Genomic DNA, 72,089 nt, shown 5'->3' with positions numbered 1-72,089 from the left:
CAGCCGCTGATCAACTGGCTGACAGTTGCTAATGAAGCGGCTGAAAGGTTTTGATCAACATGCTGACAGGTGCTGATTAAGCGGCTGACAGGTGCTGATAAAGCTGCTGACAGGTGCTGATCAAGCTGCTGACAGGTGTTTAACAAGCATCTAACAATTGCTGATCAACTGGCTGACAGGGGCTAATCAAGCCACTGATAGGCGCTTATCAAGCGGCTGACAGGTGCTGGTCAACTGGCTGACAGGTGCTAATCAAGCGGCTGATAGGCACTCATCAAGCGGCTGACAGGTGCTGATCAAGCGGCTGATAGGCGCTGATCAAGGGGCTGACAGGTGCTGATCAACTGGCTGACAGGTGCTAATCAAGCGGCTGATAGGCACTCATCAAGCAGCTGGCAGGTGCTGATCAAGTGGCTGATAGGCCCTGATCAAACTTCTGACAGGTGCTTGTCAAGCGGCTGAGAGGCACTTATCGCGCGGCTGTGTAGGCGCTTTTCAATCAGCTGATTGGGCACTGGTCAAGTGGCTGACAGGCACTGATGAAGTGGTTGACCAGGCGCTGAATGACCAGCAGAGCAGGAAATGATCAAGCGGCTGACAGGCGCTGATCAACCGGCTGAGGGTCACGGATCACGTGGCTGAGTAGGAACTGATCACGCAGCAAAGTGGTCGCTGATCAAGCAGTTGACAGGTGCTGATAGAGTGGCTGACAGGTGCTGATAAAGTGGCTGACAGGTACTGATCAAGCCGTTGAGTAGGCGCTGATCGCGCAGCTGATTAGGCGATGATAAAGCGGCTGACAGGCGCTGATGAAGTGGCTGACAGGCGCTGATGAAGTGGCTGACAGGTGCTGATAAAGTCGTTGACAGATGTTGATCTAGCGGCTAATAATCGCTGATCAAGGGGCTGACAGGTGCTGTTGAATCTTTGACAGATGCTGATCTGGCGGCTGATAATCGCTGATCAAGCGGCTGACAGTAATTCTCAATCGGCTGTCAGGCACATATCGCACGGCTGAGTAGGCAGTGATCGCGGGGTTGAGTAGGCACAGATCATGCGGCTGAGGCGAGCATCGCATGGCTCAGTAAATACTGATAGCGAAGCTAATTAGGTGTTGATCAAGTGGTGTATAGGAGCTTGTCAAGCGGCTGACAGGTGCTGATCACGCTGCTGAATAGGCGCTGATCGAGGGGGTGATTAGGCGCTGATCAAGCGTCTGACAGTCTCTGATCAAGCGGCCGACAGACTATGATCACCCGGCAGTGTAGGGGCTGTTTCTCGGCTAAGTAGGCATTGATGGTGCAGCTGAGAAGGCACTGATCAAGCGGCTGGCAGCACTGTTTAAGCGGCTTACAGGTGCTGATCAAGCAGCTGACAGGTGCTAATGAAGCGGCTGACAGGTGTTGATCAACATGCTGACAGGTGCTAATCAAGCAGCTGATAGGTGCTGATAAAGCTGCTGACAGATGCTGATCAAGCTGCTGACAGGTGCTGATTAAGCGGCTGACAGGTGCTAATCAACTGGCTGACAGGTGCTAATCAAGCAGCTGATAGGCGCTGATCAAGCGGCTCTCAGGTGCTGATCAACTGGCTGAGAAGTGTTAATTAAGCAGCTGATAGGCGCTGATCAAGCGTCTGAAAGGTGCTGATAAAGTAGTTGACAGATGCTGATCTAGCGGTTGATGATCGCTGATCTAGCGGCTGATTATCACTGATCAAGCGAGTGACAGTACTTCTCAATCGGATGTCAGGCACATATCGCACGGCTGAGTAGGCACTGATCGCGGGGCTGAGTAGGCACAGATCATGCAGCTGAGGCCATGATCGCATGGCTCAGGAAATACTGAGAGTGAAGCTAATAAGGTGTTGATCAAGAGGTGTATAAGTTCTTGTCAAGCGCCTGACAGGTGCTGATCGCCCTGCTCAATAGGGGCTGATGTAGGGGGTGATTAGGCGCTGATCAAGCGCCTGACAGTCTCTGCTCAAGCGGCTGGCAGACTATGATCACGCGTCTGTGTAGGGGCTGATTCGCGGCTGAGTAGGCGCTGATAGCCCAGCTGAGAAGGCAATTATCAAGCAGCTGACGGGCACTGATGAAGCTGGTTATATGTGCTGATCAAGCAGCTGACAGGTGCTGATCAACTGGCTGAGAGGTGCTAATGAAGCGGCTGACAGGTGTTGATCAACATGCTGACAGGTGCTAATCAAGCAGCTGATAGGTGCTGATAAAGCTGCTGACAGGTGCTGATCAAGCGGCTGACAGGTGCTGATCAACTGGCTGACAGATTCCGATCAAGCGGCTGAGTAGGCGCTGATCGCGCTGCTGATTAGGCAATGATAAAGTGGCTGACAGGCGCTGATCAAGTGGCTGACAGGTGCTGATCAAGTCGTTGACAGATCTTGATCTAGCGGCTGATAATCGCTGATCAAGCAGCTGACAGGCGCTGATCAAGCGGCTGAAAGGTGCTGATAAAGTCGTTAATAGATGCTGATCTAGCGGCTGATAATCGCTGATCAAGCGACTGACAGTACTTCTCAATCGGATGTCAGGCACATATCGCATGGCTGAGTAGACATTGATCGCGGGGCTGAGTAGGCACAGATCATGCGGCTGAGGCGATGATCGCATGGCTCAGTAAATACTGATAGCGAAGCTAATTAGGTGTTGATCAAGTGGTGTATAGGAGCTTGTCAAGCGGCTGACAGGTGCTGATCACGCCGCTGAATATGCGCTGATCGAGGGGGTGATTAGGCGCTGATCAACTGTCTGACAGTCTCTGATCAAGCGGCTTATAGACTATGATCACGCGGCTGTTTAGGGGCTGATTCGCAGATGAGTAGGCATTGATCCCGCAGCTGAGAAGGCAATGATCAAGAGGCTGTCAGGTGCTGTTTAAGCGGCTTTCAGGTGCTGATCAAGCAGCTGACAGGTGCTGATCAACTGGCTGACAGTGGCTAATGAAGCGGCTGACAGCCGCTGATCAACTGGCTGACAGTTGCTAATGAAGCGGCTGAAAGGTTTTGATCAACATGCTGACAGGTGCTGATTAAGCGGCTGACAGGTGCTGATAAAGCTGCTGACAGGTGCTGATCAAGCTGCTGACAGGTGTTTAACAAGCATCTAACAATTGCTGATCAACTGGCTGACAGGGGCTAATCAAGCCACTGATAGGCGCTTATCAAGCGGCTGACAGGTGCTGGTCAACTGGCTGACAGGTGCTAATCGAGCGGCTGATAGGCACTCATCAAGCGGCTGACAGGTGCTGATCAAGCGGCTGATAGGCGCTGATCAAGGGGCTGACAGTTGCTGATCAACTGGCTGACAGGTGCTAATCAAGCGGCTGATAGGCACTCATCAAGCAGCTGGCAGGTGCTGATCAAGTGGCTGATAGGCCCTGATCAAACTTCTGACAGGTGCTTGTCAAGCGGCTGAGAGGCACTTATCGCGCGGCTGTGTAGGCGCTTTTCAATCAGCTGATTGGGCACTGGTCAAGTGGCTGACAGGCACTGATGAAGTGGTTGACCAGGCGCTGAATGACCAGCAGAGCAGGAAATGATCAAGCGGCTGACAGGCGCTGATCAACCGGCTGAGGGTCACGGATCACGTGGCTGAGTAGGAACTGATCACGCAGCAAAGTGGTCGCTGATCAAGCAGTTGACAGGTGCTGATAGAGTGGCTGACAGGTGCTGATAAAGTGGCTGACAGGTACTGATCAAGCCGTTGAGTAGGCGCTGATCGCGCAGCTGATTAGGCGATGATAAAGCGGCTGACAGGCGCTGATGAAGTGGCTGACAGGTGCTGATAAAGTCGTTGACAGATGTTGATCTAGCGGCTAATAATCGCTGATCAAGGGGCTGACAGGTGCTGTTAAATCTTTGACAGATGCTGATCTGGCGGCTGATAATCGCTGATCAAGCGGCTGACAGTAATTCTCAATCGGCTGTCAGGCCCATATCGCATGGCTGAGTAGACATTGATTGCGGGGCTGCGTAGGCACAGATCATGCAGCTGAGGCGAGCATCGCATGGCTCAGTAAATACTGATAGCGAAGCTAATTAGGTGTTGATCAAGTGGTGTATAGGAGCTTGTCAAGCGGCTGACAGGTGCTGATCACGCTGCTGAATAGGCGCTGATCGAGGGGGTGATTAGGCGCTGATCAAGCGTCTGACAGTCTCTGATCAAGCGGCCGACAGACTATGATCACCCGGCAGTGTAGGGGCTGTTTCTCGGCTAAGTAGGCATTGATGGCGCAGCTGAGAAGGCACTGATCAAGCGGCTGGCAGCACTGTTTAAGCGGCTTACAGGTGCTGATCAAGCAGCTGACAGGTGCTGATCAACTGGCTGACAGTTGCTAATGAAGCGGCTGACAGGTGTTGATCAACATGCTGACAGGTGCTAATCAAGCAGCTGATAGGTGCTGATAAAGCTGCTGACAGATGCTGATCAAGCTGCTGACAGGTGCTGATTAAGCGGCTGACAGGTGCTAATCAACTGGCTGACAGGTGCTAATCAAGCAGCTGATAGGCGCTGATCAAGCGGCTCTCAGGTGCTGATCAACTGGCTGAGAAGTGTTAATTAAGCAGCTGATAGGCGCTGATCAAGCGTCTGAAAGGTGCTGATAAAGTAGTTGACAGATGCTGATCTAGCGGTTGATGATCGCTGATCTAGCGGCTGATTATCACTGATCAAGCGAGTGACAGTACTTCTCAATCGGATGTCAGGCACATATCGCACGGCTGAGTAGGCACTGATCGCGGGGCTGAGTAGGCACAGATCATGCAGCTGAGGCCATGATCGCATGGCTCAGGAAATACTGAGAGTGAAGCTAATAAGGTGTTGATCAAGTGGTGTATAAGTTCTTGTCAAGCGCCTGACAGGTGCTGATTGCCCTGCTCAATAGGCGCTGATGGAGGGGGTGATTAGGCGCTGATCAAGCGCCTGACAGTCTCTGCTCAAGCGGCTGGCAGACTATGATCACGCGTCTGTGTAGGGGCTGATTCGCGGCTGAGTAGGCGCTGATAGCCCAGCTGAGAAGGCAATGATCAAGCAGCTGACGGGCACTGATGAAGCCGGTTATATGTGCTGATCAAGCAGCTGACAGGTGCTGATCAACTGGCTGAGAGGTGCTAATGAAGCGGCTGACAGGTGTTGATCAACATGCTGACAGGTGCTAATCAAGCAGCTGATAGGTGCTGATAAAGCTGCTGACAGGTGCTGATCAAGCGGCTGACAGGTGCTGATCAACTGGCTGACAGATTCTGATCAAGCGGCTGAGTAGGTGCTGATCGCGCAGCTGATTAGGCAATGATAAAGTGGCTGACAGGCGCTGATCAAGTGGCTGACAGGTGCTGATCAAGTCGTTGACAGATCTTGATCTAGCGGCTGATAATCGCTGATCAAGCAGCTGACAGGCGCTGATCAAGCGGCTGAAAGGTGCTGATAAAGTCGTTAATAGATGCTGATCTAGCGGCTGATAATCGCTGATCAAGCGACTGACAGTACTTCTCAATCGGCTTTCAGGCACATATCGCATGGCTGAGTAGACATTGATCGCGGGGCTGAGTAGGCACAGATCATGCGGCTGAGGCGATGATTGCATGGCTCAGTAAATACTGATAGCGAAGCTAATTAGGTGTTGATCAAGTGGTGTATAGGAGCTTGTCAAGCGGCTGACAGGTGCTGATCACGCCGCTGAATATGCGCTGATCGAGGGGGTGATTAGGCGCTGATCAAGTGCCTGACAGTCTCTGATCAAGCGGCTTACAGACTATGATCACGCGGCTGTTTAGGGGCTGATTCGCAGATGAGTAGGCATTAATCCCGCAGCTGAGAAGGCAATGATCAAGAGGCTGTCAGGTGCTGTTTAAGCGGCTTTCAGGTGCTGATCAAGCAGCTGACAGGTGCTGATCAACTGGCTGACAGTGGCTAATGAAGCAGCTGACAGCTGCTGATCAACTGGCTGACAGTTGCTAATGAAGCGGCTGAAAGGTTTTGATCAACATGCTGACAGGTGCTGATTAAGCGGCTGACAGGTGCTGATAAAGCTGCTGACAGGTGCTGATCAAGCTGCTGACAGGTGTTTAACAAGCATCTAACAATTGCTGATCAACTGGCTGACAGGGGCTAATCAAGCCACTGATAGGCGCTTATCAAGCGGCTGACAGGTGCTGGTCAACTGGCTGACAGGTGCTAATCAAGCGGCTGATAGGCACTCATCAAGCGGCTGACAGGTGCTGATCAAGCGGCTGATAGGCGCTGATCAAGGGGCTGACAGGTGCTGATCAACTGGCTGACAGGTGCTAATCAAGCGGCTGATAGGCACTCATCAAGCAGCTGGCAGGTGCTGATCAAGTGGCTGATAGGCCCTGATCAAACTTCTGACAGGTGCTTGTCAAGCGGCTGAGAGGCACTTATCGCGCGGCTGTGTAGGCGCTTTTCAATCAGCTGATTGGGCACTGGTCAAGTGGCTGACAGGCACTGATGAAGTGGTTGACCAGGCGCTGAATGACCAGCAGAGCAGGAAATGATCAAGCGGCTGACAGGCGCTGATCAACCGGCTGTGGGTCACGGATCACGTGGCTGAGTAGGAACTGATCACGTAGCAAAGTGGTCGCTGATCAAGCAGTTGAAAGGTGCTGATAGAGTGGCTGACAGGTGCTGATAAAGTGGCTGACAGGTACTGATCAAGCCGTTGAGTAGGCACTGATCGCGCAGCTGATTAGGCGATGATAAAGCGGCTGACAGGCGCTGATGAAGTGGCTGACAGGTGCTGATAAAGTCGTTGACAGATGTTGATCTAGCGGCTAATAATCGCTGATCAAGGGGCTGACAGGTGCTGTTAAATCTTTGACAGATGCTCATCTGGCGGCTGATAATCGCTGATCAAGCGGCTGACAGTAATTCTCAATCGGCTGTCAGGCACATATCGCACGGCTGAGTAGGCAGTGATCGCGGGGTTGAGTAGGCACAGATCATGCGGCTGAGGCGAGCATCGCATGGCTCAGTAAATACTGATAGCGAAGCTAATTAGGTGTTGATCAAGTGGTGTATAGGAGCTTGTCAAGCGGCTGACAGGTGCTGATCACGCTGCTGAATAGGCGCTGATCGAGGGGGTGATTAGGCGCTGATCAAGCGTCTGACAGTCTCTGATCAAGCGGCCGACAGACTATGATCACCCGGCAGTGTAGGGGCTGTTTCTCGGCTAAGTAGGCATTGATGGCGCAGCTGAGAAGGCACTGATCAAGCGGCTGGCAGCACTGTTTTACTGGCTTACAGGTGCTGAACAACTGGCTGACAGTTGCTAATGAAGCGGCTGACAGGTGTTGATCAACATGCTGACAGGTGCTAATCAAGCAGCTGATAGGTGCTGATAAAGCTGCTGACAGATGCTGATCAAGCTGCTGACAGGTGCTGATTAAGCGGCTGACAGGTGCTAATCAACTGGCTGACAGGTGCTAATCAAGCAGCTGATAGGCGCTGATCAAGCGGCTCTCAGGTGCTGATCAACTGGCTGAGAAGTGTTAATTAAGCAGCTGATAGGCGCTGATCAAGCGTCTGAAAGGTGCTGATAAAGTAGTTGACAGATGCTGATCTAGCGGTTGATGATCGCTGATCTAGCGGCTGATTATCACTGATCAAGCGAGTGACAGTACTTCTCAATCGGATGTCAGGCACATATCGCACGGCTGAGTAGGCACTGATCGCGGGGCGGAGTAGGCACAGATCATGCAGCTGAGGCCATGATCGCATGGCTCAGGAAATACTGAGAGTGAAGCTAATAAGGTGTTGATCAAGTGGTGTATAAGTTCTTGTCAAGCGCCTGACAGGTGCTGATCGCCCTGCTCAGTAGGCGCTGATGGAGGGGGTGATTAGGCGCTGATCAAGCGCCTGACAGTCTCTGCTCAAGCGGCTGGCAGACTATGATCACGCGTCTGTGTAGGGGCTGATTCGCGGCTGAGTAGGCGCTGATAGCCCAGCTGAGAAGGCAATGATCAAGCAGCTGACGGGCACTGATGAAGCCGGTTATATGTGCTGATCAAGCAGCTGACAGGTGCTGATCAACTGGCTGAGAGGTGCTAATGAAGCGGCTGACAGGTGTTGATCAACATGCTGACAGGTGCTAATCAAGCAGCTGATAGGTGCTGATAAAGCTGCTGACAGGTGCTGATCAAGCGGCTGACAGGTGCTGATCAACTGGCTGACAGATTCTGATCAAGCGGCTGAGTAAGCGCTGATCGCGCAGCTCTTTAGGCAATGATAAAGTGGCTGACAGGCGCTGATCAAGTGGCTGACAGGTGCTGATCAAGTCGTTGACAGATCTTGATCTAGCGGCTGATAATCGCTGATCAAGCAGCTGACAGGCGCTGATCAAGCGGCTGAAAGGTGCTGATAAAGTCGTTAATAGATGCTGATCTAGCGGCTGATAATCGCTGATCAAGCGACTGACAGTACTTCTCAATCGGCTTTCAGGCACATATCGCATGGCTGAGTAGACATTGATCGTGGGGCTGAGTAGGCACAGATCATGCGGCTGAGGCGATGATCGCATGGCTCAGTAAATACTGATAGCGAAGCTAATTAGGTGTTGATCAAGTGGTGTATAGGAGCTTGTCAAGCGGCTGACAGGTGCTGATCACGCCGCTGAATATGCGCTGATCGAGGGGGTGATTAGGCGCTGATCAAGTGTCTGACAGTCTCTGATCAAGCGGCTTACAGACTATGATCACGCGGCTGTTTAGGGGCTGATTTGCAGATGAGTAGGCATTGATCCCGCAGCTGAGAAGGCAATGATCAAGAGGCTGTCAGGAGCTGTTTAAGCGGCTTTCAGGTGCTGATCAAGCAGCTGACAGGTGCTGATCAACTGGCTGACAGTGGCTAATGAAGCGGCTGACAGCCGCTGATCAACTGGCTGACAGTTGCTAATGAAGCGGCTGAAAGGTTTTGATCAACATGCTGACAGGTGCTGATTAAGCGGCTGACAGGTGCTGATAAAGCTGCTGACAGGTGCTGATCAAGCTGCTGACAGGTGTTTAACAAGCATCTAACAATTGCTGATCAACTGGCTGACAGGGGCTAATCAAGCCACTGGTAGGCGCTTATCAAGCGGCTGACAGGTGCTGGTCAACTGGCTGACAGGTGCTAATCAAGCGGCTGATAGGCACTCATCAAGCGGCTGACAGGTGCTGATCAAGCGGCTGATAGGCGCTGATCAAGGGGCTGACAGGTGCTGATCAACTGGCTGACAGGTGCTAATCAAGCGGCTGATAGGCACTCATCAAGCAGCTGGCAGGTGCTGATCAAGTGGCTGATAGGCCCTGATCAAACTTCTGACAGGTGCTGGTCAAGCGGCTGAGAGGCACTTATCGCGCGGCTGTGTAGGCGCTTTTCCATCAGCTGATTGGGCACTGGTCAAGTGGCTGACAGGCACTGATGAAGTGGTTGACCAGGCGCTGAATGACCAGCAGAGCAGGAAATGATCAAGCGGCTGACAGGCGCTGATCAACCGGCTGAGGGTCACGGATCACGTGGCTGAGTAGGAACTGATCACGCAGCAAAGTGGTCGCTGATCAAGCAGTTGACAGGTGCTGATAGAGTGGCTGACAGGTGCTGATAAAGTGGGTGACAGGTACTGATCAAGCCGTTGAGTAGGCGCTGATCGCGCAGCTGATTAGGCGATGATAAAGCGGCTGACAGGCGCTGATGAAGTGGCTGACAGGTGCTGATAAAGTCGTTAACAGATGTTGATCTAGCGGCTAATAATCGCTGATCAAGGGGCTGACAGGTGCTGTTAAATCTTTGACAGATGCTGATCTGGCGGCTGATAATCGCTGATCAAGCGGCTGACAGTAATTCTCAAGCGGCTGTCAGGCACATATCGCACGGCTGAGTAGGCAGTGATCGCGGGGTTGAGTAGGCACAGATCATGGGGCAGAGGCGAGCATCGCATGGCTCAGTAAATACTGATAGCGAAGTAATTAGGTGTTGATCAAGTGGTGTATAGGAGCTTGTCAAGCGGCTGACAGGTGCTGATCATGCTGCAGAATAGGCGCTGATCGAGGGGGTGATTAGGCGCTGATCAAGCGTCTGACAGTCTCTGATCAAGCGGCCGACAGACTATGATCACCCGGCAGTGTAGGGGCTGTTTCTCAGCTAAGTAGGCATTGATGGCGCAGCTGAGAAGGCACTGATCAAGCGGCTGGCAGCACTGTTTAAGCGGCTTACAGGTGCTGATCAAGCAGCTGACAGGTGCTGATCAACTGGCTGACAGTTGCTAATGAAGCGGCTGACAGGTGTTGATCAACATGCTGACAGGTGCTAATCAAGCAGCTGATAGGTGCTGATAAAGCTGCTGACAGATGCTGATCAAGCTGCTGACAGGTGCTGATTAAGCAGCTGACAGGTGCTAATCAACTGGCTGACAGGTGCTAATCAAGCAGCTGATAGGCGCTGATCAAGCGGCTCTCAGGTGCTGATCAACTGGCTGAGAAGTGTTAATTAAGCAGCTGATAGGCGCTGATCAAGCGTCTGAAAGGTGCTGATAAAGTAGTTGACAGATGCTGATCTAGCGGTTGATGATCGCTGATCTAGCGGCTGATTATCACTGATCAAGCGAGTGACAGTACTTCTCAATCGGATGTCAGGCACATATCGCACGGCTGAGTAGGCACTGATCGCGGGGCTGAGTAGGCACAGATCATGCAGCTGAGGCCATGATCGCATGGCTCAGGAAATACTGAGAGTGAAGCTAATAAGGTGTTGATCAAGTGGTGTATAAGTTCTTGTCAAGCGCCTGACAGGTGCTGATCGCCCTGCTCAATAGGCGCTGATGGAGGGGGTGATTAGGCGCTGATCAAGCGCCTGACAGTCTCTGCTCAAGCGGCTGGCAGACTATGATCACGCGTCTGTGTAGGGGCTGATTCGCGGCTGAGTAGGCGCTGATAGCCCAGCTGAGAAGGCAATGATCAAGCAGCTGACGGGCACTGATGAAGCCGGTTATATGTGCTGATCTAGCAGCTGACAGGTGCTGATCAACTGGCTGAGAGGTGCTAATGAAGCGGCTGACAGGTGTTGATCAACATGCTGACAGGTGCTAATCAAGCAGCTGATAGGTGCTGATAAAGCTGCTGACAGGTGCTGATCAAGCGGTTGACAGGTTCTGATACAGCGGCTAACAGGTGCTGATAATGTGGCTGACAGTTAATGATCAAGCTGCTTATGGGTGCTGCCCTAGCGCCTGACAGTTGCTGATAAAGTGGCTGACAGGTGCAAATGAAGTGGCTGACAGGTGCTGATCAACTGGCTGACAGGTACTGATCAAGTGGCTGATAGGCCCTGATCAAGTTGCTGACAGATGCTTCTCAAGTGGCTGATAGGCGCTTATTGTGTGGATGTGTATGCGTTTATCAATCAGCTGAGTGGGCACTGGTCAAGGGGCTGACAGGCACTGATCTAGTGGTAGTCCAGTCGCTGAATGACCATCAGAGCAGGAAATGATAAAGCCGCTGACAGGTGCTGATCAGCCGCCTCAGGGTCACTGATCCTGTGGCTGAGTAGGCTCTGATTACGCAGCTAAGCGGGCACTGATCAAGGTGTTGAGAGATGCTGATATATTGGCTGACAGGTGCTGATCAAGTGGCTGACAGGTACTTCTCTAGAGGCTAACACGCGTTTATCAAGCGGCTGACAGGTGCTGATCAAGTGGCTGACAGGTGCTAATCCAGGGGCTGACACTGGCTGATCAACTGGCTGAGAGTTGCTAATGAAGCGGCTGACAGGTGTTGATCAACATGCTGACAGGAGCTAATCAAGCAGCTGATAGGTGCTGATAAAGCTGCTGACAGGTGCTGATCAAGCGGCTGACAGGTGCTGATCAACTGGCTGACAGGTGCTAATCAAGTGGCTAATAGGCCCTGATCAAGCCGCTGACAGGTGATATTCAGGCGGCTGACTGGTGCTTATCGCGCAGCTGCATTGGCGCTTTTCAATCGGCTGAGTGGGCAGTGGTCCAGCACCTGACAGGCGCTAATCTAGCGGCTGACAGGTGCTCATAATGTCGTTGACAGGTGCTGATCAAGCGACTGATAGTCGCTGATAAAGTGGCTGACAGTACTTCTCAAGTGTCTGTCAGGCGCACATCCCACGGCTGAGTAGGCGCTGATCGCGGGGCTGAGTAGACACAGATCAAGCGGCTGAGGTGATGATCGTGCGGCTGAGTAAATGGCTGATTAGGTGCTGGTCAAGAGGCTGACAGGCGTTTATCCAGCTGCTGACAGGTGATGATCAACTGGCTGACTGGTACTGATCAAGCGGCTGAGTACAAGCTGATCATGCAGCTGGTTAGACGATGATAAGGTGGCTAACAGGCGCTGATCAAGCAGCTGATAGGTGCTCATCAAGCGGCTGACAGGTGCTGATCAACTGGCTGATAGGTATTTTTCAAGTGGCTGATAGGCCCTGATCAAGCTTCTGACAGGTGCTTGTCAAGCGGCTCAGAGGCACTTTTCGCGCAGTTGCGTACGTGCTTTTCAATCAGCCGAGTGGGCACTGGTCAAGTGGCTGACAGGCACTGATGAAGTGGTTGATCAGGCGCTGAATGACCAGCAGAGCAGGAAATGATCAAGCGGCTGACAGGCGCTGATCAACCGGGTGAGGGTCACTGATCATGTGGCTGAGTAGGATCTGATCACGCAGCAAAGTGGTCGCTGATCAAGCAGTTGACACGTGCTGATATATTGGCTGACAGGTGCTGATAAAGTGGCTGACATGTACTGATCAAGCGGTTGAGTAGGCGCTGATCGCGCAGCTGATTATGCGCTGATAAAGCAGCTGACAGGTGCTGATAAAGTCGTTGACAGATGTTGATCTAGCGGCTGATAATCGCTGATCAAGCGGCTGACAGGTGCTGATCGCGCCGCTCAATAGGCGCTGATGGAGGGGGTGATTAGGCGCTGATCAAGCGTCTGACAGTCTCTGATCAAATGGCTGACAGACTATGATCACGCGGCTGTGTAGGGGCTTATTCGCGGCTGAGTAGGCGTTGATCGCATAGCTGAGAATGCACTTATCAAGCGGATGGCAGGCGCTATTTAAGCGGCTTACAGGTGCTGATCAAGCAGCTGACAGGTGCTGATCAACATGCTGACAGTTGCTAATGAAGCGGCTGACAGGTGTTGATCAACATGGTGACAGGTGCTAATCAAGCAGCTGATAGGTGCTGATCAAGCTGCTGACAGGTGCTCATCAAGCTGCTGACAGGTGCTGATTAAGCGCCTGACAGGGGCTAATCAACTGGCTGACAGGTGCTAATCAAGCGGCTGATGGGGCTGATCAAGCGGCTAACAGGTGCTGATGAACTGGCTGTGAAGTGTTAATTAAGCAGCTGATAGGTGCTGATCAAGCTGCAGAATGGTGCTGATCAAGCGGCTGAGAGGTGCTGATGCAGTGGCTTACAGGTGGTGATCAACTGGATGAGAGGTGATGATCAACTGGATGACAGGTACTTCTCAAGCGGCTGACAGGCACGGACCGGGCGGCTGAGTAGGCGTTCATTGTGGGGCTCAGTAGGCGCAGATCAACTGGGTGAGAGATGCAATTCGCGCGGCTGAGTAGGCACTCTTCAACCTGCAGACAGTTGCTGATCAAGCGGATGACTGACTCTGATAAAGAGGCTGACAGACTATGATAACGTGGCTGTGGAGGGGCTGATTCGCGGCTGAGTAGGGGCTGATCGCGCAGCTGAGAATGCAATGATCCAGCAGCTGACAGGCACTGATGAAGCGGCTGGCAGGTGCTGTTTAATCGGCTTACAGGTGCTGATCAAGCGGCTAACAGGTGCTGATCAACTGGCTGACAGGTGCTAATCAAGCGGCTGACAGTTGGTGATCAACTGGCTGACAGTTGCTAATGAAGCGGCTGACAGGTGTTGATCAACAGGCTAAAAGGTGCTAATCAAGCAGCTGATAGGTGCTGATAAAACTGCTGACAGTTGCTGATCAAGAAGCTGACAGGTGCTGATCAACACGCTGACAGGTTCTGATCAAGCGGCTGAGTAGGAGCTGATCGTGCAGGTGATAAGGCGATGATCAAGGGGCTAACAGTGGCTTACAGGTGCTGATCAACTGGCTGACAGGTGCAGATCAACTGGCTGACAGGTGCTAATCAAGCAGCTGATAGGTGCTGATCAAGCTGCTGACAGGTGCTGACCAACTGACTGACTGGTACTGATCAAGCGGCTGAGTAGGCGCTGATCATGCAGCTAATTAGGTGATGAGAAAGCGGGTAACAGGCACTGATCCAGCAGCTGAAAGGTGATGATAAAGTGGTTGACAGGTGCTGATCAAGAGGCTGATAGTCGTTGATCAAGTGGCTGTCAGGTGCAGATCGCATGGCTGAGTAGGTGCTGGTCGTGGGGCTGAGTAGGCACAGATCAAGAGGCTGAGGCGATGATCGCGCGGCTGAGTAAATGATCATCGCGTGGCTGATTAGGTGCTGATCAAGAGGCTGACACGCCTTTATCAAGCTGCTGACAGGTGCTGATCACCTAGCTGTGAAGTGTTAATTAAGCAGCTGATAGGTGCTGATCAAGCTGCTGAATGGTGCTGATCAAGCGGCTGACAGGTGTTAATCAACTGGCTGACAGGTGCTAATCAAGCGGCTGATAGGCGCTGATCAAGCTGCTAACAGGTGCTGATCAACTGGCTGAGAAGTGTTAATTAAGCAGCGGATAGGTGCTGATCAAGCTGCTGAATGGTGCTGATCAAGCGGCTGACAGGTGCTGATGCAGTGGCTTACAGGTGGTGATCAACTGGCTTAGAGGTGCTGATCAACTGGCTGACAGGTACTTCTCAAGCGGCTGACAGACATTGATCGGGCGGCTGAGTAAGCGCTGATTGCTGGGCTCAGTAGGCACAGATCAACTGGCTGAGAGATGCAATTCACGCGGCTGAGTAGGCACTCTTCAACCTGCTGACAGGTGCTTATCAAGCGGATGACCAACTCTGATAAAGAGGCTGACAGACTATGATCACCTGGCTGTGCAGGGGCTGATTCGCGCCTGAGTAGGCGCTGATCGCACAGCTGAGAAGGCAATGATCAAGCAGCTGACAGGCACTGATGAAGCGACTGGCAGGCGCTGTTTAAGAGGCTTACAGGTGCTGATCAAGCAGCTGACAGGTGCTGATCAACTAGCTGACAGGTGGTAATCAAGCGGCTGACAGTTCCTGATCAACTGGCTGACAGTTGCTAAAGATGCGGCTGACAGGTGTTGATCAACATGCTGACAGGTGCTAATCAAGCAGCTGATAGGTGCTGATAAAGCTGCTCAAAGGTCCTGATCAAGCGGCTGACAGGTGCCGATCAACTGGCTGACAGGTACTATTCAAGTGTTAGATTGGCCCTGGTCAAGCTTCTGACAGGTGCTTGTCAAGCGGCTGAGAGGCACTTATCGCGCGGCTGTGTAGGCGCTTTTCAATCAGCTGAGTGGGCACTGGTCAAGTGGCTGACAGGCACTGATGAAGTGGTTGACCAGGCGCTGAATGACCAACAGAGCAGGAAATGATCAAGCGACCGATAGGCGCTGATCAAGCGGCTGAGAGTCACTGATCACGTGGCTGAGTAGGATCTGATCACGCAGCAAAGTGGTCGCTGATCAAGCAGTTTACAGTTGCTGATATAGTGGCTGACAGGTGCTGATAAAGTGGCTGACACGTACAGATCAAGCGGTTGAGTAGGCGCTGATCGCGCAGCTGATTAGGCGCTGATAAAGCGGCTGACAAGTGCTGATCAAGCAGCTCACAGGTGCTGATAAAGTCGTTGACAGATGTTGATCTAGCGGCTGATAATCGCTGATCAAGCGGCTGACAGGCACTGATAAAGCGGCTGAAAGGTGCTGATAAAGTCGTTTGCGGATGCTGATCTAGCATCTGATGATCGCTGATCAAGGGGCTGACAGTACTTCGCATTCGGCTGTCAGGCACCTATCGCTCGGCTGATTAGGCACTGATCGTGGGTCTGAGTAAGCACAGATCATGCGGCTGAGGCGATGATTGCATGGCTCAATAAATACTGATAGTGAATCTAATTAGGTGTTGATCAAGTGGTTTATAGGTTCTTGTCAAGCAGCTGACAGGTGGTGATTGCGCCGCTCAATAAGCGCTGATGGAGGGGGTGATTAGGCGCTAATCAAGCGTCTGACAGTCTCTGATCAAGCGGCAGACAGATTATGATCACGCGGCTGTGTAGGGGCTGATTCGCGGCTCAGTAGGCATTGATCGCGTAGCTGAGAAGGCACTGATCAAGCGGCTGGCAGGCACTGATGAAGTGGCTGGCAGGCGCTGTTTAAGCGGCTTACAGATGCTGATCAAGCAGCTTACAGTTGCTGATCTATGGCTGAGAGTTGCTAATGAAGCAGCTGACAGGTGTTGATCAACATGCTGACAGGTGCTAATCAAGCAGCTGATAGGTGCTGATAAAGCTGCTGACAGTTGCTGAACAAGCGGCTGACAGGTGCTGATCAACTGGCTGAGAAGTGATAATTAAGCAGCTGATAGGCGCTGATCAAGCTGCTGAAAGGTGCTGATCAAGCGGCTGACAGGTGCTGATCCAGTGGCTTACAGTTGGTGATCAACTGGCTGAGAGGTGCTAATCCAGCCGCTGATAGGTGCTAATCAACTGGCTGACAGGTGCTAATCAAGCAGCCGATAGGTGCTGATCTAGCGGCTAACAGGTGCTGATCAACGGGCTGAGAAGAGATAATTAAGCACCTGAGAGGCGCTGATCTAGCTGCTTAAAGGTGCTGATCCAGTGGCTTTCAGTTGGTGATCAACTGGCTGAGAGGTGCTGATCTACTGGCTGACAGGTACTTTCAAACGGCTGACAGGCACTGATTGGGCGGCTGAGTAGGCGCTGATTGCAGGGCTCAGTAGGCGCAGATCAACTGGCTGAGAGATGCAATTCGCGCGGCTGAGTAGGCACTCTTCAACCTGCTGACAGGTGCTGATCAAGCAAATGACAGACTCTGATAAAGAGGCTGACAGACTATGATCACACGGCTGTGTAGGGGCTAATTCGCGTGTGAGTAGGCGCTGATCATGCAGCTGAGAAGGCAATGATCAAGCAGCTGACAGGCACTGATGAAGCGGCAGGCAGGCGCTGTTTAAGCGGCTTACAGGTGCTGATCAAGCAGTTGACAGGTGCTAATCCAGCAGCTGACAGTTGGTGATCAACTGGCTGACAGTTGCTAATGAAGCGGCTGACAGGTGCTGATCAACTGGCTGACAGGTGCTAATCAAGCAGCTGATAGGTGCTGATAAAGCTGCTGACAGGTGCCGATCAACTGTCTGACAGGTTCTGATTAAGCGGCTAAGTAGGTGCTGATCATGCAGGTGATAATGCGATGATGAAATGTCTAACAGGCGCTCATCCAGTGGCTTACAGGCACTGTTCAACTGTTGAGAGGTGCTGATCAACTGGCTGACAGGTGCTAATCAAGCTACTGATAAGTGCTGATAAAGCTGCTGACAGGTGCTGATCAAGTGGCTGACACGCGCTGATCAACAGGCTGAGGGTCACTGATCACGTGGCTGAATAGGATCTGATCACGTGGCTGTGTAGGATCTGATCATGCAGCAAAGTGGTCGCTGATCAAGCAGCTGACAGGCACTGATGAAGCGGCTGGCAGGCGCTGTTTAAGCGGCTTACAGGTGCTGATCAAGCAGCTGACAGGTGCTGATCAACTGGCTGACAGGTGCTTATCAAGCGTCTGACAGATGCTGATCAACTGGCTGACAGTTGCTAATGAAGCAGCTGACAGGTGTTGATCAAAATGATGACAGGTGCTAATCAAGCCGCTGACAGGTGCTTATCGGCCGCTCAATAGGCGCTGATCGAGGGGGTGACTAGGCGCTGATCAAGCGTCTGACCGTCTCTGATCAAGCGGCTGACAGACTATGATCACGCGGCTGTGTAGGGGCTGATTTGCAGCTGAGTAGGCATTGATGGCGCAGCTGAGAAGGCACTGATCAAGTGGCTGGCAGGCGCTGTTTAAGCGGCTTACAGGTGCTGATCAAGCAGCTGACAGGTGCTGATCAAATGGCTGACAGGTGCTAATCAAGTGGCTGATAGGCCCTGATCACTCTGCTGACAGGTGCTGATCAACTGGCTGACAGGTACTTCTCAAGCGGCTGACAGGCACTGATTGGTTGGCTGAGTAGGTGCTGTTTGAGGGGCTCAGTAGGCGCAGATCAACTGGCTGAGAGATGCAATTCGCGCAGCTAAGTAGGCACTCTTCAACCTGCTGACAGTGCTGATCAAGCGGATAACCTACTCTGATAAAGAGGCTGACAGACTATCATCACTCGGCTGTGTAGGGGCTGATTCGCGGCTGAGTACGCGCTGATCCCGCAGCTGAGAAGGCAATGATCAAGCAGCTGACAGGCACTGATGAAGCGGCTGGCAGGCGGTGTTTAAGCGTCTTAGAGTTGATGATCCAGCAGCTGACAGGTGCTGATCAACTGGCTGACAGATGCTAATCCAGCGGCTCACATTTGCTGATCAACGGGCTGACAGTTGCTAAAAAAGCGGTTGACAGGTGTTGATCAACATGCTGACAGGTGCTAATGAAGCAGCTGATAGGCGCTGATCAAGCTGCTGACAGGTGCTGATCAACTGGCTGACTGGTACTGATCAAGCGGCTGAGTAGGCGCTGATCATGAAGCTGATTAGGCGATGATAAAGTGGCTCACAGGCGATGATAAAGTGGCTGACAGGTGCTGATAAAGTGTTTGACAGGAGCTGATCAAGCAGCTGATAGTCATTGATCAAGTGGCTGTCTGGAGCAGATTGCATGGCTGAGTAGGCACAGATCAAGAGGCTGAGGCGATGATCACGCAGCTGAGTAAATGATCATCGCATGGCTGATTAGGTGCTGATCAAGAGGCTGACACACGTTTATCAAGCTGCTGAAAGGTCCTGATCAAGCGGCTGACAGGTGCCGATCAACTGGCTGACAGGTACTATTCAAGTGGCTGATAGGCCCTGATCAAGCTTCTGACAGGTGCTTGTCAAGAGGCTGAGAGGCCCTTATCACACGGCTGCGTAGGCCCTTTTCAATCAGCTGAGTGGGCACTGGTCAAGTGGCTGACAGGCACTGCTGAAGTGGTTGATCAGGCGCTGAATGACCACCAGAGCAGGAAATGATCAAGCGGCTGACAGGCGCTGATCAACTGGCTGAGGGTCACTGATCACGTGGCTGAGTAGGATCTGATCACGCAGCAAAGTGGTCGCTGATCAAGCAGTTGACAGGTGCTGATATAGAGGCTGACAGTTGCTGATAAAGTGGCTGACAGGCGCTGATCAAGCGGCTGACAGGTGCTGATAGTCGTTGACAGATGTTGATCTAGCAGCTGATAATCACTGATCAAGAGGCTGACAGGGGCTGATCAAGCGGCTGACAGGTGCTGGTCAACTGGTGACAGGTGCTAATCAAGCGGATGATAGGCGCTCAGTAAGCGGCTGACAGGTGCTGATCAACTGGCTGACAGTTGCTAATGAAGCGGCTGACAGGTGTTGATCAACATGCTGACAGGTGCTAATCAAGCAGCTGATTGGTGCTGATCAAGCTGCTGACAGGTGCTGATCAAGCGGCTGACAGGTGCTGATCCAGTGGCTTACAGGTGCTGATCAACTGGCTGACAGGTACTTCTCAAGCGGCTGACAGGCACGGACCGGGGGGCTGAGTAGGCGTTCATTGCGGGGCTCAGTAGGCGCAGATCAACTGGCTGAAAGATGCTATTCGCGCGGCTGAGTAGTCACTCTTCAAACTGCAGACAGTTGCTGATCAAGCGGATGACTGACTCTGATAAAGAGGCTGACAGACTATGATCACGTGGCTGTGGAGGGGCTGATTCGCAGCTGAGTAGGCCCTGATCACGCAGCTGAGAAGGCAATTATCCAGCAGCTGGCAGGCACTGATGAAGCGGCTGGCAGGTGCTGTTTAATCGGCTTACAGGTGCTGATCAAGCAGCTGACAGGTGCTGGTCAACTGGCTGACAGGTGCTAATCCAGCAGCTGACAGTTGTTGATTAACAGGCTGACAGGTGCTAATGAAGCAGCTGATAGGTTCTGATAAAGCTGCTGACAGGTGCTGATCAAGCGGCTGACAGGTGCCGATCAAGTGGCTGACAGGTTCTGATCAAGAGTCTGAGTAGGCGCTGATCGTGCAGGTGATAAGGCGATGATCAAGCGGCTAACAGGCGCTGACCCAGTGGATTACAGGTGCTGGTCAACTGGCTGAGAGGTGCTGATCAACTGGCTGACAGTTGCTAATGAAGCGACTGACAGCTGCTGATCAACTGGCTGACAGTTGCTAATGAAGCGGCTGACAGGTGTTGATCAACATGCTGACAGGTGCTAATCAAGCAGCTGATTGGTGCTGATCAAGCTGCTGACAGGTGCTGATCAAGCTGCTGAAAGGTGCTGATTAAGCGGCTGACAGGTGCTAATCAACTGGCTCACAGGTGCTAATCAAGCGGCTGATAGGCGCTGATCAAGCGGCTAACAGGTGCTGATAAAGTCGTTGACAGATGCTGATCTAGCGGTTGATGATCGCTGATCTAGCGGCTGATTATCGCTGATCAAGCGAGTGACAGTACTTCTCAATCGGATGTCAGGCACATATGGCACGGCTGAGTAGGCACTGATCGCGGGGCTGAGTAGGCACAGATCATGCAGCTGAGGCGATGATCGCATGGCTCAGGAAATACTGAGAGTGAAGCTAATTAGGTGTTGATCAAGTGGTGTATAAGTTCTTGTCAAGTGGCTGACAGGTGCTGATCGCCCTGCTCAATAGGCGCTGATGCAGGGGGTGATTAGGCGCTGATCAAGCACCTGACAGTCTCTGATCAAGCGGCTGACAGACTATGATCACGCGGCTGTGTAGGGGCTGATTCGCGGCTGAGTAGGCGCTGATAGCCCAGCTGAGAAGGCAATGATCAAGCAGCTGACGGGCACTGATGAAGCCGGTTACATGTGCTGATCAAGCAGCTGACAGGTGCTGATCAACTGGCTGAGAGGTGCTAATGAAGCGGCTGACAGGTGTTGATCAACATGCTGACAGGTGCTAATCAAGCAGCTGATAGGTGCTGATAAAGCTGCTGACAGGTGCTGATCAAGCGGCTGACAGGTGCTGATCAACTGGCTGACAGCTTCTAATCAAGCAGCTGAGTAGGCGCTGATCGTGCAGCTGATAATGTGATCATCAAGCAGCTAACAGGCGCTGATCCACTGGATTACAGGTGCTGATCATCTGGCTGAGAGTTGCTGATCAACTAGCTGACAGGTGCTAATCAAGCAGCTTATAGGCGCTGTTCAAGGTGCTGACAGGTGCTGATCAACTGGCTGACTGGTACTGATCAAGCGGCTGAGTAGGCGCTGACCATGCAGCTGATTATGTGATGATCAAGCGGCTAACAGGCGCTGATCAAGCGGCTGACAGGTGATGATAAAGTGGTTGACAGGTGCTGATCAAGCGGCTGATAGTCGTTGATCAAGTGGCTGTCAGGCGCAGATCGCATGGCTGTGTAGGCGCTGGTCATGGGGCTGAGTAGGCACAGATCAAGAGGCTGAGGTTATGATCGCGCGGCTGAGTAAATGATCATCGCGTGGCTGATTAGGTGCTGATCAAGAGGCTGACACGCGTTTATCAAGCTGCTGACAGGTGCTGATCAAGTGGCTGACAGGTAGTTGTCAAGCGGCTGACAAGCACTGTTCGGGCGACTGTGTAGGCACTGACTGCGGGGCTCAGTACGCACAGATCAACTGGCTGAAAGATGCTATTCGCGCGGCTGAGACGGTGCATTTCAAATGGCTGAGTGGAAAGTGGTCATGCGCTGATCAAGCTGCTGACAGGTGCTTAACAAGTGGCTGACAATTGATGATCAACTGGCTGACAGGGGCTAATCAAGGCACTGATAGGCACTGATCAAGCGGCTGACAGGTGCTGATCAACCGGCTGAGGGTCACTGATCACGTGGCTGAGTAGGATTTGATCATGCAGCAAAGTGGTCGCTGATCAAGCAGTTGACAGGTGCTGATATAGTGGCTGACAAGTGCTGATAAAGTGGCTGACAGGTACTGATCAAGCGGTTGAGTAGGCGCTGATCGCACAGCTGATTAGGCGATGATAAAGCGGCTGACAGGTGCTGATTAAGCGGCTGACAGGTGCTGATAAAGTCGTTGACAGATGTTGATCTAGCAGCTGATAATCGCTGATCAAGAGGCTGACAGCGCTGATTAAGTGGCTGAAAGGTGCTGATAAAGTAGTTGGCAGATGCTGATCTAGCGGCTGATGATCGCTGATCGAGCGGCTGACAGTACTTCGCATTCGGCTGTCAGGCACAATATGCACGACTGATTAGGCCCTGATCGCGGGGCTCAGTAGGCAAAGATCATGCGGCTGAGGCGATGATCACATGGCTCAGTAAATACTGATAGTGAATCTAATTAGGTGTTGATCAAGTGGTTTATACGTGCTTGTCAAGCAGCTGACAGGTGCTGATTGTGCCGCTAAATAGGCCGTGATTGAGGGGGTGATTAGGCGCTGATCAAGAGTCTGACAGTCTCTGATCAAGCGGCAGGCAGACTATGATCACTAGGCTGTGTAGGGGCTGATTCACGGCTCCGTAGGCATTGATCGCGCAGCTGAGAAGGCACTGATCAAGCGGGTGAAAGGCACTGATGAAGCGGCTGGCAGGCGCTGTTTAAGCGGCTTACAGGTGTTGATCAACTGTCTGACAAGTGCTAATCCAGCGGCTGACAGTGGCTGATCAACTGGCTGAGAGTTGCTAATGAAGCGGCTGAAGGTGTTGATCAACATGCTGACAGGTGCTAATCAAGCAGCTGATAGGTGTTGATAAGGCTGCTGACAGTTGCTGATCAAGCTGCTGACATGTGCTGATTAAGCGGCTGACAGGTGCTAATCACATGTATGACAGGTGCTAATCACGTGGCTGATAGGCGCTGATCAAGCGGCTAACAGGTGCTGATCAACTGGCTGAGAAGTGTTAATTAAGCAGCTGATAGGCGCTGATCAAGCTGTGGAAACGTGCTGATCAAGTGGCTGACAAGTGCTGATCCAGTGGCTTACAGGTGGTGATCAACTGGTTAAGAGGTGCTGATCAACTGGCTGACAGGTACTTCTCAATCGGCTGACAGGCACTGATTGGGCGGCTGAGTAGGCGCTGATTGCGGGGCTCAGTAGGAGCAGATCAACTGGCTGAGAGATGCAATTCTCGCGGCTGGGTAGGCACTCTTCAACCTGCTGACAGGTGCTGATCAAGCGGATGACCGACTCTGATAAAGAGGCTGACAGACTCTGACCACGCGACTGTGGAGGGGCTGATTCGCGGCTGAGTAGGCGCTGATCGCGCAGCTGAGAAGGCAATGATCAAACAGCTGGCAGGCACTGATGAAGCCGCAGGCAGGCGCTGTTTAAGCAGCTGACAGGTGTTGATCAACTGGCTGACAGGTGCTAATGAAGCGGCTGACAGTTGCTGATCAACTGGCTGACAGGTGCTAATGAAGCGGCTGACAGGTGATGATCAACATGCTGACAGGTGCTAATCAAGCAGCTGATAGGTGCTGATAAAGCTGCGGACAGGTGCTGATCAAGAGGCTGACAGGTGCCGATCAACTGGCTGACAGGTTCTGATCAAGCGGCTGAGTAGGCGCTGATTGTGCAGCTGATAAGGTGATGATCAAGCGGCTAACAGGCGCGGATCCAGTGGCTTGCAGGTGCTGATCAACTGGCTGAGAGGTGCTGATCAACTGGCTAACAGGTGCTAATCAAGCAGCTGATAGGCGCTGATCAAGCTGCTTACAGGTGCTGATCAACTGGCTGACTGGTACTGATCAAGCGCCTGAGTAGGCACTGATCATGCAGCTGATTAAGCAATGATAAAGCGGCTAACAGGCGCTGATGAAGCGGCTGACAGGCACAGATGAAGTGTTTGACCAGGCGCTGAATGACCAGCAGAGCAGGAAATGATCCATCGGCTGACAGACGCTGATCAACAGGCTGAGGGTCACGGATCACGTGGCTGAGTAGGATCTGATCACGCAGCAAAGTGGTCGCTGATGAAGTAGTTGACAGGTGCTGATAAAGTGTCTGACAGGTACTGATCCAGCGGTTGAGAAGGCGCTGATCGCACAGCTGATTAGGCGATGATAAAGTGGCTGACAGGCGCTGATCAAGCTGCTGACAGGTGCTGATAGTCGTTGACAGATGTTGATCTAGCGGATGATAATCACTGATCAAGTGGCTGACAGGCGCTGATCAAGCGGCTGACAGGTGCTGATAGTCGTTGACAGATGTTGATCTAGCGGCTGATAATCACTGATCAAGCAGCTGACAGGCGCTGATCAAGCGGCTGACAGGTGCTGGTCAACTGCTGACAGGTGCTAATCAAGCGGCTGATAGGCGCTCATCAAGCGGCTCACAGGTGCTGATCAAGCGGCTGATAGGCGCTGATCAAGTGTCTGAAAGGTGCTGATCAAGCGGCTGACAGGTGCTGATCCAGTGATTTACAGGTGTTGATCAACTGGCTGACAGTTGCTAATGAAGCGGCTGACAGCCGCTGATCATCTGGCTGACACTTGCTAATGAAGTGGCTGACAGGTGTTGATCAACATGCTGACAGGTGCTAATCAAGCAGCTGATAGGTGCTGATAAAGCTCCTGACAGGTGCTGATTAGTGGGCTGACAGGTGCTGATCAACTGACTGTCAGGTTCTGATTAAGCGGCTGAGTAGGAGCTTATCGTGCAGCTGATAACGCGATGATCAAGCGTCTAAAAGGCGCTGACCCAGTGCTTACAGTTGCTGATCAACTGGCTGAGAGGTGCTGATAAACTGGCTGAAAGGTGCTATTCAAGCAGCTGATAGGCGCTGATCAAGCGGCTAACAGGTGCTGATCAACTGGCTGAGAAGTGTTAATTAAGCAGCTGATAGGTGCTGATCAAGCTGCTGAAAGTTGCTTATCAAGCGGCTGACAGGTGCTGATCCAGTGGCTTACAGGTGCTGATCAACTGGCTTAGAGGTGCTGATCAACTGGCTGACAGGTACTTCTCAAGCGGCTGACAGGCACTGATCGGGCAGCTGTGTAGGCACTGACTGCGGGGCTCAGTAGGCACAGATCAACTGGCTGAAAGATGATATTCACGCGGTTGAGTCTTTGCTTTGCAATCGGCTGAGTGGAAAGTGGTCAAGCGCTGATCAAGCTACTGACAAGTGCTTAACAAGCGGCTGACAATTGCTGATCAACTAGCTGACAGGGGTAATCAAGCCACTGATAGGTGCTTATCAAGCGGCTGACAGGTGCTGGTCAACTGGCTGGCAGTTGCTAATCTAGCGGCTGATAGGCGCTCATCAAGCGGCTGACAGGTGCTGATCAAGTGGCTGATAGGCGCTGATCAAGGAGCTGACAGGTGCTGATCAACTGGGTGATAGGTACTATTCAAGTGGCTGATAGGCCCTGATCAAGCTTCTGACAGGTGCTTGTCAGCGGCTGAGAGGCACTTATCGCGCGGCTGCGGAGGCGCTATTCAATCAGCTCTGTGGGCAGTGGTCAAGTGGCTGACAGGCATTGATGAAGTGGTTGACCAGGCGCTGAATGACCAGCAGAGCAGAAAATGATCAAGCGGCTGACAGGCGCTGATCAACCGGTGAGGGTCACTGATCATGTGGCTGAGTAGGATCGATCACGCAGCAAAGTGGTCGCTGATCAAGCTGCTGACAGGTGCTGATATAGTGGCTGACAGGTGGTGATATAGTGGCTGACAGGTACTGATCAAGCGGTTGAGTAGGCGCTGATCGTGCAGCTGATTAGGCGATGATAAAGCGGCTGACAGGCGCTGATCAAGCGGCTGATAGGTGCTGATAAAGTCGTAGACAGATGTTGATCTAGCGGCTGATAATCGCTGATCAAGCGGCTGAAATTACTTCTCAATCGGCTGTCAGGTACATATCGCACAGCTGAGTAGGCACTGATCGAGGGGCTGAGTAGGCACAGATCATGCGGCTGAGGCGATGATCGCATGGCTCAGTAAATACTGATAGCGAAGCTAATTAGGTGTTGATCAAGTGGTGTATAGGCCCTTGTCAAGCGGCTCACAGGTGCTGATCACGCCGCTCAATAGGCGCTGATGGAGAGGGTGATTAGGCGCTGATCAAGCGTATGACAGCCTCTGATCAAGCGGCTGACAGCCTCTGATCAAGCGGCTGTGTAGGGTGTGATTCACGGCTGAGTAGGCATTGATCGCGCAGCTGAGAAGGCACTGATCAAGCGGCTGACAGCCTTTGTTTAAGCGGCTTACAGGTGCTGATCAAGCAGCTGACATGTGCTGATCAACTGGCTGAGAGGTGCTAATGAAGCGGCTGACAGGTGTTGAACAACATGCTGACAGGTGCTAATCAAGCAGCTGATAGGTGCTGATAAGGCTGCTGACAGGTGCGGATCAAGCAGCTGATAGGTGCCGATCAACTGGCTGACAGGTTCTGATCAAGAGTCTGAGTAGGCGCTGATCGTGCAGCTGATAAGGCGATGATCAAGCAGCTGACAGGTGCTGGTCAACTGCTGACAGGTGCTAATCAAGCGGAAGATAGACGCTCATCACGCGGCTGACAGGTGCTGATCAAGCGGCTGATAGGCGCTGATCAAGCGCCTGAAACGTGATGATCAAGCGGCTGACAGGTGCTGAATCAGTGGCTTACAGGTGGTGATAAACTGGCTGAGAGGTCCTGATCAACTGGCTGACAGGTACTTCTCAAGCGGCTGACAGGAAATGATCGCGCGGCTGAGTAGGCACTGATTGCGGGCCTCAGTAGGCGCAGATCAACTGGCTGAGTGATGCAATTCGCGCGGCTGAGTAGGCACTCTTCAACCCGCTGACAGGTGCTGATCAAGCGGATGACTGACTCTGATAAAGAGGCTGACACACTATGATCACGCGGCTGTGGAGGGGCTGATTCGCGGCTAAGTAGGCGCTGATTGCGGAGCTGAGAAGGCAATGATCAACAGCTGACAGGCAATGATGAAGCGGCTGGCAGGCGCTGTTTAAGCGGCTTACAGGTGCTGATCAAGCAGCTGACAGATGCTGATCAACTGGCTGACAGGTGCTAATCCAGCAGCTGATAGGTGCTGATTGTGCAGCTGAGAATGCAATGATCAAGCAGATGACAGGCACTGATCAATCGGTAGGCAGGTGCTGATCAACTGGCTGACAAGTGCTAATCAAGTAGCTGATAGGCGATGATCAAGCTGCTGACAGGTTCTGATCAAGAGGCTGACAGGTGCTGAACAACTGGCTGACAGGTGCTAATCACACGGCTGATAGGCGATGATCAAGGGGCTGACAGGTGCTGTTCAACTGGCTGACAGGTGCTAATGAAGCGGCTGACAGGTGCTGATCAATTGGCTGACAGGTGCTGATCAACTAGCTGACAGGTGCTAATCAAGTGGCTAATAGGCCCTGATCAAGCTGCTGACAGGTGATTTTCAGGTGGCTGACTGGTGCTTATCGCGCGGCTGCATTGGCGCTTTTCAATCGGCTGAATGGGCAGTGGTCAAGCAGCTGACAGGCACTAATCAAGCGGCTGACAGGTGCTGATAAAGTCGTTGACAGGTGCTGATCAAGCGACTGAGAGTCGCTGATAAAGTGGCTGACAGTACTTCTCAAGTGTCTGTCAGGCGCACCTCGCACGGCTGAGTAGGCGCTGATCGCGGGGCTGAGTAGACACAGATCAAGCGGCTGAGGCGATGATCGTGCGGCTGAGTAAATGATGATCGCGTGGCTGATTAGGTGCTGGTCCAGTGGCTGCCAGGTACTTCTCAAGCGGCTGACAGGCACTGATCACGTGGATGACCAGGAGATGAATGACCAGCAGAGCAGGAAATGATCAAGCGGCTGACTGGTGCTGATCAACTGCCTGACAGGTTCTGACCAAGCGGCTGAGTAGGTGCTGATCGTGAAGCTGATAAGGCGATGATCAAGCGGCTGATAGTCGTTGATCAAGTGGCTGTCAGGCACAGATCGCATGGCTGAGTAGGCGCTGGTCATGGGGCTGAGTAGGCACAGATCAAGAGGCTGAGGCGATGATCGCGCGGCTGAGTAAATGATCATCGTGTGGCTGATTAGGTGCTGATCAAGCGGCTGACAGGTTCTGGTCAACTGGCTGACAGGTGCTAATCAAGCGGCTGATAGGCGCACATCAAGCTGCTGACAGGTGCTGATCAAGTGGATGACAGGTACTTGTCAAGCGGCTGACAAGCACTGATCGGGCGGCTGTGTAGGCACTGACTGCGGGGCTCAGTAGGCACAGATCAACTGGCTGAAAGATGATATTCACGCGGTTGAGTCTTTGCTTTGCAATTGGCTGAGTGGAAAGCGGTCAAGCGCTGATCAAGCTGCTGACAGGTGCATAACAAGCGGCTGACAACTGCTGATTAAGTGGCTGACAGGTGCTAATCAAGCAGCTGATAGGTGCTGATAAAGCTGCTGACAGGTGCTGATCAAGCGGTTGACAGGTTCTGATACAGCGGCTAACAGGTGCTGATAATGTGGCTGGCAGTTAATGATCAAGCTGCTTATAGGGGCTGCCCTAGCGCCTGACCGTTGCTGATAAAGTGGCTGACAGGTGCAAATGAAGTGGCTGACAGGTGCTGATCAACTGGCTGACAGGTACTGATCAAGTGGCTGATAGGCCCTGATCAAGCTGCTGACAGGTGCTGATTAAGCGGCTGACAGGTGCTAATCAACTGGCTGACAGGTGCTAATCAAGCGGCTGATAGGCGCTGATCAAGCGGCTAACAGGTGCTGATCAACTGGCTGAGAAGTGTTAATTAAGCATCTGATAGGTGCTGATCAATCTGCTGAAAGTTGCTGATCAAGCGGCTGACAGGTGCTGATCCAGTGGCTTACAGGTGCTGATCAACTGGCTGACAGGTACTGATCAAGTGGCTGATAGGCCCTGATCAAGTTGCTGACAGATGCTTCTCAAGTGGCTGACAGGCGCTTATCGCGTGGATGCTTATGCGTTTATCAATCAGCTGAGTGGGCACTGGTCAAGGGGCTGACAGGCACTGATCTAGTGGTTGTCCAGGCGCTGAATGACCATCAGAGCAGGAAATGATCAAGCCGCTGACAGGCGCTGATCAGCCGCCTGAGGGTCACTGATCCTGTGGCCGAGTAGGCTCTGATTACGCAGCTAAGCGGGCACTGATCAAGCTGTTGAGAGTTGCTGATATATTGGCTGACAGGAGCTGATCAAGCAGCTGACAGACACTGATCTCGCGGCTGATTAAGCACTGATAGCACAGCTCAGTAAGTGTTGATCAAGCGGTTTACAGGTGCTTGTAAAGCGGCTGACAGGCGCTTATTCCTCGGCTGCGTAGGCGCTTTTCAATCTGCTGAGTGGGCAGTGGTCAAGCGGCTGACTGACACTGATCAAGTGGTTGACCAGGCGCTGAATGACCAGCAGAGCAGGAAATGATCAAGCGCCTGACAGGAGAAGATCAACCGGCTGAGCGTCACTGACCGCGTGGCTGAGTAGGCTCTGATCATGCAGCAAAGTGGGTGCTGATCTAGCGGTTGACAGGTGATGATCAATAGACAGACAGGTGTTAATCGAGCAGCTGATACGCACTGATCAACCTGCTGACAGGTGCTGATCAGGCGGATGACAGGTGCTGATCAACTGGCTGACAGGTGCTAATGAAGCGACCCTCAGGTGCTGATCAACTGGCTGACAGGTGCTAATCAAGTGGCTGATAGGCCCTGATCAATCTGCTGACAGGTGCTGATCAACTGGCTGACAGGTGCTGATCAAGCAGCTGATACTCGCTGATCAAGCTGCTGACAGGTGCTGATCATCTCGCTGACAGGTGCTAATCACGCGGCTGATAGGCGATGATCAAGGGGCTGACAGGTGCTGTTCAACTGGCTGACAGGTGCTGATCAATTGGCTGACAGGTGCTGATCAACTAGCTGACAGGTGTTAATCAAGTGGCTAATAGGCCCTGATCAAGCTGCTGACAGGTGATTTTCAGGCGGCTGACTGGTGCTTATCGTGCGGATGCATTGGCGCTTTTCAATCGGCTGAGTGGGCAGTAGTCAAGCAGCTGACAGGCACTAATCAAGCGGCTGACAAGTGCTCATAAAGTCGTTGACAGGTGCTGAACAAGCGACTGATAGTCGCTGATAAAGAGGCTGACAGTGCTTCTCAAGTGTCTGTCAGGCGCACATCGCACGGCTGAGTAGGCGCTGATCGCGGGGCTGAGTAGACACAGATCAAGCGGCTGAGGCGATGATCGTGCGGCCGAGTAAATGATGATCGCGTGGCTGATTAGGTGCTGGTCCAGTGGCTGCCAGGTATTCTCAAGCGGCTGACAGGCACTGATCAAGTGGATGACCAGGAGCTGAATGACCAGCAGAGCAGGAAATGATCAAGCGGCTGACTGGTGCTGATCAACTGCCTGACAGGTTCTGATCAAGCGTCTGAGTAGGCGCTGATCGTGCAGCTCATAAGGCGATGATCAAGCGGCTGATAGTCGTTGATCAAGTGGCTGTCAGGCACAGATCGCATGGCTGAGTAGGCGCTGGTCATGGGGCTGAGTAGGCACAGATGAAGAGGCTGAGGCGATGATCGCGCGGCTGAGTAAATGATCATCGTGTGGCTGATTAGGTGCTGATCAAGAGGCTGACAGGTACTTGTCAAGCGGCTGACAAGCACTGATCAGGCGGCTGTGTAGGCACTGACTGCGGGGCTCTGTAGGCACAGATCAACTGGCTGAAAGATGCTATTCGTGCGGCTGAGTCGGTGCTTTTCAATCGGCTGAGTGGAAAGTGGTCAAGCGCTGATCAAGCTGCTGACAGGTGCTTAAAATGAGGCTGACAATTGCTGATCAACTGGCTGACAGGGGCTAATCAAGCCACTGATAGGCGCTGATTAAGCGGCTGACAGGTCCTGATCAACTGGCTGACAGGTGCTAAACAAGCAGCTGATAGGTGCTGATTGCGCAGCTGAGAATGCAATGATCAAGCAGCTGACAGGCACTGATCAATAGGTAGGCAGGTGCTGATCAACTGGCTGACAAGTGCTAATCAAGTAGCTGATAGGCGATGATCAAGCTGCTGACAGGTTCTGATCAAGAGGCTGACAGGTGCTGATCAACTGGCTGACAGGTGCTAATCACACGGCTGATAGGCGATGATCAAGGGGCTGACAGGTGCTGCTCAACTGGCTGACAGGTGCTGATCAATTGGCTGACAGGTGCTGATCAACTAGCTGACAGGTGCTAATCAAGTGGCTAATAGGCCCTGATCAAGCTGCTGACAGGTGATTTTCAGGCGGCATACTGGTGCTTATCGCGTGGCTGCATTGGCGCTTTTCAATGGGCTGAGTGGGCAGTGGTCAAGCAGCTGACAGGCACTAATCAAACGGCTGACTGGTGCTGATAAAGTCGTTGACAGGTGCTGATCAAGCGACTGATAGTCGCTGATAAAGTGGCTGACAGTACTTCTCAAGTGTCTGTCAGGCGCACCTCGCACGGCTGAGTACGTGCTGATTGCGGGGCTGAGTAGACACAGATCAAGCGGCTGAGGCGATGATCGTGCGGCTGAGTAAATGATGATCGCGTGGCTGATTAGGTGCTGGTCCAGTGGCTGCCAGGTATTCTCAAGCGGCTGACAGGCACTGATCAAGTGGATGACCAGGAGCTGAATGACCAGCAGAGCAGGAAATGATCAAGCGGCTGACTGGTGCTGATCAACTGCCTGACAGGTTCTGATCAAGCGTCTGAGTAGGCGCTGATCGTGCAGCTCATAAGGCGATGATCAAGCGGCTGATAGTCGTTGATCAAGTGGCTGTCAGGCACAGATCGCATGGCTGAGTAGGCGCTGGTCATGGGGCTGAGTAGGCACAGATGAAGAGGCTGAGGCGATGATCGCGCGGCTGAGTAAATGATCATCGTGTGGCTGATTAGGTGCTGATCAAGAGGCTGACAGGTACTTGTCAAGCGGCTGACAAGCACTGATCAGGCGGCTGTGTAGGCACTGACTGCGGGGCTCTGTAGGCACAGATCAACTGGCTGAAAGATGCTATTCGTGCGGCTGAGTCGGTGCTTTTCAATCGGCTGAGTGGAAAGTGGTCAAGCGCTGATCAAGCTGCTGACAGGTGCTTAAAATGAGGCTGACAATTGCTGATCAACTGGCTGACAGGGGCTAATCAAGCCACTGATAGGCGCTGATTAAGCGGCTGACAGGTCCTGATCAACTGGCTGACAGGTGCTAAACAAGCAGCTGATAGGTGCTGATTGCGCAGCTGAGAATGCAATGATCAAGCAGCTGACAGGCACTGATCAATAGGTAGGCAGGTGCTGATCAACTGGCTGACAAGTGCTAATCAAGTAGCTGATAGGCGATGATCAAGCTGCTGACAGGTTCTGATCAAGAGGCTGACAGGTGCTGATCAACTGGCTGACAGGTGCTAATCACACGGCTGATAGGCGATGATCAAGGGGCTGACAGGTGCTGCTCAACTGGCTGACAGGTGCTGATCAATTGGCTGACAGGTGCTGATCAACTAGCTGACAGGTGCTAATCAAGTGGCTAATAGGCCCTGATCAAGCTGCTGACAGGTGATTTTCAGGCGGCATACTGGTGCTTATCGCGTGGCTGCATTGGCGCTTTTCAATGGGCTGAGTGGGCAGTGGTCAAGCAGCTGACAGGCACTAATCAAACGGCTGACTGGTGCTGATAAAGTCGTTGACAGGTGCTGATCAAGCGACTGATAGTCGCTGATAAAGTGGCTGACAGTACTTCTCAAGTGTCTGTCAGGCGCACCTCGCACGGCTGAGTACGTGCTGATTGCGGGGCTGAGTAGACACAGATCAAGCGGCTGAGGCGATGATCGTGCGGCTGAGTAAATGATGATCGCGTGGCTGATTAGGTGCTTGTCCAGTGGCTGCCAGGTACTTCTCAAGCGGCTGACAGGCACTGATCAAGTGGATGACCAGGCACTGAATGACCAGCAGAGCAGGAAATGATCAAGCGCCTGACAGGAGAATATCAACCGGCTGACCGTTACTGACCGCGTGTCTGAGTAGGCTCTGTTCATGCAGCAAAGTGGGTGCTGATCTAGCGGTTGACAGGTGATGATCAATAGACAGACAGGTGTTAATCGAGCAGCTGATACTCAATGATCAACCTGCTGACAGGTGCTGATCAAGCGGCTGACAGGTGCTGGTCAACTGGCTTACAGGTGCTAATCAAGCGGCTGATAGGCGCACATCAAGCTGCTGACAGGTGCAGATCAAGCGGCTGACAGTTGCTGATCAACTGGCTGACAATTGCTAATGAAGCGGCTTCCAGGTGTTGATCAACATGCTGACAGGTGCTAATCAGGCAGCTATAGGTGCTGATAAAGCTGCTGACAGGTGCTGATCAAGCGGTTGACAGGTTCTGATACAGCGGCTAACAAGTGCTGATAATGTGGCTGACAGTTAATGATCAAGCTGCTTATAGGGGCTGCCCTAGCGCCTGACAGTTGCTGATAAAGTGGCTGACAGGTGCAAATGAAGTTGCTGACAGGTGCTGATCAAGTGGCTGATAGGCCCTGATCAAGCTGCTGACAGGTGCTGATTAAGCGGCTGACAGGGGCTAATCAACTGGCTGACAGGTGCTAATCAAGCGGCTGATAGGCGCTGATCAAGCGGCTAACAGGTGCTGATCAACTGGCTGAGAAGTGTTAATTAAGCAGCTGATAGGTGCTCATCAAGCTGCTGAAAGTCGCTGATCAAGCGGCTGACAGGTGCTGATCCAGTGGCTTACAGGTGCTGATCAACTGGCTTAGAGGTGCTGATCAACTGGCTGACAGGTACTTCTCAAGCGGCTGACAGGCACGGACTGGGCGGCTGAGTAGGCATTCATTGCGGGGCTCAGTAGGCGCAGATCAACTGGGTGAGAGATGCAATTCGCGCGGCTGAGTAGGCACTCTTCAACCTGCAGACAGTTGCTGATCAAGCGGATGACTGACTCTGATAAAGAGGCTGACAGACTATGATCACGTGGCTGTGGAGGGCCTGATTCGCGGCTGAGTAGGCGCTGATCGCGCAGCTGAGAAGGCAATGATCCAGCAGCTGACAGGCACTGATGAAGCGGCTTACAGGTGCTGATCAAGCAGCTGACAGTTGCTGATCAACTGGCTGACAATTGCTAATGAAGCGGCTTCCAGGTGTTGATCAACATGCTGACAGGTGCTAATCAGGCAGCTGATAGGTGCTGATAAAGCTGCTGACAGGTGCTGATCAAGCGGTTGACAGGTTCTGATACAGTGGCTAACAGGTGCTGATAATGTGGCTGACAGTTAATGATCAAGCTGATTATAGGGGCTCCCCTAGCGCCTGACAGTTGCTGATAAAGTGGCTGACAGGTGCAAATGAAGTGGATGACAGGTGCTGATCAACTGGCTGACAGGTACTGTTCAAGTGGCTGATAGGCCCTGATCAAGCTGCTGACAGGTGCTGATTAAGCGGCTGACAGGTGCTGATCAAGCAGTTGGCAGGTTCTGATACAGCGGCTAACAAGCGCTGATAATGTTGCTGACAGTTAATGATCAAGCTGCTTATAGGGGCTGCCCTAGCGCCTGACAGTTGCTGATAAAGTGGCTGAAAGGTGCAAATGAAGTGGCTGACAGGTGCTGATCAACTGGCTGACAGGTGCTGATCAAGTGGCTGACAGGTACTTCTCAAGAGGCTGACAGTCACTGATCGGGCGGCTGAGTAGGCGCTGATCATGGGGCTCAGTAGGAGCAGATCAAGTGGCTGAGAGATGCAATTTGCGCGGCTGAATAGGCACTGTTCAACCGGCTGACAGGTGCTGATCAAGCAGCTGACAGACACTGATCTCGCGGCTGATTAAGCACTGATAGCGCAGCTCAGTAAGTGTTGATCAAGCGGTTTACAGGTGCTTGTAAAGCGGCTGACAGGCGCTTATCGCTCGGCTGCGTAGGCGCTTTTCAATCTGCTGAGTGGGCAGTGGTCAAGCGGCTGACTGACACTGATCCAGTGGTTGACAAGGCGCTGAATGACTATCAGAGCAGGAAATGATCAAGTGCCTGACAGGAGAAGATCAACCGGCTGAGCGTCACTGACCGCGTGGCTGAGTAGGCTCTGTTCATGCAGCAAAGTGGGTGCTGATCTAGCGGTTGACAGGTGATGATCAATAGACTGACAGGTGTTAATCAAGCAGCTGATACGCACTGATCAACCTGCTGACAGGTGCTGATCAACCGGATGACAGGTGCTGATCAACTGGCTGACAGGTGCTAATCAAGTGGCTGATAGGCGATGATCAAGCTGCTTACAGGTGCTGATCATCTGGCTGACAGCTGCTAATCAAGCGGCTGATAGGCGATGATCAAGGTGCTGACAGGTGCTGATCAACTGGCTGACAGGTGCTAAACAAGCAGCTGATAGGTGCTGATTGCGCAGCTGAGAATGCAATGATCAAGCAGCTGACAGGCACTGATCAATCGGTAGGCAGGTGCTGATCAACTGGCTGACAAGTGCTAATCAAGTAGCTGATAGGCGATGATCAAGCTGCTGACAGGTTCTGATCAAGAGGCTGACAGGTGCTGATCAACTGGCTGACAGGTGCTAATCACACGGCTGATACTCAATGATCAAGGGGCTGACAGGTGCTGTTCAACTGGCTGACAGGTGCTAATGAAGCGGCTGACAGGTGCTGATCAATTGGCTGACAGGTGCTGATCAACTAGCTGACAGGTGTTAATCAAGTGGCTAATAGGCCCTGATCAAGCTGCTGACAGGTGATTTTCAGGCGGCTGACTGGTGCTTATCGCGCGCGGCTGCATTGGCGCTTTTCAATCGGCTGAGTGGGCAGTGGTCAAGCAGCTGACAGGCACTAATCAAGCGGCTGACAGGTGTTGATAAAGTCGTTGACAGGTGCTGATCAAGCGACTGATAGTCGCTGATAAAGTGGCTGACAGGTGCTGATCAAGCTGCTGAAAGTTGCTGATCAAGCGGCTGACAGGTGCTGATCCAGTGGCTTACAGGTGCTGATCAACTGGCTTAGAGGTGCTGATCAACTGGCTGACAGGTACTTCTCAAGCGGCTGACAGGCACGGACCGGGCGGCTGAGTAGGCGTTCATTGCGGGGCTCAGTAGGTGCAGATCAACTGGGTGAGAGGTGCAATTCGCACGCCTGAGTAGGCACTCTTCAACCTGCAGACAGTTGCTGATCAAACGGATGACTGACTCTGATAAAGAGGCTGACAGACTATGAACACGTGGCTGTGGAGGGGCTGATTCGCGGCTGAGTAGGCGCTGAATGCGCAGCTGAAAAGGCAATGATCCAACAGCTGACAGGCACTGATGAAGCGGCTGGCAGGTGCTGTTTATTCGGCTTACAGGTGCTGATCAAGCAGCTGACAGGTGCTCATCAACTGGCTGACAGGTGCTAATCAAGCGGCTGACAGTTGCTAATGAAGCGGCTGCCAGGTGTTGATCAACATGCTGACAGGTGCTAATCAAGCAGCTGATAGGTGCTGATAAAGCTGCTGACAGGTGCTGATCAAGCGGTTGACAGGTTCTGATACAGCGGCTAACAGGTGCTGATAATGTGGCTGACAGTTAATGATCAAGCTGCTTATAGGGGCTGCCCTAGCGCCTGACAGTTCCTGATAAAGTGGCTGACAGGTGCAAATGAAGTGGCTGACAGGTGCTGATCAACTGGCTGACAGGTACTGATCAAGTGGCTGATAGGCCCTGATCAAGTTGCTGATAGATGCTTCTCAAGTGGCTGACAGGCGCTTATCGTGTGGATGCGTATGCGTTTATCAATCAGCTGAGAGGGCACTGGTCAAGGGGCTGACAGGCACTGATCTAGTGGTTGTCCAGGCGCTGAATGACCATCAGAGCAGGAAATGATCAAGCGGCTGACAGGCGCTGATCAGCCGCCTGAGGGTCACTGATCATGTGGCTGAGTAGGCTCTGATTACGCAGATAAGTGGGCACTGATCAAGATGTTGAGAGTTGCTGATATATTGGCTGACAGGTGCTGATCAAGTGGCTGACAGGTACTTCTCTAGAGGCTGACACGCATTTATGAAGGGGCTGACAGGTGCTGATCAAGTGGCTGACAGGTGCTAATCCAGCGGCTGACAGTGGCTGATCAACTGGCTGAGAGTTTCTAATGAAGCGGCTGACAGGTGTTGATCAACTTGCTGACAGGTGCTAATCAAGCAGCTGATAGGTGCTGATAAAGATGCTGACAGGTGCGAATCAAGCTGCTGACAGGTGCTGATTAAGCGGCTGACAGGTGCTCATCAACTGGCTGACAGGTGCTAATCAAGCGGCTGATAGGCGCTGATCAAGCGGCTCACAGGTGCTGATCAACTGGCTGAGAAGTGTTAATTAAGCAGCTGATAGGCGCTGATCAAGCTGCTGATAGGTGCTGATCAAGCGGCTGACAGGTACTTCTCAAGCGGCTGACAGGCACGGACCGGGCGGCTGAGTAGGCGCTGATTGCTGGGCTCAGTACGTGCACATCAACTGGCTGAGAGATGCAATTCGCGCGGCTGAGTAGGCACTCTTCAACTTGCTGACAGGTGCTGATCAAGCAGATCACCGACTCTGATAAAGAGGCTGACAGACTATGATCACGCGGCTGTGGAGGGGCTGATTCGCGGCTGAGTAGGCGCTGATCGCGCAGCTGAGAAGGCAATGATCAAGCACGTGACAGGCACTGATGAAGCGGCTGGCAGGCACTGTTTAAGCGGCTTACAGGTGCTGATCAAGCAGCTGACAGGTGCTGATCAACTGGCTGACAGTTGCTAATGAAGCGGCTGACAGGTGTTGATCAAGCGGTTGACAGGTTCTGATACAGCGGCTAACAGGTGCTGATAATGTGGCTGACAGTTAATGATCAAGCTGCTTATAGGGGCTGCCCTAGCGCCTGACAGTTGCTGATAAAGTGGCTGACAGGTGCAAATGAAGTGGCTGACAGGTGCTGATCAACTGGCTGACAGGTGCTGATCAAGCTGCTGACAGGTGCTGATCAACTGTCTGACTGGTACTGATCAAGGGGCTGAGTAGGTGCTAATCATGCAGCTGAGGAGGCGATGATAAAGCGGCTGACACGCGCTGATCAAGCGGGTGGGAGGTGCTGAAAAAGTCGTTTACAGATGCGGATCTAGCGGCTGATAATCACTGATCAAGCGTCTTACAGTACTTCGCAATCAGCTGTCAGGCACGTATCGCACGACTGCATAGGCACTGATCACGGGGCTGAGTAGGCACAGATAATGTGCTTGAGGCAATAATCACATGGCTCAGTAAATACTGATAGCGAAGCTAATTAGGTATTGATCAAGTGGTTTATAGGTGCTTGTCAAGCGGCTGACAGGTGCTGATCGAGCCGCGCAATAGGTGCTGATCGAGGGGGTGATTAGGCGTTGATCAAGCATCTGACAGTCTCTGATCAAGCGGCTGACAGACTATTATCACACGGCTGTGTAGGGGCTGATCAAGCAGCTGACAAGGGCTGAGCAACTGGCTGGCAGTTTCCAATGAAGCGGCTGACAGGTGTTGATCAACCTGCTGACAGGTGCTAATCAAGCAGATGATAGGTGCTGATAAACCTGCTGACAGGTGCTGATTAAGCGGCTAATAGGTGCTGTTCAAGCGGACAACAGGTGCTGATCAACTGGCTGAGAAGTGTTAATTAAGAAGCGGATAGGCGTTGATCAAGCGTTTGAAAGTTGCTGATCAAGCGGCTGAAAGGTACTTCTCAAGCGGCTGACAGGCACTGATCAGGCGGCTGAGTAGGCGCTGATTGCGGGGCTCAGTAGGCGCAGATCAACTGGCTGAGAGATGCAATTCGCGCGGCTGAGTAGGCACTCTTCAACCTGCTGACAGGTGCTGATCAAGCGGATGACCGACTCTGATAAAGAGGCTGACAGACTATGATCACGCGGCTGTGTAGGGGCTGATTCGCGGCTGAGTAGGCACTCATCGTGCAGCTGAGGAGGCAATGATCATGCAGCTGACAGGCATTGATGAAGCGGTTGGCAGGTGCTGTTTAAGCGGCTTACAGGTGCTGATCAAGCAGCTGACAGGTGCTGATAAACTGGCTGACAGGTGCTAATCCAGCAATTGACAGTTGGTTATCAACTGGCTGACAGGTGCTAATCCAGCGGCTGACAGTTGTTGATCCACTGGCTGACAGTTGCTAATGAAGCGGCTGAGAGGTGTTGATCAACATGCTGACAGGTGCCAATCAAGCAGCTGATAGGTGCTGATAAAGCTTCTGACAGGTGCTTATCAAGCAGCTGACAGGTGCCGATCAACTGGCTGACAGGTGCTAATGAAGCGACTCTCAGGTGCTGATCAACTGGCTGACAGGTGCTAATCAAGTGGCTGATAGGCCCTGATCAATCTGCTGACAGGTGCTGATCAACTGGCTGACAGGTGCTGATCAAGCAGCTGATACTCGCTGCTCAAGCTGCTGACAGGTGCTGATCATCTTGCTGACAGGTGCTAATCAAGCGGCTGATAGGCGATGATCAAGGTGCTGACAGGTGCTGATCAACTGGCTGACAGGTGCTAAACAAGCAGCTGATAGGTGCTGATTGTGCAGCTGAGAATGCAATGATCAAGCAGCTGACAGGCACTGATCAATCGGTAGGCAGGTGCTGATCAACTGGCTGACAAGTGCTAATCAAGTAGCTGATAGGCGATGATCAAGGTGCTGACAGGCTCTGATCAAGAGGCTGAGAGGTGCTAATCACACGGCTGATAGGCGATGATCAAGGTGCTGACAGGTGCTGTTCAACTGGCTGACAGGTGCTGATCAATTGGCTGACAGGTGCTGATCAACTAGCTGACAGGTGCTAATCAAGTGGCTTATAGGCCCTGATCAAGCTGCTGACAGGTGAATTTCAGGCGGCTGACTGGTGCTTATCGCGCGGCTGCATTGGCGCTTTTCAATCGGCTGAGTGGGCAGTGGTCAAGCAGCTGACAGGCGCTAATCAAGCGGCTGACAGGTGCTGATAAAGTCGTTGACAGGTGCTGATCAAGCGACTGATAGTCGCTGATAAAGTGGCTGACAGTACTTCTCAAGTGTCTGTCAGGCGCACATCGCACGGCTGAGTAGGCGCTGATCGCGGGGCTGAGTAGACACAGATCAAGCGGCTGAGGCGATGATCGTGCAGCTGAGTAAATGATGATCGCGTGGCTGATTAGGTGCTGGTCAAGTGGCTGCCAGGTACTTCTCAAGCGGCTGACAGGCACTGATCAAGTGGATGACCAGGAGCTGAATGACCAGCAGAGCAGGAAATGATCAAGCGGCTGACTGGTGCTGATCAACTGCCTGACAGGTTCTGATCAAGCGGCTGAGTAGGCGCTGATCGTGCAGCTGATAAGGCCATGATCAAGCGGCTGATAGTCGTTGATCAAGTGGCTGTCAGGCACAGATCGCATGGCTGAGTAGGCGCTGGTCATGGGGCTGAGTAGGCACAGATCAAGAGGCTGAGGCGATGATCGCGCGGCTGAGTAAATGATCATCGTGTGGCTGATTAGGTGCTGATCAAGAGGCTGACAGGTACTTGTCAAGCGGCTGACAAGCACTGATCAGGCGGCTGTGTAGGCACTGACTGCGGGGCTCAGTAGGCACAGATCAACTGGCTGAAAGATGCTATTCGCGCGGCTGAGTCGGTGCTTTTCAATCGGCTGAGTGGAAAGTGGTCAAGCGCTGATCAAGCTGCTGACAGGTGCTTAAATAGCGGCTGACAATTGCTGATCAACTGGCTGACAGGGGCTAATCAAGCCACTGATAGGCGCTGATCAAGCAGCTGACAGGTGCTGGTCAACTGGCTGACAGGTGCTAATCAAGCGGCTGATAGGCGCACATCAAGCTGCTGACAGTTGCTGATCAAGTGGCTGGCAGGTACTTGTCAAGCGGCTGACAAGCACTGATCGGGCAGCTGTGTAGGCACTGACTGCGGGGCTCAGTAGGCACAGATCAACTGGCTGAAAGATGCTATTCACTCGGTTGAGTCTTTGCTTTTCAATCGGCTGAGTGGAAAGTGGTCAAGCGCTGATCAAGCTGCTGACAGGTGCATAACAAGCGGCTGACAATTGCTGATCAAGTGGCTGACAGGGGCTAATCAAGCAGCTGATAGGTGCTGATAAAGCTGCTGACAGGTGCTGATCAAGCGGATGACAGTTTCTGATAGAGCGGCTAACAGGTGCTGATAATGTGGCTGACAGTTAATGATCAAGCTGCTTCTAGGGGCTGCCCTAGCGCCTGACAGTTGCTGATCAAGTGGCTGACAGGTACTTCTCAAGAGGCTGACAGTCACTGATCGGGCGGCTGAGTAGGCGCCCATCTTGGGGCTCAGTAGGAGCAGATCAACGGGCTGAGAGATGCTATTTGTGCGGCTGAATAGGCACTGTTCAATCAGCTGACAGGTGCTGATCAAGCAGCTGACAGACACTGATCTCGCGTCTGATTAAGCACTGATAGCTCAGCTCAGTAAGTGTTGATCAAGCGGTTTACAGGTGCTTGTAAAGCGGCTGACAGGTGATTCTCAGGCGGCTGACTGGTGCTTATCGCGCGGCTGCATTGGCGCTTTTCAATCGCCTGAGTGGGCAGTGGTCAAGCAGCTGACAGGAACTAATCAAGCGGCTGACAGGTGCTGATAAAGTCATTGACAGGTGCTGATGAAGCTACTGATAGTCGCTGATAAAGTGGCTGACAGTACTTCTCAAGTGTCTGCCAGGCGCACCTCGCACGGCTGAGTAGGCTCTGATCGCGGGGCTGAGTAGACACAGATCAAGCGGCTGAGGCGATGATCGTGCGGCTGAGTAAATGATGATCGCGTGGCTGATTAGGTGCTGGTCCAGTGGCTGCCAGGTATTCTCAAGCGGCTGACAGGCACTGATCAAGTGGATGACCAGGAGCTGAATGACCAGCAGAGCAGGAAATGATCAAGCGGCTGACTGGTGCTGATCACCTGCCTGAAAGGTTCTGACCAAGCGGCTGAGTAGGCGATGATCGTGAAGCTGATAAGGCGATGATCAAGCGGCTGATAGTCGTTGATCAAGTGGCTCTCAGGCACAGATCGCATGGCTGAGTAGGCGCTGGTCATGGGGCTGAGTAGGCACAGATCAAGAGGCTGAGGCGATGATCGCGCGGCTGAGTAAATGATCATCGTGTGGCTGATTAGGTGCTGATCAAGAGGCTGACAGGTACTTGTCAAGCGGCTGACAAGCACTGATCAGGCGGCTGTGTAGGCACTGACTGCGGGGCTCAGTAGGCACAGATCAACTGGCTGAAAGATGCTATTCGCGCGGCTGAGTCAGTGCTTTTCAATCGGCTGAGTGGAAAGTGGTCAAGCGCTGATCAAGCTGCTGACAGGTGCTTAACAAGCGGCTGACAATTGCTGATCAACTGGCTGACAGGGGCTAATCAAGCCACTGATAGGCGCTGATCAAGCGGCTGAGAGGTGTTGGTCAACTGGTTGAGAGGTGCTAATCAAGCGGCTGATAGGTGCTGATAAAGCTGCTGACAGGTGCTGATCAAGTGGCTGACAGGTGCTAATCAACTGGCTGACAGGTTCTGATCAAGCGGCTGAGTAGGGCTGATCGTGCATCTGATAAGGCGATGATCAAGCGGCTAACTTGCGCTGATCCAGTGGCTTACAGGTTCTGATCAACTGGCTGAGAGTTGCTGATCAACTGGCTGACTAACTGATCACCTGGTGCTAATCAAGCAGCTTATAGGCACTTATCAAGGTGCTGACAGGTGCTGATCAACTGGGTGACTGGTACTGATCAAGCAGCTGAGTAGGCGCTGATCATGCAGCTGATTATATGATGATAAAGCGGCTAACAGGCGCTGATCAAGCGAATGACATGTGATGATATAGTGGTTGACAGGTGCTGATCAAGCGGCTGATAGTCGTTGATTAAGTAGCTGTCCAGTGCAGATCGCGTGGCTGAGTAGGTGCTGGTCCTGGGGCTGAGTAGGCACAGATCAAGAGGCTGAGGCGATGAACGCGGGGCTGACTAAATGATAATCGCTTGGCCGATTAGGTGCTGATCAAGAGGCTGACACGCGTTTATCAAGCTGCTGACAGGTGCTGATCAACTGTCTGACAGTTACTAATGAAGCGGCTGACAGCCGCTGATCAACTGGCTGACAGTTGCTAATGAAGCAGCTGACAGGTGTTGATCAACAAGCTGACACGTGCTAATCAAGCATCTGATAGGCGCTGATAAAGCTGCTGATAGGTGCTGATCAAGCTGCTGACATGTGCTGATTAAGCGGCTGACAGGTGCTAATCAACTGGCTGACAGGTGCTAATCAAGTGGCTGATAGGCGCTGATTATGCAGCTGATTAGGCTATGATAAAGCGGCTAACAGGGGCTGATCAATCGGCTGACAGTTGATGATAAGTGGTTTACAGGTGCTGATTAAGCGGCTGATAGTCGTTGATCAAGTGGCTGTCAGGCACAGATCGTATGGCTGAGTAGGCGCTGGTCATGGGGCTGAGTAGGCACAGATGAAGAGGCTGAGGCGATGATCGCGCGGCTGAGTAAATGATCATCGTGTGGCTGATTAGGTGCTGATCAAGAGGCTGACAGGTACTTGTCAAGCGGCTGACAAGCACTGATCAGGCGGCTGTGTAGGCACTGACTGCGGGGCTCAGTGGGCACAGATCAACTGGCTGAAAGACGCAATTCGCACGGCTGAGTCGGTGCTTTTCAATCGGCTGAGTGGAAAGTGGTCAAGCGCTGATCAAGCTGCTGACAGGTGCTTAACAAGCGGCTGACAATTGCTGATCAACTGGCTGACAGGGGCTAATCAAGCCACTGATAGGCGCTGATCAAGCGGCTGACAGGTGTTGGTCAACTGGTTGAGAGGTGCTAATCAAGCGGCTGATAGGTGCTGATAATGCTGCTGACAGGTGCTGATCAAGCGGCTGACAGGTGCTGATCAAGCAGCTGATACACGCTGCTCAAGCTGCTGACAGGTGCTGATCAACTGGCTGACAGGTGCTGATCAAGCAGCTGACACTCGCTGCTCAAGCTGCTGACAGGTGCTGATCAACTGGCTGACAGGTGCTAAACAAGCAGCTGAGTAGGGGCTGATCGTGCAGCTGATAAGGCGATGATCAAGCGGCTGATAGTCTTTGATCAAGTGGCTGTCAGGCACAGATAGCATGGCTGATTAGGCGCTGGTCATGGGGCTGAGTAGGCACAGATCAAGAGGCTGAGGCGATGAACGCGGGGCTGACTAAATGATAATCGCTTGGCCGATTAGGTGCTGATCAAGAGGCTGACACGCGTTTATCAAGCTGCTGACAGGTGCTGATCAACTGGCTGACAGTTGCTAATGAAGCAGCTGACAGGTGTTGATCAACAAGCTGACACGTGCTAATCAAGCATCTGATAGGCGCTGATAAAGCTGCTGATAGGTGCTGATCAAGCTGCTGACATGTGCTGATTAAGCGGCTGACAGGTGCTAATCAACTGGCTGACAGGTGCTAATCAAGTGGCTGATAGGCGCTGATTATGCAGCTGATTAGGCTATGATAAAGCGGCTAACAGGGGCTGATCAATCGGCTGACAGTTGATGATAAGTGGTTTACAGGTGCTGATTAAGCGTCTGATAGTCGTTGATCAATTGGCTGTCAGACGCAGATCGCATGGCTGAGAGGTCGCTGGTGGTGGGGATGAGTAGGCAGAGATCAAGAGGCTGAGGCGATGATCATGCAGCTGTGTAAATGATCATCACGTGGCTGATTAGGTGCTGATCAAGAGGCTGAAACGCGTTTATCAAGCTGCTGACAGGTGCTGATCAAGTGGCCGACAGTACTTCTCAATCGGCTGTCAGGTACATATCGCACAGCTGAGTAGTCACTGATCGCGGGGCTGAGTAGGCACAGATCATGCGGCTGAGGCGATGATCGCATGGCTCAGTAAATATTGATAGCGAACCTAATTAGGTGTTGATCAAGTGGTTTATAGGTGCCTGTCAAGCGGCTGACAGGTGCTGATCGCGCCGCTCAATAGGCGCTGATGGAGGGGGTGATTAGGCGCTGATCAAGCGTCTGACAGCCTCTGACCAAGCGGCTGACAGAGTATGATCACGCGGCTGTGTAGGGTCTGATTCACGGCTGAGTAGGCATTGATCGCGCAGCTGAGAAGGCACTGATCAAGCGGCTGGCAGGCGTTGTTTAAGCGGCTGACAGGTGCTGATAAAGCAGCTGACAGGTGCTGATCAACTGGCTTACAGTTGTTAATGAAGCGGCTGACAGGTGCTAATCAACTGGCTGACAGGTGCTAATCAAGTGGCTGATAGGCCTGATCAATCTGCTGACAGGTGCTGATCAACTGGCTGACAGGTGCTGATCAAGCAGCTGATACTCGCTGCTCAAGCTGCTGACAGGTGCTGATCATCTTGCTGACAGGTGCTAATCAAGCGGCTGATAGGCGATGATCAAGGTGCTGACAGGTGCTGATCAACTGGCTGACAGGTGCTAAACAAGCAGCTGATAGGTGCTGATTGTGCAGCTGAGAATGCAATGATCAAGCAGCTGACAGGCACTGATCAATCGGTAGGCAGGTGCTGATCAACTGGCTGACAAGTGCTAATCAAGTAGCTGATAGGCGATGATCAAGGTGCTGACAGGCTCTGATCAAGAGGCTGAGAGGTGCTAATCACACGGCTGATAGGCGATGATCAAGCTGCTGACAGGTGCTGTTCAACTGGCTGACAGGTGCTGATCAATTGGCTGACAGGTGCTGATCAACTAGCTGACAGGTGCTAATCAAGTGGCTTATAGGCCCTGATCAAGCTGCTGACAGGTGATTTTCAGGCGGCTGACTGGTGCTTATCGCGCGGCTGCATTGGCGCTTTTCAATCGGCTGAGTGGGCAGTGGTCAAGCAGCTGACAGGCGCTAATCAAGCGGCTGACAGGTGCTGATAAAGTCGTTGACAGGTGCTGATCAAGCGACTGATAGTCGCTGATAAAGTGGCTGACAGTACTTCTCAAGTGTCTGTCAGGCGCACATCGCACGGCTGAGTAGGCGCTGATCGCGGGGCTGAGTAGACACAGATCAAGCGGCTGAGGCGATGATCGTGCAGCTGAGTAAATGATGATCGCGTGGCTGATTAGGTGCTGGTCAAGTGGCTGCCAGGTACTTCTCAAGCGGCTGACAGGCACTGATCAAGTGGATGACCAGGAGCTGAATGACCAGCAGAGCAGGAAATGATCAAGCGGCTGACTGGTGCTGATCAACTGCCTGACAGGTTCTGATCAAGCGGCTGAGTAGGCGCTGATCGTGCAGCTGATAAGGCCATGATCAAGCGGCTGATAGTCGTTGATCAAGTGGCTGTCAGGCACAGATCGCATGGCTGAGTAGGCGCTGGTCATGGGGCTGAGTAGGCACAGATCAAGAGGCTGAGGCGATGATCGCGCGGCTGAGTAAATGATCATCGTGTGGCTGATTAGGTGCTGATCAAGAGGCTGACAGGTACTTGTCAAGCGGCTGACAAGCACTGATCAGGCGGCTGTGTAGGCACTGACTGCGGGGCTCAGTAGGCACAGATCAACTGGCTGAAAGATGCTATTCGCGCGGCTGAGTCGGTGCTTTTCAATCGGCTGAGTGGAAAGTGGTCAAGCGCTGATCAAGCTGCTGACAGGTGCTTAAATAGCGGCTGACAATTGCTGATCAACTGGCTGACAGGGGCTAATCAAGCCACTGATAGGCGCTGATCAAGCAGCTGACAGGTGCTGGTCAACTGGCTGACAGGTGCTAATCAAGCGGCTGATAGGCGCACATCAAGCTGCTGACAGTTGCTGATCAAGTGGCTGGCAGGTACTTGTCAAGCGGCTGACAAGCACTGATCGGGCAGCTGTGTAGGCACTGACTGCGGGGCTCAGTAGGCACAGATCAACTGGCTGAAAGATGCTATTCACTCGGTTGAGTCTTTGCTTTTCAATCGGCTGAGTGGAAAGTGGTCAAGCGCTGATCAAGCTGCTGACAGGTGCATAACAAGCGGCTGACAATTGCTGATCAAGTGGCTGACAGGGGCTAATCAAGCAGCTGATAGGTGCTGATAAAGCTGCTGACAGGTGCTGATCAAGCGGATGACAGTTTCTGATAGAGCGGCTAACAGGTGCTGATAATGTGGCTGACAGTTAATGATCAAGCTGCTTCTAGGGGCTGCCCTAGCGCCTGACAGTTGCTGATCAAGTGGCTGACAGGTACTTCTCAAGAGGCTGACAGTCACTGATCGGGCGGCTGAGTAGGCGCCCATCTTGGGGCTCAGTAGGAGCAGATCAACGGGCTGAGAGATGCTATTTGTGCGGCTGAATAGGCACTGTTCAATCAGCTGACAGGTGCTGATCAAGCAGCTGACAGACACTGATCTCGCGTCTGATTAAGCACTGATAGCTCAGCTCAGTAAGTGTTGATCAAGCGGTTTACAGGTGCTTGTAAAGCGGCTGACAGGTGATTCTCAGGCGGCTGACTGGTGCTTATCGCGCGGCTGCATTGGCGCTTTTCAATCGCCTGAGTGGGCAGTGGTCAAGCAGCTGACAGGAACTAATCAAGCGGCTGACAGGTGCTGATAAAGTCATTGACAGGTGCTGATGAAGCTACTGATAGTCGCTGATAAAGTGGCTGACAGTACTTCTCAAGTGTCTGCCAGGCGCACCTCGCACGGCTGAGTAGGCTCTGATCGCGGGGCTGAGTAGACACAGATCAAGCGGCTGAGGCGATGATCGTGCGGCTGAGTAAATGATGATCGCGTGGCTAATTAGGTGCTGGTCCAGTGGCTGCCAGGTATTCTCAAGCGGCTGACAGGCACTGATCAAGTGGATGACCAGGAGCTGAATGACCAGCAGAGCAGGAAATGATCAAGCGGCTGACTGGTGCTGATCACCTGCCTGAAAGGTTCTGACCAAGCGGCTGAGTAGGCGATGATCGTGAAGCTGATAAGGCGATGATCAAGCGGCTGATAGTCGTTGATCAAGTGGCTGTCAGGCACAGATCGCATGGCCGAGTAGGCGCTGGTCATGGGGCTGAGTAGGCACAGATCAAGAGGCTGAGGCGATGATCGCGCGGCTGAGTAAATGATCATCGTGTGGCTGATTAGGTGCTGATCAAGAGGCTGACAGGTACTTGTCAAGCGGCTGACAAGCACTGATCAGGCGGCTGTGTAGGCACTGACTGCGGGGCTCAGTAGGCACAGATCAACTGGCTGAAAGATGCTATTCGCGCGGCTGAGTCAGTGCTTTTCAATCGGCTGAGTGGAAAGTGGTCAAGCGCTGATCAAGCTGCTGACAGGTGCTTAACAAGCGGCTGACAATTGCTGATCAACTGGCTGACAGGGGCTAATCAAGCCACTGATAGGCGCTGATCAAGCGGCTGAGAGGTGTTGGTCAACTGGTTGAGAGGTGCTAATCAAGCGGCTGATAGGTGCTGATAAAGCTGCTGACAGGTGCTGATCAAGTGGCTGACAGGTGCTAATCAACTGGCTGACAGGTTCTGATCAAGCGGCTGAGTAGGGCTGATCGTGCATCTGATAAGGCGATGATCAAGCGGCTAACTTGCGCTGATCCAGTGGCTTACAGGTTCTGATCAACTGGCTGAGAGTTGCTGATCAACTGGCTGACTAACTGATCACCTGGTGCTAATCAAGCAGCTTATAGGCACTTATCAAGGTGCTGACAGGTGCTGATCAACTGGGTGACTGGTACTGATCAAGCAGCTGAGTAGGCGCTGATCATGCAGCTGATTATATGATGATAAAGCGGCTAACAGGCGCTGATCAAGCGAATGACATGTGATGATATAGTGGTTGACAGGTGCTGATCAAGCGGCTGATAGTCGTTGATTAAGTAGCTGTCCAGTGCAGATCGCGTGGCTGAGTAGGTGCTGGTCCTGGGGCTGAGTAGGCACAGATCAAGAGGCTGAGGCGATGAACGCGGGGCTGACTAAATGATAATCGCTTGGCCGATTAGGTGCTGATCAAGAGGCTGACACGCGTTTATCAAGCTGCTGACAGGTGCTGATCAACTGTCTGACAGTTACTAATGAAGCGGCTGACAGCCGCTGATCAACTGGCTGACAGTTGCTAATGAAGCAGCTGACAGGTGTTGATCAACAAGCTGACACGTGCTAATCAAGCATCTGATAGGCGCTGATAAAGCTGCTGATAGGTGCTGATCAAGCTGCTGACATGTGCTGATTAAGCGGCTGACAGGTGCTAATCAACTGGCTGACAGGTGCTAATCAAGTGGCTGATAGGCGCTGATTATGCAGCTGATTAGGCTATGATAAAGCGGCTAACAGGGGCTGATCAATCGGCTGACAGTTGATGATAAGTGGTTTACAGGTGCTGATTAAGCGGCTGATAGTCGTTGATCAAGTGGCTGTCAGGCACAGATCGTATGGCTGAGTAGGCGCTGGTCATGGGGCTGAGTAGGCACAGATGAAGAGGCTGAGGCGATGATCGCGCGGCTGAGTAAATGATCATCGTGTGGCTGATTAGGTGCTGATCAAGAGGCTGACAGGTACTTGTCAAGCGGCTGACAAGCACTGATCAGGCGGCTGTGTAGGCACTGACTGCGGGGCTCAGTGGGCACAGATCAACTGGCTGAAAGACGCAATTCGCACGGCTGAGTCGGTGCTTTTCAATCGGCTGAGTGGAAAGTGGTCAAGCGCTGATCAAGCTGCTGACAGGTGCTTAACAAGCGGCTGACAATTGCTGATCAACTGGCTGACAGGGGCTAATCAAGCCACTGATAGGCGCTGATCAAGCGGCTGACAGGTGTTGGTCAACTGGTTGAGAGGTGCTAATCAAGCGGCTGATAGGTGCTGATAATGCTGCTGACAGGTGCTGATCAAGCGGCTGACAGGTGCTGATCAAGCAGCTGATACACGCTGCTCAAGCTGCTGACAGGTGCTGATCAACTGGCTGACAGGTGCTGATCAAGCAGCTGACACTCGCTGCTCAAGCTGCTGACAGGTGCTGATCAACTGGCTGACAGGTGCTAAACAAGCAGCTGATAGGTGCTGATTGTGCAGCTGAGAATGCAATGATCAAGCAGCTGACAGGCACTGATCAATCGGTAGGCAGGTGCTGATCAACTGGCTGACAAGTGTTAATCAAGTAGCTGATAGGCGATGATCAAGCTGCTGACAGGTTCTGATCAAGAGGCTGACAGGTGCTAATCACACGGCTGATAGGAGATGATCAAGGTGCTGACAGGTGCTGTTCAACTGGCTGACAGGTGCTGATCATTTGGCTGACAGGTGCTGATCAACTAGCTGACAGGTGCTAATCAAGTGGCTAATAGGCCCTGATCAAGCTGCTGACAGGTGATTTTCAGGCGGCTGACTGGTGCTTATCGCGCGGCTGCATTGGCGCTTTTCAATCGGCTGAGTGGGCAGTGGTCAAGCAGCTGACAGGCACTAATCAAACGGCTGACAGGTGCTGATAAAGTCGTTGACAGGTGCTGATCAAGCGACTGAGAGTCGCTGATAAAGTGGCTGACAGTACTTCTCAAGTGTCTGTCGGGCGCACCTCGCACGGCTGAGTAGGCGCTGATCGCGGGGCTGAGTAGACACAGATCAAGCGGCTGAGGCGATGATCGTGCGGCTGAGTAAATGATGATCGCGTGGCTGATTAGGTGCTGGTCAAGTGGCTGCCAGGTACTTCTCAAGCGGCTGACAGGCACTGATCAAGTGGATGACCAGGAGCTGAATGACCAGCAGAGCAGGAAATGATCAAGCGGCTGACTGGTGCTGATCAACTGCCTGACAGGTTCTGATCAAGCGGCTGAGTAGGCGCTGATCGTGCAGCTGATAAGGCGATGATCAAGCGGCTGATAGTCGTTGATCAAGTGGCTGTCAGGCACAGATCCCATGGCTGAGTAGGCGCTGGTCATGGGGCTGAGTAGGCACAGATGAAGAGGCTGAGGCGATGATCGCGCGGCTGAGTAAATGATCATCGTGTGGCTGATTAGGTGCTGATCAAGAGGCTGACAGGTACTTGTCAAGCGGCTGACAAGCACTGATCAGGCGGCTGTGTAGGCACTGACTGCGGGGCTCAGTGGGCACAGATCAACTGGCTGAAAGACGCAATTCGCGCGGCTGAGTCGGTGCTTTTCAATCGGCTGAGTGGAAAGTGGTCAAGCGCTGATCAAGCTGCTGACAGGTGCTTAACAAGCGGCTGACAATTGCTGATCAACTGGCTGACAGGGGCTAATCAAGCCACTGATAGGCGCTGATCAAGCGGCTGAGAGGTGTTGGTCAACTGGTTGAGAGGTGCTAATCAAGCGGCTGATAGGTGCTGATAAAGCTGCTGACAGGTGCTGATCAAGCGGCTGACAGGTGCTAATCAACTTGCTGACAGGTTCTGATCAAGCGGCTGAGTAGGGCTGATCCTGCAGCTGATAAGGCTATGATCAAGCGGCTAACTTGCGCTGATCCAGTGGCTTACAGGTTCTGATCAACTGGCTGAGAGTTGCTGATCAACTGGCTGACAGGTGCTAATCAAGCAGCTTATAGGTACTTATCAAGGTGCTGACAGGTGCTGATCAACTGGGTGACTGGTACTGATCAAGCAGCTGAGTAGGCGCTGATCATGCAGCTGATTATGTGGTGATAAAGCGGCTAACAGGCGCTGATCAAGCGAATGACATGTGATGATATAGTGGTTGACAGGTGCTGATCAAGCGGCTGATAGTCGTTGATTAAGTAGCTGTCCAGTGCAGATCGCGTGGCTGAGTAGGTGCTGGTCCTGGGGCTGAGTAGGCACAGATCAAGAGGCTGAGGCGATGAACGCGGGGCTGACTAAATGATAATCGCTTGGCTGATTAGGTGCTGATCAAGAGGCTGACACGCGTTTATCAAGCTGCTGACAGGTGCTGATCAACTGTCTGACAGTTACTAATGAAGCAGCTGACAGGTGTTGATCAACAAGCTGACACGTGCTAATCAAGCATCTGATAGGCGCTGATAAAGCTGCTGATAGGTGCTGATCAAGCTGCTGACAGGTGCTGATTAAGCGGCTGACAGGTGATAATCAACTGGCTGACAGGTGCTAATCAAGTGGCTGATAGGCGCTGATTATGCAGCTGATTAGGCTATGATAAAGCGGCTAACAGGGGCTGATCAATCGGCTGACAGTTGATGATAAGTGGTTTACAGGTGCTGATTAAGCGTCTGATAGTCGTTGATCAATTGGCTGTCAGACGCAGATCGCATGGCTGAGAGGTCGCTGGTGGTGGGGATGAGTAGGCAGAGATCAAGAGGCTGAGGCGATGATCATGCAGCTGTGTAAATGATCATCACGTGGCTGATTAGGTGCTGATCAAGAGGCTGAAACGCGTTTATCAAGCTGCTGACAGGTGCTGATCAAGTGGCCGACAGTACTTCTCAATCGGCTGTCAGGTACATATCGCACAGCTGAGTAGTCACTGATCGCGGGGCTGAGTAGGCACAGATCATGCGGCTGAGGCGATGATCGCATGGCTCAGTAAATATTGATAGCGAACCTAATTAGGTGTTGATCAAGTGGTTTATAGGTGCCTGTCAAGCGGCTGACAGGTGCTGATCGCGCCGCTCAATAGGCGCTGATGGAGGGGGTGATTAGGCGCTGATCAAGCGTCTGACAGCCTCTGACCAAGCGGCTGACAGAGTATGATCACGCGGCTGTGTAGGGGCTGATTCACGGCTGAGTAGGCATTGATCGCGCAGCTGAGAAGGCACTGATCAAGCGGCTGGCAGGCGTTGTTTAAGCGGCTTACAGGTGCTGATAAAGCAGCTGACAGGTGCTGATCAACTGGCTCACAGTTGTTAATGAAGCAGCTGACAGGTGCTAATCAACTGGCTGACAGGTGCTAATCAAGCGGCTGATAGGCGCTGATCAAGTGGCTAAATGGTGCTGATCAACTGGCTGAGAAGTGTTAATTAAGCAGCTGATAGGCGCTGATCAAGCTGCTGAAAGGTGCTGATCAAGCGCCTGAGAGGTGCTGATCCAATGGCTAACAGGTGGAGATCAACTGGCTGAGAGGTGCTGATCAACTGGCTGACAGGTACTTCTCAAGCGGCTGACAGGCACTGATCGGTTGGCTGAGTAGGCGCTGATTGCGGGGCTCACTAGGCGCAGATCAACTGGCTGAGAGATGCAATTCGCGCGGCTACGTAGGCACTCTTCAACCTGCTGACAGGTGCTGATCAAGCGGATAACCTACTCTGATAAAGAGGCTGACAGACTATGATCACTCGACTGTGTAGGGGCTGATTCGCGGCTGAGTAGGCGCTGATCCCGCAGCTGAGAAGGCAATGATCAAGCAGCTGACAGGCACTGATGAAGCGGCTGGCACGCGGTGTTTAAGCGTCTTAGAGTTGATGATCCAGCAGCTGACAGGTGCTGATCAACTGGCTGACAGATGCTAATCCAGCGGCTCACAGTTGCTGATCAACGGGCTGACAGTTGCTAAAAAAGCAGTTGACAGGTGTTGATCAACATGCTGACAGGTGCTAATGAAGCAGCTGATAGGCGCTGATCAAGCTGCTGACAGGTGCTGATCAACTGGCTGACTGGTACTGATCAAGCGGCTGAGTAGGCGCTGATCATGAAGCTGATTAGGCGATGATAAAGTGGCTAACAGGCGCTGATCAAGCGGCTGACAGGTGCTGATAAAGTGGTTGACAGGAGCTGATCAAGCAGCTGATAGTCGTTGATCAAGTGGCTGTCTGGAGCAGATCGCATGGCTGAGTAGGCACAGATCAAGAGGCTGAGGCGATGATCACGCGGCTGCATAAATGATCATCGCATGGCTGATTAGGTGCTGATCAAGAAGCTGACACACGTTTATCAAGCTGCTGAAAGGTCCTGATCAAGCGGCTGACAGGTGCCGATCAACTGGCTGACAGGTACTATTCAAGTGTCTGATAGGCCCTGATCAAGCTTCTGACAGGTGCTTGTCAAGCGGCTGAGAGGCCCTTATCGCACGGCTGCGTAGGCCCTTTTCAATCAGCTGAGTGGGCACTGGTCAAGTGGCTGACAGGCACTGCTGAAGTGGTTGACCAGGCGCTGAATGACCACCAGAGCAGGAAATGATCAAGCGGCTGACAGGCGCTGATCAACCGGCTGAGGGTCACTGATCACGTGGCTGAGTAGGATCTGATCACGCAGCAAAGTGGTCGCTGATCAAGCAGTTGACAGGTGCTGATATAGAGGCTGACAGTTGCTGATAAAGCGGCTGACAGGTGCTGATAGTCGTTGACAGATGTTGATCTAGCAGCTGATAATCACTCATCAAGCGGCTGACAGGGGCTGATCAAGCGGCTGACAGGTGCTGATAGTCGTTGACAGATGTTGATCTAGCGGCTGATAATCACTGATCAAGCAGCTGACAGGCGCTGATCAAGCGGCTGACAGGTGCTGGTCAACTGCTGACAGGTGCTAATCAAACAGATGATAGGCGCTCATTAAGCGGCTGACAGGTGCTGATCAAGCGGCTGATAGGCGCTGATCAAGCAGCTGAAAGGTGCTGATCAAGCGCCTGACAGGTGCTGATCCAGTGGCTTACAGGTGGTGATCAACTGGCTGAGAGGTGCTGATCAACTGGCTGACAGTTACTTCTCAAGCGGCTGACAGGCACTGATCGGGCGGTTGAGTAGGTGCTGATTGCGGGGCTCAGTAGGCGCAGATCAACTGGCTGAGTTATGCAATTCTTGTGGCTGAGTAGGCACTCTTCAACCTGCTGACAGGTGCTGATCAAGCGGATGAAAGGTGCTGATCAACTGGCTGACAGGTGCTAATCAAGTAGCTGATAGGCCCTGATCAATCTGCTGACAGGTACTGATCAACTGGCTGACAGGTGCTGATCAAGCAGCTGATACTCGCTGCTCAAGCTGCTGACAGGTGCTGATCATCTTGCTTAAAGGTGCTAATCAAGTGGCTGATAGGCGATGATCAAGGTGCTGACAGGTGCTGATCACCTGGCTGACAGGTGCTAAACAAGCAGCTGATAGGCGTTGATTGCGCAGATGAGAATGCAATGATCAAGCAGCTGACAGGCACTGATCAATCGGTAGGCAGGTGCTGATCAACTGGCTAAAAAGTGCTAATCAAGTAGCTAATAGGCGATGATCAAGGTGATGACAGGTTCTGATCAAGAGGCTGAAAGTTGCTAATCACACGGCTGATAGGCGATGATCAAGGTGCTGACAGGTGCTCTTCAACTGGCTGACAGGTGTTAATGAAGCGGCTGACAGGTTCTGATCAATTGGCTGACAGGTGCTAATCAAGCAGCTGATAGACGCTGATCAAACTGCTGACAGGTGCTGATTAACTGGATGACTGGTACTGATCAAGCGGCTGAGTAGGCGCTGATCATGCAGCTCATTAGGTGATGATAAAGTGGCTAACTGGCGCTCATCAAGCGGCTGACAGGTGCTGTTCAACTGGCTGATAGGTACTATTCAAGTGGCTGATAGGCCCCGATCAAGCTTCTGACAGGTTCTTGTCAAGCGGCTGAGAGGCACTTATCGCGCGGCTGCGTAGGCACTTTTCAATCAGCTGAGTGGGCACTGGTCATGTGGCTGACAGGCACTGATGAAGTGGTTGACCAGGCGCTGAAGGACCAGCAGAGCAGGAAATGATCAAGCGGCTGACAGGCGCTGATCAACCGGCTGAGGGTCACTGATCACGTGGCTGAGTAGGATCTGATCATGCAGAAAATTGGTCGCTGCTCAAGCAGTTGACAGGTGCTGATATAGTGGCTGACAGGTGCTGATAAAGTGGCTCCCAGGTAGTGATGAAGCGGTTGAGTAGGCGCTGATCGCGCAGCTGATTAGGTGATGATAAAGCGGCTGACAGGCGCTGATCAATCAACTGACTGGTGCTGATAAAGTCGTTGACAGATGTTGATCTAGCAGCTGATAATCGCTGGTCAAGCGGCTGACAGGTGCTGATCAAGCGGCTGAAAGGTGCTGATAAAGCCGTTGGCAGATGCTGATCTAGCGGCTGATGATCGCTGATCAAGCGGCTGACCTTACTTCGCATTCAGCTGTCAGGCACATATTGCACGGCTGATTAGGCCCTGATCGCGGGGCTCAGTAGGCACAGATCATGCGGCTGAGGCGATGATCACATGGCTCAGTAAATACTGATAGTGAATCTAATTAGGTGTTGATCAAGTGGTTTATAGGTGCTTGTCAAGCAGCTGACAGGTGCTGATTGTGCCGCTCAATAGGCGCTGATCGAGGAGGTGATTATGCGCTGATCAAGCGTCTGACAGTCTCTGATCAAGCGGCAGGCAGACTATGATCACGCGGCTGTGTAGGGGCTCATTCAAGGCTCAGTAGGCATTGATCGTGCAGCTGAGAAGGCACTGATCAAGCGCTGACAGGCATTGATGAAGCGGCTGGCAGGCGCTGTTTAAGCGGCTTACAGGTGCTGATCAACTGGCTGACAGGTGCTAATCCAGCGGCTGACAGTTGCTGATCAACTGGCTGAGAGTTGCTAATGAAGCGGCTGACAGGTGTTGATCAACATGCTGACAGGTGCTAACCAAGCAGCTGGTAGGTGCTGATAAATCTGCTGACAGGTGCTGATCAAGCGGCTGACAGGTGCTGATCAACTGGCTGATAGGTACTATTCAAGTGGCTGACAGGCCCCGATCAAGCTTCTGACAGGTGCTTGTCTAGCGGCTGAGAGGCACTTATCGCGCGGCTGCATAGGTGATTTTCAATCAGCTGAGTGGGCACTGGTCAAGTGGCTGACAGGCACTGATGAAGTGGTTGACCAGGCGCTGAATGACCAGCAGAGCAGGAAATGATCAAGCGGCTGACAGGCGCTGCTCAACATGCTGACAGGTGCTAATCAAGCAGCTGATAGGTGCTGATAAACCTGCTGACAGGTGCTGATCAAGCGGCTGACAGGTGCTGGTCAACTGGCTGACAGGTTCTGATCAAGCAGCTGAGTATGCGCTGATCATGCAGCTGATAAAGCGATGATCAAGCGGCTAACAAGCGATGATCCAGTGGCTTACAGGTGCTGATCAACTGGCTGAAGGCCACTGATCACGTGGCTGAGAAGGATCTGATCACGCAGCAAATTGGTCGCTGATCAAGCAGTTGACAGGTGCTGTTATAGTGGCCGACAGGTGCTGATAAAGTGGCTGACAGGTACTGATCAAGCGGTTGAGTAGGCACTGATCGCGCAGCTGATTAGGCGATGATAAAGCAGCTGAAAGGCGCTGATCAAGCGGCTGAAAGGTGCTGATAAAGTGGTTGACAGGTGCTGATCAAGCGGCTGACAGGTGCTGATCAACTGGCTGACAGGTTCTGGTCAAGCGGCTGAGTAGGCACTGATCGTGCAGCTGGTAAGGCGATGATCAAGCGGCTAACAGGCGCTGATCCAGTGGCTTACAGGTTCTGATCAACTGCCTGAGAGGTGCTGATCAACTGGCTGACAGGTCCTAATCAAACAGCTAATAGGCGCTGATCAAGCTGCTGACAGGTGCTGATCAACTGGCTGACTGGTACTGATCAAGCCGCTGAGTAGGCGCTGATCATGCAGCTGATTATGTGATGATAAAGCGGCTAATAGGCGCTGATCAAGCGGCTGACAGGTGATGATAAAGTGGTTGACAGTGCTGATCAAGCGGCTGGTAGTCGTTGATCAAGTGGCTCTCAGGCACAGATCGAATGGCTGTGTAGGCGCTGGTCGTGGGGCTGAGTAGGCACAGATCAAGAGGCTGAGGCGATGATCGTGTGGCTGAGAAATGATCATCACTTGGCTGATTAGGTGCTGATCAAGAGGCTGACACTCGTTTATCATGCTGCTGACAGGTGCTGATCAAGTGGCTGACAGGTGCTGATCAACTGGCTGATAGGTACTATTCAAGTGGCTGATAGGCCCTGATCAAGCTTCTGACAGGTGCTTGTCAAGCGGCTGAGAGGCACTTATTGCGCGGCTGCGTAGGCGCTTTTCAATCAGCTGAGTGGGCACTGATCAAGTGGCTGATAGGCACTGATGAAGTGGTTGACCAGGCGCTGAATACCCAGCAGAGCAGGAAATGATCAAGCGGCTGACAGGCGCTGATCAAGCGGCTGAAAGGTGCTGATAAAGTCTTTGACAGATGCTGATCTGGCGGCTGATAATCGCTGATCAAGCGGCTGACAGTACTTCTCAATCGGCTGTCAGGCACATATTGCATGGCTGAGTAGGAACTGATCGCGGGGTTGAATAGGAACAGATCAGCGGCTGAGGCGATGATCGCATGGCTCAGTAAATACTGATAGCGAAGCTAATTAGGTGTTGATGAAGTGGATTATAGGAGCTTGTCAAGCGGCTGACAGGTGCTGATCGCGCCGCTCAATAGGCGCTGATCGAGGGGGTGTTTAGGCGCTGGTCAAGCGTCTGACACTCTCTGATCAAGCGGCCGACAGACTATGATCACGCGGCTGTGTAGGGGCTGTTTCGCGGCTGAGTAGGCATTGATCGCGCAGCTGAGAAGGCACTGATCAAGCGGCTGGAAGGCGCTGTTTAAGCGGCTTACAGGTGCTGATCAAGCAGCTGACAGGTGCTGATCAACTGGCTGACAGTTGCTAATGAAGCGGCTGACAGGTGTTAATCAACATGCTGACAGGTGCTAATCAAGCAGCTGATAGGTGCTGATAAAGATGCTGACAGGTGCTGATCAAGCTGCTGACAGGTGCTGATTAGCGGCTGACAGGTGCTCATCAACTGGCTGACAGGTGCTAATCAAGCGGCTGATAGGCCCTGATCAAGAGGCTAACAGGTGCTGAAAAACTGGCTGAGAAGTGTTAATTAAGCAGCTGATAGGCGCTGATCAAGCTGCTGAAAGGTGTTGATCAAGACGCTGACAGGTGCTGATTCAGTGGTTTACAAGTGATGATCAACTGGCTGATAGGTGATGATCAAGCGGCTAACAGGTGCTGATCAACTGGATGAGAAGTGTTAATTAAGTAGCTGATACGCGCTGATCAAGCGGCTGACAGGTCCTGATCCAGTGGCTTACAGGTGGTGATCAACTGGCTGAGAGGTGCTGATCAACTGAATGACAGGTACTTCTCAAGCGGCTGACAGGCACGGATCTGGCGGCTGAGTAGGCGTTGATTGCTGGGCTCAGTAGGTGCAGATGAACTGGCTGAGAGATGCAATTTGCGCGGCTGAGTAGGCACTCTTCAACTTGCTGACAGGTGCTGATCAAGCGGATGACTGACTCTGATAAAGAGGCTGACAGACTATGATCACGCGGCTGTGTAGGGGCTGATTCGCGGCTGAGTAGGCGCTGATCGCGCAGCTGAGAAGGCAATGATCAAGCACCTGACAGGCACTGAAGAAGCGGCTGGCAGGCGCTGTTTAAGCGGCTTACAGGTGCTGATCAAGTAGCTGACAGGTGCTTATCAACTGGCTGACAGGTGCTAATCCAGCGGTTGACAGGTGTTGATCAACATGCTGACAGGTGCTAATCAAGCAGCTGATAGGTGCTGATAAAGCTGCTGACAGGTGCTGATCAAGCTGCTGACAGGTGCTGATTAAGCAGCTGACAGGTGCTAATCAACTGGCTAGACAGGTGCTAATCAAGCGGCTGATAGGCGCTGATCAACAGGCTGACAAGTCCTGGGCAAGCGGCTGAGTAGGCGCTGATCGTGCAGCTGGTAAGGCGATGATCAAGCGGCTAACAGGCGCTTATCCAGTGGCTTACAGGTTCTGATCAACTGGCTGACAGCTGCTGATCAACTGGCTGACAGGTGCTAATCAAGCAGCTTATAGGCGCTGATCAAGGTGCTGACAGGTGCTGATGAACTGGCTGACAGGTGCTGATCAAGCAGCTGATACTCGCTGCTCAAGCTGCTGACAGGTGCTGATCATCTGGCTGACAGGTGCTAATCAAGCGGCTGATAGGCAATGATCAAGGTGCTGACAGGTGCTGATCAACTGGCTGACAGGTGCTAAACAGGCGGCTGACAGGTGCTGATCAATTGGCTGACAGGTGCTGATCAACTAGCTGACAGGTGCTAATCAAGTGGCTAATAGGCCCTGATCAAGCTGCTGACAGGTGATTTTCAGGCGGCTGACTGGTGCTTATCGCGCGGCTGCATTGGCGCTTTTCAGTCGGCTGAGTGGGCAGTGGTCAAGCAGCTGACAGGCACTAATCAAGCGGCTGACAGGTGCTGATAAAGTCGTTGACAGGTGCTGATCAAGCGACTGAGAGTCGCTGATAAAGTGGCTGACAGTACTTCTCAAGTGTCTGTCAGGCGCACATCGCACGGCTGAGTAGGCGCTGATCGCGGGGCTGAGTAGACACAGATCAAGCGGCTGAAGTGATGATCGTGCGGCTGACTAAATGATGATCCCGTGGCTGATTAGGTGCTGGTCCAGTGGCTGCCAGGTACTTCTCAAGCGGCTGACAGGCACTGATCAAGTGGATGACCAGGAGCTGAATGACCAGCAGAGCAGGAAATGATCAAGCGGCTGACTGGTGCTGATCAACTGCCTGACAGGTTCTGATCAAGCGGCTGAGTAGGCGCTGATCGTGCAGCTGATAAGGCGATGATCAAGAGGCTGATAGTCGTTGATCAAGTGGCTGTCAGGCACAGATCGCATGGCTGAGTAGGCGCTGGTCATGGGGCTGAGTAGGCACAGATCAAGAGGCTGAGGCGATGATAGGGCGGCTGAGTAAATGATCATCGTGTGGCTGATTAGGTGCTGATCAAGAGGCTGACAGGTACTTGTCAAGCGGCTGACAAGCACTGATCGGGCTGCTGTGTAGGCACTGACTGCGGGGCTCAGAAGGCACAGATCAACTGGCTGAAAGATGCTATTCGCGCGGCTGAGTCAGTGCTTTTCAATCGGCTGAGTGGAAAGTGGTCAAGAGCTGATCAAGCTGCTGACAGGTGCTTAACAAGCGGCTGACAATTGCTGATCAACTGGCTGACAGGGGCTAATCAAGCCACTGATAGGCGCTGACCAAGCGCCTGACAGGTGCTGGTCAACTGGCTGACAGGTGCTAATCAAGCGGCTGATAGGTGCACATCAAGCTGCTGACAGGTGCTGATCAAGTGGCTGACAGGTACTTGTCAAGCGGCTGACAAATACTGATCGGGCAGCTGTGTAGGCACTGACTGCGGGACTCAGTAGGCACAGATCAACTGGCTGAAAGATGATATTCACGCGGTTGAGTCTTTGCTTTTCAATAGGCTGAGTGGAAAGTGGTCAAGCGCTGATCAAGCTGCTGACAGGTGCATAACAAGCGGCTGACAATTGCTGATCAAGTGGCTGACAGGGGCTAATCAAGCAGCTGATAGGTGCTGATCAAGCTGCTGACAGGTGCTGATCAAGCGGTTGACAGGTTCTGATACAGCGGCTAACACGTGCTGATAATGTGGCTGACAGTTAATGATCAAGCTGCTTATAGGGGCTGCCCTAGCGCCTGACAGTTGCTGATAAAGTGGCTGACAGGTGCAAATGAAGTGGCTGACAGGTGCTGATCAACTGGCTGACAGGTACTGATCAAGTTGCTGACAGATGCTTCTCAAGTGGCTGACAGGCGCTTATCGCGTGGATGCGTATGCGTTTACCAATCAGCTGAGTGGGCACTGGTCAAGGGGCTGACAGGCACTGATCTAGTGCTGGACCAGGCGCTGAATGACCATCAGAGCAGGAAATGATCAAGCCGCTGACAGGCGCTGATCAGCCCGCTGAGGGTCACTGATCCTGTGGCGGAGTAGGCTCTGATTACGCAGCTAAGCGGGCACTGATCAAGCAGTTGAGAGTTGCTGATATATTGGCTGACAGGTGCTGATAAAGTGGCTGACAGGCACTGATCAAGCTGCTGACATGCGTTTATCAAGCGGCTGACAGGTGCTGATCAAGTGGCTGACACGTACTTCTCAAGAGGCTGACAGTCACTGATCGGCCGGCTGAGTAGGCGCTGATCATGGGGCTCAGTAGGAGCACATCAACTGGCTGAGAGATTCTATTTGTGCGGCTGAATAGGCACTGTTCAACCGGCTGACAGGTGCTGATTAAGCAGCTGACAGACACTGATCTCGTGGCTGATTAAGCACTGATAGCGCAGCTCAGTAAGTGTTGATCAAGCGGTTTACAGGTGCTTGTAAAGCGGCTGACAGGCGCTTATCGCTCGGCTGCATAGGCGCTTTTCAATCTGCTGCGTGGGCAGTGGTCAAGCGGCTGACTGACACTGATCCAGTGGTTGACCAGGCGCTGAATGACCAGCAGAGCAGGAAATGATCAAGCGCCTGACAGGAGAAGATCAACCGGCTGAGCGTCACTGACCGCGTGGCTGAGTAGGCTCTGTTCATGCAGCAAAGTGGGTGCTGATCTAGCGGTTGACAGGTGATGATCAATAGACTGACAGGTGTTAATCAAGCAGCTGATACGCACTGATCAACCTGCTGACAGGTGCTGATCAACCGGATGACAGGTGCTAATGAAGCGACTCTCAGGTGCTGATCAACTGGCTGACAGGTGCTAATCAAGTGGCTGATAGGCCCTGATCAATCTGCTGACAGGTGCTGATCAACTGGCTGACAGGTGCTGATCAAGCAGCTGATACTCGCTGCTCAAGCTGCTGACAGGTGCTGATCATCTGGCTGACAGGTGCTAATCAAGCGGCTGATAGGCGATGATCAAGGTGCTGACAGGTGCTGATCAACTGGCTGACAGGTGCTAAACAAGCAGCTGATAGGTGCTGATTGCGCAGCTGAGAATGCAATGATCAAGCAGCTGACAGGCACTGATCAATCGGTAGGCAGGTGCTGATCAACTGGCTGACAATGCTAATCAAGTAGCTGATAGGCGATGATCAAGCTGCTGACAGGTTCTGATCAAGAGGCTTACAGGTGCTGATCAACTGGCTGACAGGTGCTAATCACACAGCTGATAGGAGATGATCAAGGGGCTGACAGGTGCTGTTCAACTGGCTGACAGGTGCTAATGCAGCGGCTGACAGGTGCTGATCAATTGGCTGACAGGTGCTGATCAACTAGCTGACAGGTGCTAATCAAGTGGCTAATAGGCCCTGATCAAGCTGCTGACAGGTGAATTTCAGGCGGCTGACTGGTGCTGATAAAGTCGTTGACAGGTGCTGATCAAGCGACTGATAGTCGCTGATAAAGTGGCTGACAGTACTTCTCAAGTGTCTGTCAGGCGCACCTCGCACGGCTGAGTAGGCGCTGATAGCGGGGCTGAGTAGACACAGATCAAGCGGCTGAGGCGATGATCGTGCGGCTGAGTAAATGATCATCGTGTGGCCGATTAGGTGCTGATCAAGAGGCTGACAGGTACTTGTGAAGCGACTGACAAGCACTGATCGGGCTGCTGTGTAGGCACTGACTGCGGGGCTCAGTAGGCACAGATCAACTGGCTGAAAGATGCTATTCACGCGGCTGAGTCAGTGCTTTTCAATCGGCTGAGTGGAAAGTGGTCAAGCGCTGATCAAACTGCTGACAGGTGCTTAACAAGTGGCTGACAATTGCTGATCAACTGGCTGACAGGGGCTAATCAAGCCACTGATAGGCGCTGATCAAGCGGCTGACAGGTGCTGGTCAACTGGCTGACAGGTGCTAATCAAGCGGCTGATAGGTGCACATCAAGCTGCTGACAGGTGCTGATCAAGTGGCTGACAGGTACTTGTCAAGCGGCTGACAAGCACTGATCGGGCGGCTGTGTAGGCACTGACTGCGGGGCTCAGTAGGCACAGATCAACTGGCTGAAAGATGGTCTTCACGCGGTTGAGTCTTTGCTTTTCAATCGGCTGAGTGGAAAGTGGTCAAGCGCTGATCAAGCTGCTGACAGGTGCATAACAAGCGGCTGACAATTGCTGATCAAGCGGCTGACAGGGGCTAATCAAGCAGCTGATAGGTGCTGATAAAGCTGCTGACAGGTGCTGATCAAGCGGTTGACAGGTTCTGATACAGCGGCTAACAGGTGCTGATAATGTGGCTGACAGTTAATGATCAAGCTGCTTATAGGGGCTGCCCTAACTCCTGACAGTTGCTGATAAAGTGGCTGACAGGTGCAAATGAAGTGGCTGACAGGTGCTGACCAACTGGCTGACAGTTGCTAATGAAGCGGCTGTCAGGTGTTGGTCAACATGCTGACAGGTGCTAATCAAGCATCTGATACGTGCTGATCAGGCTGCTGACAGGTGCTGATCAAGCGGCTGACAGTACTGATCACGCGACTGAGTAGGCGCTGATCGTGCAGCTGATAAGGCAATGATCAAGCGGCTAACAGGCGCTGATCCATTGGCTTACAGGTGATGATCAACTGGCTGAGATGTGCTGATCAACTGGCTGACAGTTGCTAATGAAGCGGCTGTCAGGTGTTGGTCAACATGCTGACAGGTGCTAATCAAGCATCTGATACGTGCTGATCAAGCTGCTGAAAAGTGCTGATCAAGCGGCTGACAGGTACTGATCAAGCGGCTGAGTAGGCGCTGATCGTGCAGCTGATAAGGCAATGATCAAGCGGCTAACAGGCGCTGATCCATTGGCTTACAGGTGATGATCAACTGGCTGAGATGTGCTGATCAACTGGCTGACAGGTTCTAACCAAGCAGCTGATAGGCGCTGATCAAGCTGCTGACAGGTGCTGATCAACTGGCTGACTGGTACTGATCAAGCAGCTGAGTAGGCGCTGATCAGGCAGCAGATTAGGCGATGACAAAGCGGCTAACCGGCGCTGATCAAGCGGCTTACAGGTTATGATAAATGGTTGACAGTTGCTGATCAAGCGGCTGAGAGTCATTGATCAAGTGGCTGTCAGGCGCAGATCACATGGCTGAGTAGGCACAGATCAAGAGTCTGAGGGGATGATAGCGCGGCTGAGTAAATGATCATCGCGTGTCTGATTAGCTGCTGGTCAAGAGGCTGACACGCGTTTACCAAGCTGCTGACAGGTGCTGATCAACTGGCTGACAGGTACTTCTCAAGCTGCTGACAGGCACTGATCGAGCGGCTGAGTAGGCGCTGATTGCGGGGCTCAGTAGGAGCAGATCAACTCTCTGAGAGATGCAATTCGCGTGGATGAGTAGGCACTCTTCAACCTGCTGAAAGGTGCTGATCAAGCGAATGACCGACTCTGATAAAGAGCCTGACAGAATATGATCACGCGTTTGTGTAGGGGCTCATTCACTGCCGAGTAGGCGCTGATCGCGCAGCTGAGAAAGCAATGATCAAGCAGCTGACAGGCACTGATGAAGAGGCTGGCAGGCGCTGTTTAAGTGGCTTACAGGTGCTGATCAAGCAGCTGACAGGTGCTGATCAACTGGCTGACAGGTGCTAATCAAGCAGCTGATAGGTGCTGATAAAGCTGCTGACAGGTGCTGATCAACATGCTGACAGGTGCTAATCAAGCAGCTGATAGGTGCTGATAAAGCTGCTGACAGGTGCTGATCAAGCGGTTGACAGGTCCTGATTTAGCGGCTAACAGGTGCTGATAAAGTGGCTGAGAGGTAATGATCAAGCTGCTTATAGGGGCTGCCCTAGCGCCTGACAGTTGCTGATAAATTGGCTGAGAGGTGCAATTGAAGTGGCTGACAGGTGCTGATCAACTGGCTGACAGGTACTGATCAAGTGGCTGATAGGCCCTGATCAGGTTGCTGACAGATGCTTCTCAAGTGGCTGACAGGCGCTTATCGCTCGGCTGCGTAGGCGCTTTTAAATCTGCTGAGTGGGCAGTGGTCAAGCGGCTGACTGACATTGATCAAGTGGTTGACCAGGCGCTGAATGACCAGCATAGCAGGAAATGATCAAGCGCCTGACAGGAGAAGATCAACCGGCTGAGCGTCACTGACCGCGTGCCTGAGTAGGCTCTGTTCATGCAACAAAGTGTGTGCTGATCTAGCGGGTGGCAGGTGATGATCAATAGACTGACAGGTGTTAATCAAGCAGCTGATACGCACTGATCAACCTGCTGACAGGTGCTGATCAACTGGCTCACAGGTGCTAATGAAGCGACTCTCAGGTGCTGATCACTGGCTGACAGGTGCTAATCAAGTGGCTGATAGGCCCTGATCAATCTGCTGACAGGTGCTGATCAACTGGCTGACAGGTGCTGATCAAGCAGCTGATACTCGCTGCTCAAGCTGCTGACAGGTGCTGATCATCTGGCTATCAGGTGCTAATCAAGCGGCTGATAGGCGATGATCAAGGTGCTGACAGGTGCTGATCAACTGGCTGACAGGTGCTAAACAAGCAGCTGATAGGTGCTGATTGCACAGCTGAGAATGCAATGATCAAGAAGCTGACAGGCACTGATCAATCGGTAGGCAGGTGCTGATCAACTGGCAGACAAGTGCTAATCAAGTAGCTGATAGGCGATTGTCAAGCTGCTGACAGGTTCTGATCAAGAGGCTGAGAGGTGCTGTTCAACTGGCTGACAGGTGCTAATGAAGCGGCTGACAGGTGCTGATCAATTGGCTGACAGGTGCTGATCAACTAGCTGACAGGTGCTAATCAAGTGGCTAATAAGCCCTGATCAAGCTGCTGACAGGTGATTTTCAGGCGGCTGACTGGTGCTTATCGCGCGGCTGCATTGGCGCTTTTCAATGGGCTGAGTGGGCAGTGGTCAAGCAGCTGACAGGCACTAATCAAGCGGCTGACAGGTGCTGATAAAGTCGTTGACAGGTGCTGATCAAGCGACTGATAGTCGCTGATAAAGTGGCTGACAGTACTTCTCAAGTGTCTGTCAGGCGCACATCGCACGGCTGAGTAGGCGCTGATCGCGGGGCTGAGTAGACACAGATCAAGCGGCTGAGGTGATGATCGTGCGGCTGAGTAAATAATGATCGCGTGGCTGATTAGGTGCTGGTCAAGTGGCTGCCAGGTACTTCTCAAGCGGCTGACAGGCACTGATCAGGTGGATGACCAGGAGCTGAATGACCAGCAGAGCAGGAAATGATCAAGCGGCTGACTGGTGCTGATCAACTGCCTGACAGGTTCTGATCAAGCGGCTAAGTAGGCGCTGATCGTGCAGCTGATAAGGCGATGATCAAGCGGCTGATAGTCGTTGATCAAGTGGCTGTCAGGCACAGATCGCATGGCTGAGTAGGCGCTGGTCATGGGGCTGAGTAGGCACAGATCAAGAGGCTGAGGCGATGATAGGGCGGCTGAGTAAATGATCATCGTGTGGTGGATTAGGTGCTGATCAAGAGGCTGACAGGTACTTGTCAAGCGGCTGAAAAGCACTGATCGGGCTGCTGTGTAGGCACTGACTGCGGGGCTCAGAAGGCACAGATCAACTGGCTGAAAGATGCTATTCGCGCGGCTGAGTCAGTGCTTTTCAATCGGCTGAGTGGAAAGTGGTCAAGAGCTGATCAAGCTGCTGACAGGTGCTTAACAAGTGGCTGACAATTGCTGATCAACTGGCTGACAGGGGCTAATCAAGCCACTGATAGGCGCTGACCAAGCGGCTGACAGGTGCTGGTCAACTGGCTGACAGGTGCTAATCAAGCGGCTGATAGGTGCACATCAAACTGCTGACAGGTGCTGATCAAGTGGCTGACAGGTACTTGTCAAGCGGCTGACAAATACTGATCGGGCAGCTGTGTAGGCACTGACTGCGGGGCTCAGTAGGCACAGATCAACTGGCTGAAAGATGATATTCACGCGGTTGAGTCTTTGCTTTTCAATCGGCTGAGTGGAAAGTGGTCAAGCGCTGATCAAGCTGCTGACAGGTGCATAACAAGCGGCTGACAATTGCTGATCAAGTGGCTGGCAGGGGCTAATCAAGCAGCTGATAGGTGCTGATCAAGCTGCTGACAGGTGCTGATCAAGCGGTTGACAGGTTCTGATACAGCGGCTAACAGGTGCTGATAATGTGGCTGACAGTTAATGATCAAGCTGCTTATAGGGGCTGCCCTAACTCCTGACAGTTGCTGATAAAGTGGCTGACAGGTGCAAATGAAGTGGCTGACAGGTGCTGACCAACTGGCTGACAGTTGCTAATGAAGCGGCTGTCAGGTGTTGGTCAACATGCTGACAGGTGCTAATCAAGCATCTGATACGTGCTGATCAGGCTGCTGACAGGTGCTGATCAAGCGGCTGACAGTACTGATCACGCGACTGAGTAGGCGCTGATCGTGCAGCTGATAAGGCAATGATCAAGCGGCTAACAGGCGCTGATCCATTGGCTTACAGGTGATGATCAACTGGCTGAGATGTGCTGATCAACTGGCTGACAGTTGCTAATGAAGCGGCTGTCAGGTGTTGGTCAACATGCTGACAGGTGCTAATCAAGCATCTGATACGTGCTGATCAAGCTGCTGAAAAGTGCTGATCAAGCGGCTGACAGGTACTGATCAAGCGGCTGAGTAGGCGCTGATCGTGCAGCTGATAAGGCAATGATCAAGCGGCTAACAGGCGCTGATCCATTGGCTTACAGGTGATGATCAACTGGCTGAGATGTGCTGATCAACTGGCTGACAGGTTCTAACCAAGCAGCTGATAGGCGCTGATCAAGCTGCTGACAGGTGCTGATCAACTGGCTGACTGGTACTGATCAAGCAGCTGAGTAGGCGCTGATCAGGCAGCAGATTAGGCGATGACAAAGCGGCTAACCGGCGCTGATCAAGCGGCTTACAGGTTATGATAAATGGTTGACAGTTGCTGATCAAGCGGCTGAGAGTCATTGATCAAGTGGCTGTCAGGCGCAGATCACATGGCTGAGTAGGCACAGATCAAGAGTCTGAGGGGATGATAGCGCGGCTGAGTAAATGATCATCGCGTCTCTGATTAGCTGCTGGTCAAGAGGCTGACACGCGTTTACCAAGCTGCTGACAGGTGCTGATCAACTGGCTGACAGGTACTTCTCAAGCTGCTGACAGGCACTGATCGAGCGGCTGAGTAGGCGCTGATTGCGGGGCTCAGTAGGAGCAGATCAACTCTCTGAGAGATGCAATTCGCGTGGATGAGTAGGCACTCTTCAACCTGCTGAAAGGTGCTGATCAAGCGAATGACCGACTCTGATAAAGAGCCTGACAGAATATGATCACGCGTTTGTGTAGGGGCTCATTCACTGCCGAGTAGGCGCTGATCGCGCAGCTGAGAAAGCAATGATCAAGCAGCTGACAGGCACTGATGAAGAGGCTGGCAGGCGCTGTTTAAGTGGCTTACAGGTGCTGATCAAGCAGCTGACAGGTGCTGATCAACTGGCTGACAGGTGCTAATCAAGCAGCTGATAGGTGCTGATAAAGCTGCTGACAGGTGCTGATCAACATGCTGACAGGTGCTAATCAAGCAGCTGATAGGTGCTGATAAAGCTGCTGACAGGTGCTGATCAAGCGGTTGACAGGTCCTGATTTAGCGGCTAACAGGTGCTGATAAAGTGGCTGAGAGGTAATGATCAAGCTGCTTATAGGGGCTGCCCTAGCGCCTGACAGTTGCTGATAAATTGGCTGAGAGGTGCAATTGAAGTGGCTGACAGGTGCTGATCAACTGGCTGACAGGTACTGATCAAGTGGCTGATAGGCCCTGATCAGGTTGCTGACAGATGCTTCTCAAGTGGCTGACAGGCGCTTATCGCTCGGCTGCGTAGGCGCTTTTAAATCTGCTGAGTGGGCAGTGGTCAAGCGGCTGACTGACATTGATCAAGTGGTTGACCAGGCGCTGAATGACCAGCATAGCAGGAAATGATCAAGCGCCTGACAGGAGAAGATCAACCGGCTGAGCGTCACTGACCGCGTGCCTGAGTAGGCTCTGTTCATGCAACAAAGTGTGTGCTGATCTAGCGGGTGGCAGGTGATGATCAATAGACTGACAGGTGTTAATCAAGCAGCTGATACGCACTGATCAACCTGCTGACAGGTGCTGATCAACTGGCTCACAGGTGCTAATGAAGCGACTCTCAGGTGCTGATCACTGGCTGACAGGTGCTAATCAAGTGGCTGATAGGCCCTGATCAATCTGCTGACAGGTGCTGATCAACTGGCTGACAGGTGCTGATCAAGCAGCTGATACTCGCTGCTCAAGCTGCTGACAGGTGCTGATCATCTGGCTATCAGGTGCTAATCAAGCGGCTGATAGGCGATGATCAAGGTGCTGACAGGTGCTGATCAACTGGCTGACAGGTGCTAAACAAGCAGCTGATAGGTGCTGATTGCACAGCTGAGAATGCAATGATCAAGAAGCTGACAGGCACTGATCAATCGGTAGGCAGGTGCTGATCAACTGGCAGACAAGTGCTAATCAAGTAGCTGATAGGCGATTGTCAAGCTGCTGACAGGTTCTGATCAAGAGGCTGAGAGGTGCTGTTCAACTGGCTGACAGGTGCTAATGAAGCGGCTGACAGGTGCTGATCAATTGGCTGACAGGTGCTGATCAACTAGCTGACAGGTGCTAATCAAGTGGCTAATAAGCCCTGATCAAGCTGCTGACAGGTGATTTTCAGGCGGCTGACTGGTGCTTATCGCGCGGCTGCATTGGCGCTTTTCAATGGGCTGAGTGGGCAGTGGTCAAGCAGCTGACAGGCACTAATCAAGCGGCTGACAGGTGCTGATAAAGTCGTTGACAGGTGCTGATCAAGCGACTGATAGTCGCTGATAAAGTGGCTGACAGTACTTCTCAAGTGTCTGTCAGGCGCACATCGCACGGCTGAGTAGGCGCTGATCGCGGGGCTGAGTAGACACAGATCAAGCGGCTGAGGTGATGATCGTGCGGCTGAGTAAATAATGATCGCGTGGCTGATTAGGTGCTGGTCAAGTGGCTGCCAGGTACTTCTCAAGCGGCTGACAGGCACTGATCAGGTGGATGACCAGGAGCTGAATGACCAGCAGAGCAGGAAATGATCAAGCGGCTGACTGGTGCTGATCAACTGCCTGACAGGTTCTGATCAAGCGGCTAAGTAGGCGCTGATCGTGCAGCTGATAAGGCGATGATCAAGCGGCTGATAGTCGTTGATCAAGTGGCTGTCAGGCACAGATCGCATGGCTGAGTAGGCGCTGGTCATGGGGCTGAGTAGGCACAGATCAAGAGGCTGAGGCGATGATAGGGCGGCTGAGTAAATGATCATCGTGTGGTGGATTAGGTGCTGATCAAGAGGCTGACAGGTACTTGTCAAGCGGCTGAAAAGCACTGATCGGGCTGCTGTGTAGGCACTGACTGCGGGGCTCAGAAGGCACAGATCAACTGGCTGAAAGATGCTATTCGCGCGGCTGAGTCAGTGCTTTTCAATCGGCTGAGTGGAAAGTGGTCAAGAGCTGATCAAGCTGCTGACAGGTGCTTAACAAGTGGCTGACAATTGCTGATCAACTGGCTGACAGGGGCTAATCAAGCCACTGATAGGCGCTGACCAAGCGGCTGACAGGTGCTGGTCAACTGGCTGACAGGTGCTAATCAAGCGGCTGATAGGTGCACATCAAACTGCTGACAGGTGCTGATCAAGTGGCTGACAGGTACTTGTCAAGCGGCTGACAAATACTGATCGGGCAGCTGTGTAGGCACTGACTGCGGGGCTCAGTAGGCACAGATCAACTGGCTGAAAGATGATATTCACGCGGTTGAGTCTTTGCTTTTCAATCGGCTGAGTGGAAAGTGGTCAAGCGCTGATCAAGCTGCTGACAGGTGCATAACAAGCGGCTGACAATTGCTGATCAAGTGGCTGGCAGGGGCTAATCAAGCAGCTGATAGGTGCTGATCAAGCTGCTGACAGGTGCTGATCAAGCGGTTGACAGGTTCTGATACAGCGGCTAACACGTGCTGATAATGTGGCTGACACTTAATGATGAAGCTGCTTATAGGGGCTGCCCTAGCGCCTGACAGTTGCTGATAAAGTGGCTGACAGGTGCAAATGAAGTGGCTGACAGGTGCTGATCAACTGGCTGACAGGTACTGATCAAGTTGCTGACAGATGCTTCTCAAGTGGCTGACAGGCGCTTATCGCGTGGATGCGTATGCGTTTACCAATCAGCTGAGTGGGCACTGGTCAAGG

This window comes from Bubalus kerabau, unplaced genomic scaffold (assembly GCF_029407905.1).
Source record: "Bubalus kerabau isolate K-KA32 ecotype Philippines breed swamp buffalo unplaced genomic scaffold, PCC_UOA_SB_1v2 scaffold_25, whole genome shotgun sequence".
NCBI classification, from domain to species: Eukaryota; Metazoa; Chordata; class Mammalia; order Artiodactyla; family Bovidae; genus Bubalus; species Bubalus kerabau.
Note: the sequence above shows the minus strand (reverse complement) of the source record.